Source organism: Monodelphis domestica, chromosome 1, assembly GCF_027887165.1.
Source record: "Monodelphis domestica isolate mMonDom1 chromosome 1, mMonDom1.pri, whole genome shotgun sequence".
NCBI lineage: Eukaryota > Metazoa > Chordata > Mammalia > Didelphimorphia > Didelphidae > Monodelphis > Monodelphis domestica.
In genome coordinates, this window is record NC_077227.1 from 43,787,009 (window position 1) to 43,856,598 (window position 69,590).

Genomic DNA, 69,590 nt, shown 5'->3' on the forward strand with positions numbered 1-69,590 from the left:
AGATCAATACTTATGTGTATCACGTGACTTCAAAATTGAGAGCCAAAAGAAAAGCAAGAAGAATTCTGAAAGGTCAGAAGGAAGTGGAATGACTCAGTTCTTAACCATTCAAGAATAGATTGGACCACTGATGCAGGGTCTGACCTATGAGGAAGCAGAACTTTGCAGTGGCCTAACCATCTCTATCAAAATGATGTCCCCTCCCTTCCCCATCCAATACTTTTATGTTCTGTTTCAGCACAAATGTGTATTCTATGTGGAAGTAACATACTAAAAGTAGCATTCCTTGTTGATAACTATATCTTGAATGAGTGTTCAAGATTAACAAGAAGAAGCACCTGAGGGAGGGGCACTCAGGAATAGGTAATTTCATTGGATTGGGTGGGTCTAGGAATGTGGAGTTAGAACAAGAGTCTGAATCTTCCTGGTTTTGTATTGACTTCCATTTACAGTCATTGTGAAGTCAAGTGGTATTGATCAATATATGGCAATTTCAAGATTAGTGTCATGCTTCAAGGTCCTGGATCTGGACTCTACTGACCTTATACAAATTTTGCATCCTACTGAACCTTTCATAAATTGACTCTTTTTAAAAGTGTTTCTGATGACTTTTAATTCAACACCACACTCATTTGTGGATAAACCCTTCTTCCTTCCCTGCCCTTTCTACCATGGACCTCTCTTCCATCTGACATTACTTTCACTGACCCCTTACATTTCCAACTTTGGAAAGAACTAACTCCTATAATCTCTCAATTCATTGAAGAAAGTTTTTTTTTTAAACTGCCATGTACACTACTACCTAAATTTCATCTGAAACTTTTAAATCTTTTATTTAAACTTTTTAAATCTATCTAAACCTTTTTAAATCCTTCATTTCAACTGAGAATCAATACTAAATATTGCTTCCAAGGCATAAGTGCAGTAAAAGCTAGGCAACTGAGCTTAAGTGATTTGCTTAGAGCCACATAGTTAAGGAAATTTCTGGCTCCTGATTTGAACCCAGGAACTCCCATCTCTAAGTTTGGCTCTCTATCCAAGAAGTGACCAAGTTGCCCCTCATCTGAATTTTTAATACTGCATCAAACTGTTGGGAAATATATAAACAAATCTTAGACTAAAATTACACTATCATCAAAATTGGCACCGTCCATAATCCTAGATATCTGTTATGAGTCTTGCCAATCATCTTGGTTTTAAAATGACTGGCAATAGAAAATAATCCCTTTAGTAAAACAAACAAAAAAGAGTTTTGTTTTTAGATTTTGGGTGACCTAAGTTTTTGTTTGTGCATATCTATATATGTATATATGTGCTCCTTTACAGCTAGCTAAAGAATATGGCCCTGTGTTCACTGTGTATGTTGGCTCAAGGCGTATTGTGGTGTTACATGGATATAAAGTTGTAAAGGAAGCTTTGCTGGACCTTAAAAATGAGTTTGCAGGAAGAGCAGATATACCAGCCTTTGAGGCCCATCAGAATTCTGGTAGGTCTCTAAGCTTTTCAATTTTTAAATTTTTATAAAACTCTTACCTTCTTCTTAGAATCCATACTGTTTATGTTTTCCAAGACAGAAAAATGGTAAGGGCCTCAACAATGGGGGTTAGTGTCATATCTAGGGAGTGTCTGAGATCAGATTTGAACCCAGGACCTCCTGTCTCCAGAACTAACTAACTAACTAACTAACTAACTAACTAACTAACTAACTAACTAACTATATATATATATATGTATATATATATATATATATATAGAGAGAGAGAGAGAGAGAGAGAGAAAGAGAGAGAGATTTTATCTTTACCCCTGTTCATGTTTTATCTCTGAAGAGAATATAAGCCCCTTGAAAACTAAGACTATATCCTCCATGGAAACCTCTGCCTTTTTTGACATCCAATATTATTATCCTGAAATTGATTCTATGATTTAATATGTAATATGACTGTGTGATACACATTTACTGATCTTTCTTCCCTAGGAATTATTTTCAATGATTCAGAGACCTGGAGAGATACACGTCGATTTGGCCTCACAGTCCTCAGAGATTATGGAATGGGAAAGCAGAGCAATGAAGAAAGAATTCAGAGGGAATCTCACTTCCTGGTTGAGGCACTCAGGAACACAAATTGTTCGTGTTTGGACAAACATTTATTAAAAATTCACTATATATTGAGGTCTTGATGGAAGCCAATAACATTTAGTAATCCCTGCCCTCTGTGAGAATATTCTAGCTAGGGAGATGAGAAAGGGGCACAAGGAATGATAATATAAGTGAGAATGTGGTGAGGGGTTAGGAGAGTAAGGCTATAGGATTTATCATTATTTAACTGGAGGCTGGGAAATCAAGCCATAAACTACAATAGGAAGATGGACAGAGACAGAAAAACAGAGATTTTAGCTCAATACTTTTTTAAAAATGCTGACAATGACAGCTGACTAAAAGTAGAATTTTTCATCTCCAAAAACCTAGGTTAAAGTTGGGGCAACTGCATGTCCTGCATACTCAAGATTATTTCTGTGTCAGAAATGGGGGAAAATAGATGATCAAAGGGTCATAATAATCAAGTTGGAAGGAACCAAGAGGTCTCTTAGTTTAACCCTCCCATTTTACAGATGAGAAAACTGGCTCAAAGAGATTTGTCATAGGTAGGAAGTGCATAGCTCCAAAGTCCCTTGTGAATATGAGATTTTATGCTTCCAGAGCTTGGGACTTTTCAAAATCTCTTTTGAAAAATCATAGACACTCATATAATGTTTGCTATTGTGACTCTTCTGTTTTAGAAGTAAGGAAATAATTAAATTAGTTTCTTTAGTCCCATCCCAAATGCAGAAAATTGTCCAATAACTTCTTTAGGCTACAGAGAGGTTCATTCCTTAGACTAAATGAACATATGAAGGTAGAGTAAGGGATCTCTTATTACTACATTAATATTGCATACTATGAACAGAATAATCTATTTCTGGTGTATATATTTAGGCTTGAATGCAGACTCTAGGTGGCCTGGGACAAGCCACTTAATCCCTGTCCTTCAACTTCCTCTTCTGTTTGATGGAGATAACAATTCCAATGCCTACCTGATCTTTTTCACAAAGTAGTTGTACAGATCAAATGATAGAAAGCATGAAAAAGAGATTTGTAGCCCAGAAAAGCACAATAAAAATAGAAGTTAATAATTCAGAGGCAACATAGAATAATAAAAAGAGTACTGACTGTATTCAGAGGAGTTAAACTCATATCTTATTCTGGAAGCTTACTACCTATGTGATCTTAATCAAGTCATTTTATATCTTGGGGTCTTGATTATTTCTGCTCTAAAATGATATTATTGTATGGGTGGGGAAGAGTAGGTATTTAATACTGCCTCTTGTCCTTTAAGTGTTATGAGAAGATAATATGAAATATTAAATCAGGGAAATGATAAACCCTTGGTGTTACAAGATAGATCAACAGAGCAGTTGAAGCAGTGTAATGACAATGAGATTTGATCCCCAGTTAGATGGATTTATAATTTGTAAAAGACTGAAACATTGAATAGAGAAGGGAGTTTGGTATCCATTCTATCACACACTCATACACATGTAATAAGACTGTTGCATATTAAATCACCAATCTTCCTTTTGCTACTTGTCCTTTTTCAGCTCAACCCTTTGATCCAACCTTCGTCCTTGGTGGTGGTCCCTTAAATGTCATCCATGACATTCTATTCCACAGTCGCCTTGACTATTCAGACAAGATGTGTCAAAGGCTATTGCATCTGTACAATGAAGACTTCTACCTGTTAAGCTCACCCTGGATCCAGGTGAGGTCATTTTTATCTTATGGGGAAAAGAATTTTCATTTCATTGTTTTAGTTGTTCTGGGGACATTGAGCTGAACCTATAGTCAACAAATACAAAAAAAGAAAGTTCAACAGGTAGAAAATATAGAGAACCAGATGACAGATCTCTATAAAGAAAAAAACCCATCAACAAATTAGATCTATCAAAAAATGAAATGGGCTATCTTGATATTTAATGAATAACTCATCTTGAGAGATTTTAAATGAGGGATGAATAATCACTTATCTTCAATGCTATTATAGGGAGTCTTGCTTCAGAAATGATTTCTACTAAAAGAAATCTAAAGACATTTTTTAAATATGAGGTTCCTTAATTTTATATGAATATGTGAATTTTGAATTCAATATGAATATTGACTGTGAATATATGAAAAATGTGTTGCTTCATTTGTGATACTAAACTGCCTGTGTGGGAATTTCCAGTACCAATAGCATTTCTGACATAGGTAGAAACGATGCTGTGACTGAAGAAGGGAGAAAGAGATGGGGATATTAAATCAAGCTATAGAGTGAACAATCATTCCAGTGAACAATCTCATATTATATCCAACAAGCCATAATGTGGTGACATAGCTAGAAGGTACAGTGTATAGTGTACTACATCTAGAGTCAGAAAGATCTGGGTACAATTTCAGGCTCAGAAACTTACTGTGACCCTGCACAAATTACTTAAATTTGTATTTGCCTCAGTTTCCTCATCTATAAAAGAGATAATAATAGCACTTAATTTGCAAGGCTATTGTGAGGATCAAATGGGAATAATGATTCTGAAATACTTAGCATAGAGTTTGGCAAGTGGTAAATATTAAGTGTATTAGCTACTATTACTATTAATTCTTCTTTTTAGGTTTACAATAATATAGGATCTTACTTGCGTTACCTACCTGGAAGTCACCGGAAACTTTTGAAAAATATATCTGAAGCAAAGCAGTATGTATTTGAAAAAGTCAAAGAACACCAAGAGGTAGTGGATCTTAATCACCCTTATGATTTAACTGACACTCTACTCATCCAAATGGAGAAGGTATGACATAAAACATCAATTTGTCATTTGACTCTGTCGGCTTCTGCAGCATAATTAGGTCTAGAGAGCTTTGACAAAGCAGGTTGAAAAGCCATACAGAAAATTCAGAACAAGATGCAGGCTTTAAACAGTCATTTTACAACTCTCTAGAATGTTTTTTTACATTCTTCACATTCATTCTATATTGCTCTCTTTGTCTACCTAGATAGGATCTTTGAGTGTTTCTGCAAACTAACTAGCTTAGGGAGAATTGATAACCTTTTTGATTGAAGCTAGATTTCTTATTTAACCTGTTTCATTAGATAATAGAAATGTAAGTTCTGTTAAGGGCTCCTTTTGGCATTAATCATCCTTCTCTAGGTCATGCTTGGAACAGTTTTCTAACTGATGGCATCTCAACGCAATCTGTAGAAAATTTTAAAGAATCCTTTAAACTTTTGCAACTAAAAGTCCTTAAGGATTATACTATTACATGAAACTTACAATTCTCCTTGCTTTAGACAAAAGATACTGAAAAGACAGAAGGAAACTCAAGAAAATGTTCAATTTAAAATAAAATGTTCTAATCAAGAGTAATATAAAATAGACAACTTATTTTTAAAGGAGATAGAAAATGGCAGATATACTGAGGAAGATTTAAGGAAATAAAATGATTAGGTATATTTTATAGATTAAAGTAATCTATGATTAATTAAAATAAATTTTTGTCTTTCCAAAGATGGTCTATTTTAGGATCATAGACCTGAAAGACACCTTTTGTATAATTACCAAAGCCACAAATATAGTTTAAAACCTAACTTGAGCTTCTCTGTCAATGCCACAAAAGGGGGCCACACAGAATCAGAAAACATGCTTGTCTTGACTTGTATCCTAGCCATGTCCCTGTGATGTTTGGAAACATATTCCCATTTTTAAGGTCATTATGACTCCCAGGGTGACTTAAAGGACAGTCAAAGCCCAAAACAATAGACATCTGATAGTCAGGTCAAGGAGACATAATTCACGGAATGGGAGAAAACATCTTCCACTCCCACTTCATCATCCAGTGAGGTCAAATTCACCCAAAACTCAATACTTAGCCAATTTCCATGCAGGTGTTCTATTGTAGAGACACTGAGGCTAGAATAAAATAGGACCAAAATTGCCTTCAAGTAGTAGCCAGCATTTCTTTGCTCACAGTTAAGAATAAGGGGTGGTTGAGTTTAAAGGGCTTTTTCTCATGTCATAGACAACTAGGTAGTATGGCAGATTAGAGATATGGCCTTTGAGTCAGAAAGACCTGAGTTCAAATCCATTCTTAGACACTTAGCAGTTGTGTGCCAATGGACATATTACTTAGACTGCTCAGTTTCAGTTTCCTCATCTGAAAAATGAAGATAACGATAGTACCTTCTTAATAGGATCTAATGAGATAACATGTATAATGCTTTGGAAACCTTAAGATGTTATGTAAATGCTAGCTATATCATATGGCTAGAGTAGAAGAAGACATTAGGGTCTTGTTTGATAGATTCTCATTTTATAAATGAAGAAATAAGGCTGAGAACTATATTCATGCAGCTGTCAAAAAACTGCAGGTGGGATTTGAATTCAGATCCCCTTAATGCCCTATTCATTTTCTTTGTGCATAACTCAGATTGAAGGGGAGAATTGACAGATATTACTGTGTCTGTGGGAAAGTATTTCTCTTTTTACCAATTAATCACTTATATGTCTCTGCCAAATACTTTTCAGGACCAAAAGAAGAAAAAACTTGGATTTAACCTAGAAAATGTAACAGTCACTGTGGCCGATTTACTTTTTGCTGGAACAGAGACTACCAGCACCACTTTGAGATATGGATTACTTCTACTTCTAAAACACCCCAAAGTGGAAGGTAAGATAAGTTAGGAACAATTGAACAATGGATGAGGTATGAGGACACAACAGTGCTAGTGGTATTCAACAAATTAGGGTTCTAGCTTTGGTTCTGTCACTACCAAGATGTATAATTTTAGGAAGGTTTCTGAATTTTTCTAATATGTAGTCCCTCATTTTGTAGGATTTGTTACTGAGATCACTGGATCATAAATTTTGAGCCAGAAGAGACCCTTTTAGTGGTGTTTCCCGTTGTACCATATTGCCTCTCAGTGAGATAAGGAAGAGGAAGACTAGTCTTTGAGAAATAAAAATGGTCCAATGGATGTTCTTGTTAGTGGTAAATACTAGGAAAGAGGTAGGGGAATTGAGAGCCTGATACTGTGAAAAGCACAGGAATTCCAGCTAGCAAGCACTGGGTTTGGTTCAAATCAGTAACTCAGAGTAAGATCCCTTAGCCTAATAAAACACTTGTGGGGATGAATTTGAGCTGAATTTTAAATGGTAGTGGTTTGGGAATCATATGATATGCCTATATTATTTTCTGGGAATAATATCATTTATATGCAATCTAGTAATAAAGGGCAGGTCAACAGTGTGCTTCCACTTGTGCTATTGACCAAAAATAAGGGCTGCCAACATCTTTATTTTTTAATGTAATATTTTATCTTTTTCTTATTTCATGAAGTGATCATTTTTATGTTCACTTTCTGAAACTGAGTTCCATATATTCTTTCCCTCCCTTCTTTCTCTGCCTCCTCCCTTTTATCTCCCTGAGACAGTAAGCAATATGATCTATACATGCAAGACCATACAAAACAGATTTCCATATTGGTAATGTTGAAAACGTCTCATAAGGAACCAAAAAAAAGCATGAAGAAAATAAAAATAAAAAACCAAAAGCTTTGATCTGCATTCAGACTTCATTATTTCTTTCTGGAAGGTGGATAGCATTTTTCATCATGAATATTCTGAAGTGGACATGACCTGTATTTAAATTTAGACTCTGCTGTTGACTCTATTTGTGACCATAGAATTCACTCATCTTTTTTGGAACTCAATTTAATTATCTGTAACAAGAGGGGCTTGAGCATGAGAGACTTCCAAGTGTCTGGGCCTTAAATTGTGACAACTAAACAGGGGGAATAGAATCATTCAGTGAATGGAACAATTTCTCTGATGAACTGTATTATAGTGAATCTATTTCAGGTGAGGAATAGAGACAGAAACTGAAAAGGAGGCAGACAGGCAGAAATGGAGAAAGAAAGACTAAATGGGAGAGAAATAGTGAGTGAGAGGCAGACAGAGAAAGGTCAATCAAATAACCTGCATGGATTGCTTAGATACATCAATAGATGAATCATAATTGTATCATCATAAAGTCTACTAGCAAGTTCATTCTTGTTCATTAAAATTCTATGAACATAAACTCGCATATTCAGCATTTCCCAACTCCCTGTGACCATGCTTTGTTACCTTGGGCAAATCACTCAATCTTCTTGGGCCTTAGTTTCCTCATATGTAAAAGGATAGCACTGAAGTAGATCATCTCTAGCTCTATATCTGTCATCTTTTGTGTAACATTTTCCTGATTCTGCTTATTTCCCTTTGCATTTGTTCATGTTTTCTAAATTCTGGAATTTATATGCTATTATATTCTTGTGTCACCATTCTTTTTGCCATTTCCCAGTTGATGGACAATGATATTGTTCCTAGGTCTTTGTTCCTCTAAAAGTGATTCTATAAATATTTTGATGCATATACCTTTCTAAAAAAATACCCTGAGTTGGGTACATGTATGGGCCTTTTGCCCATGAAAATTTCTGTTCATGGAGTCACTGTGAGGGTGAGACAACATTCCCTGATTGTTCTTGTACAGGCAGGGCAATAGGACAGTTAGTTTTCCATACTTCTTTTCTGTTCCTAAAATATGTGTTGACCACAGAAAAGTCAAAATAGGGCAACTAGGTGGCTCAATGGATTTACCATCAGGAAGGAAGTCAGGAAAACTCATCTTCATGAGTTTAAACATGGCCTCAAACTTACTACCTGGGTGACCCTGGTCTAGTAATTTAACCTTGTTTGCCTCAGTTTCCTCATCTTTAAAAGTGAATTGGAGAAGGAAGTGGCAAACTACTCCAGTTTCTTTGCCAAGAAAATTGTGACTAAGTTCACCAAAAGTTGGATATGACTAAAACAACTAAACAACAGTAACAGTAAAGTCCCAAATGCCCTCCTATGTCATTCTCCTACATACCTCTTGGAATGTAAAAATAGTAGCATAATGTAGCAATTCCTATTTGTCATTCCTCTTCTGGAGTTCTAACCCCTCTGTATATCTTGACAGAAAAACTCCATGAAGAAATTGATCGAGTGATTGGACCACACCGACTTCCTTCCATGAAGGACAAAATAAACATGCCTTACATGGAGGCTGTGGTACATGAGATCCAGAGAGTCATTAACCTCGTCCCTTCTAACCTGCCCCACGTAATGCATGAAGACATCCATTTCAGAGGATATCTACTACCCAAGGTCAGAAGAATCCCATTTCCTCTATTATTACACATGTACAAGTGCTAAGTAGAAGTTGTCTGCCTCATTGGTCAAATTTCTTATCAGAGAAAGAGAGGTCAGAGAAGTGATACTCCAGCTTCAGAGAACTGATCAGGCTCTGTTTTTGTGAGATTCTTACCAATAGTTTGAGATTAGGAGACTAGAATCTAATCTTGACTATGCTACTTCCTACCTATGAGACATTGACCAAATTGCTTCCTTCACAGGGCTTGATTTATGTATGTGCAAAAAGAAAGGAAGGTGCAAACAAGTTCTTAGTTCATTTCCACTTCTAGAATTCTACGTAAAAATGATAACAATGAACAATATGACAAATGACAACAATGACTATAACATAGTCTGAGGTACTGACAGTACCATTGGTTAGAATGGTGTCTGGCACATAGTAAATGACTGATAAAATATTTAACTAACTAAAAGTCTGAGGAAAGGTATTTATTTAGCTTGACTTCAGTTTTCCCACATGGAAGTTAGAGCTTGTCTCCTGAGATTTATATTCTAGATTTCTATGCTATAATAAGTTGAAAAAATATTGGTTTTAAGAGCCAACCCTAATGATATTTCCCTAAATCTAGATACTTCCTGTTTGGTAGCTACCAGGTTTACCTATACATGATCCTCATCCTTCTGTGTCACTTATCTGTTTTACTATTTTTATAACTGCTTTTTGGACAATTCTTCAAAAATTTTCTCTCCCATATTCTTTCTTCTCCAAAGCAATTTGTCCAACTCTTTTATTGACCATAATTATTTTAGCACATATCTGACCACCACATAAATTCTCCCTATAGGTAGGATTATTACGTGTTCATCTTTTTCTCTCAATTGTCCAGCATGTAGAATATTTGTTTAAAACCTCAATTGGTGTTGAAGATTTTCAAATAAGAACAATAGTGTTTTCCAAGTTAGAAAATATTCTTCTTAGAGTAATCCTTTGAGATAGATGTTGTTTTGAGTTCCTAGCCAAACTACCATCAATGTAAAATAGAGGTGAGAAAACTAAAATAAATGTAGGCAAAGAATTTGCCCATTGTAATGTTTCACATGTGAAATATCTAGCACTCCAGCTCAGGGCTTCAGAATCCATATCCAATGCTCAATATACTCTAGCACATTACCTTCTATAAACAAGCACCTTTGGAAACTTGAATAGATGAATTTCCTGAGCTTTACAACGACCCTGTTTCACTAAAGGGTTTTCAAATTCAAGCAACTCATCTGGTAATTTGGTTTATTTGTGGGGTGTTTATTCATTTTAGGGCACAACAGTATACCCAACACTAGACTCTGTCATGCTGGACAGTGAAGAATTCCCTAATCCAGAACAATTTGACCCAGGACATTTTCTGAATGAAAATGGGAAATTTAGATACAGTGACTACTTCAAAGCTTTTTCTGCAGGTAAGTAATGTCATTTTTCATCCTTTAACATGAATTACTTGGGCCCTCAGAGTTACTTTCTTGCCACTCTGTGTTGATTTGAATTTACATTTGTTATCATCCCAGAACTCAGAAAGATTCACAGCATCTCAGAGATGAAAGGTACCTCAAAAGTTCATCTCATTCCACTTCTACCCAGGTGGAACACACAACCTCAGGGCATCAGAGTCTTAATGCTAGAAGGGAAATTAGAATCATTCAAGTCTAACTCCTTTGTTTTACATATTAGAAAAAAGGGGATCCAGAAAGGTGGCCCTACTTGCCCAAGGTCACAAAGGAAGAAATAGAAGCAGGATTTGAACCCACATCCTGTGACTTCAAATAAAGTTTTCTTCCCACTGCCCCATACTGACTCTTGCTTGAAGACCTAAGTTGTGGGAAACTTACTACTTATATACCCAGGCATCTCATTCAACATCTACTCTATTTGTTAAGAAGATTTGACATAAATTGAATTGAGATCTGTCTCTCTTTTATGTAAATATTTTTTTTTGTTGTTAAGATATTTCAATCATGTCTGACTCTTCATGATCCCATCTTGACTCTTCTTGGAAAAGATAAAAAGTAGTTTGCCATTTTCTTCACCTGCTCATTTTATAAATGAAGAAATTGAGGCCAACATGGGTAGCTGGCTTGCTACATAGTTAATAAAGTCAGAGGTTAGGAGTGAATTCTCATCTTCCCATCTCTAGGCCTGATACTCTATTCACTGTACAACCTAGATGCTACATGTATGTACTACTCCTGCATCTGAGATATATAGGGGTTTTCAGAGAGAACTAGTAACTCCATTTTCAGGGCTGCCCATTCCCCAACTCTCACATGTAACTTCAAGAAGCTGTAGCATGTTCAGCAACCACACATCCCTAAAATATATGCCATATTTCCCTGACTCCTTGATTAGATAAAAATGCACGTGGTTTAACATTCTCTTGATGACTAGGGGTTATCATTACAAACATCCAATATGGTACTATATACATGCTAGCAATATTTCAATGTATTCAGAGATGTTTGCCTCATATATGAAATGATCCTAGGTGTCTGCATTTTTCTATGGCACTTTTTTCCCTTACTGTTGTCTTCAACTTGTAACAATTCTTCAAATTCCTAGCTCCCTTGAAAGTATGCCTCAATTGCTCCTGGTTAAATGAAGATTATTCTGATTCTCTCTCAGTTGCATAGGCTATGCCCCAATATTTAGGATTAAATGTTGCCTTTCCCCTCAATAAAAAACACATTTCTTGAGGGCAGGGTCTAATTTGCTTTTCCCTTTTTATTCTCTCAACCAAGTTAGTACCTAGCCCATACTAGGCATTTGACATATTCTTATTAAATGGAAGCAGCCCATTGAGTTGCTACTTATGTATTTATTAACTGTGTTGGATAAGTTGAATAATGTCATTGACTAATATTACTTGGGTTCCTTCCCAGGAAAACGTGTATGTGTTGGAGAAGGTCTGGCTCGAATGGAAATATTTTTATTCCTGACCATAATTTTACAGCATTTTAATTTGAAGCCTCTCATCAGTCCAGAAAAAATTGACACCAGCCCACTCACTGTTGGTTTTGGCACCATCCCACCAATTTATAAGCTTTGCGTTCTGCCTCGATCATAGATGTGAAGAAGGCACTGTGCTGAACAACCCATTAAATTCCTTGCTGGAATCAAGAGGTTTTTATTGGGGATATATGCTTCTTATGCATAGAGACAATCTTTTGTGAAATGGAAAAAAATTTTATTTTAAAAATTGTTCTAGTTTCTTCTTCTAGCTCTTGTGGGGACAGGTGGTTTCTAAGTTAAACACATAATCTTCTGGTCTGGCAGCCTTTCCCCATCCCTTCTTTGGGACCTTATGTCTGGAATCTTCTTTGTTGGAAATTTCCAGGTTTCTACCTAATAAACTTCTGACTATCTGTGATATTAGATATATAAAGCCAAACAAAACTAACTCTATGTCAAGCTCTATAAAATCTTTGACATTCTTCTGTATTAAGGTCAAAATCACTTGTGTGTGACAGTCTAAACATCTTGCTTCTGAAATGGATTGCGTTTCTGTCATAACATTGGTACTAGAGCAAGAAGTCACCTTCTACTTGAAGATAATCACACCAAATCTTGAACTTTATGTATACTGCCCTTTTGGAACTGTGCTCATATTTTTGTCTCTCTATGGGACTGGCTGAATCTTTATCCCCATTTTCTTTGTCCCCACCTCCAACTCATGTTCCCTGAACAAGAGTTTAATATCTTTGCTTTGTATGCAATAAAATTTACCTTTAATAAAGGTCTGGTACTTTATTGTTGCTTATTCACTGACTTTTCCTATGGAAAAGCATATGGAACACTCCACACACACACAGTTACACAAAAATCCATGGGCTGATTGTTACAACTGCATCAATATTTAAGAATTTTTATCCCATTCAGTACTTTAGTCATTCCCAAGTAACTAAATGAAACATGGACACTTTTGATGGACTGAAAACCCTATGCTCATAATTCAAAACTGGTAGGGGTCAGAAGATATTTATTAGATTTCCCATATATTTTAAGGAATTAGTGGTGTTGACAGGAGTAGGGAAGCAGGGAAAAGCAGGCACACCATGAAGGCTGAGGGTTTCACATCTCTACAATTTCAAAGGCCTATTTGAATCAATAGAAAGTAGCATCAGAGTGAATAGTGTCCAATTTGGAGGTGGTAAGATGACTAAGGGGAAGCTTCTGAGAAAATCTGCATAGATAATTGCTATCTACCCATGTATCATACTACCTGGATGTTTTTAAAATGTTGGCATGAACTGATTACTCTGGAAGAATTAGAATTAGATACTTACGGATCTCTGGTTGTATGTTGCAGTGATATGTGGGAGTAAAAGAGCCCTTTATTTAAAAAGTAAATTCACTGTAACATGAATTTTTAGTGGTTGTATATGAGAGAGGAAAAAAGTGAATACTTCTCTTCCAGTAAAAATAAATTTAGAACTTGTAAAATTAATTATGAATAGGGAGTTGGGTGAGAAAAATTGTATTTTGGGGTAGTGAGCTGATGGTTTGTGCTTCTTATTCTCTCCCACCCTCTAGGATTCTTTTGTAGCCTTTCTGGATCTACTATGGATACTAAGAACATGCTAGAACTCTAGTGAGAATTGTATTTCCTCAGGTATACAATATGAATTATAAAAAGTTATTCTTACCCTGTATTTCAGCTTTCCCAATCGATGGTTGTCTGAGCATTACTTCATTTCTCAGTAATCTCAACAGCTTCATTACTGCTGCATATATACCAATCCCATTCATATAGATCTAGCTATAACTATATATTTATCTGCAACTTTATCTATCTGTAGCTGTGTTTAGATCTAAATCTAAATCTATCCATCTATGTATATATGCACATTTATATATGTATTTGTATATAGAGAGCCAATATACATTCATGCAAAGACATGTGCAGGGGGATACTGATATGTTTATATGAGCATGTATATATATATATATATACATATTTGTTTGTGTTTATGCAGTTACTACAGATGGGTATCTCTGGGTGGATGACTTTTTATCACCTCCAAGTCATGTTCCAAAACAATTATATTCTGCCTCCTCTACAAATTACTAACTTCCTTAATTTGTTCAAGGTCATAACTATCCTTCCAGCAACCCATGTTTAAAAACTCAAAGTGATCTTTCCCATATTACTTTTCTGATACTCTATATTTTATTAGTTATCAAATCTTTCATAATATCTCTGATAATCATGACTTTTTCCCTACATACTCCCCATTATCCACCACTTAATTCAGGTCTTCATCAATTCTCATCTGGCTTATTTTAACTGTCTCCTAAGTGCTCCCCTTATTTCCATGTTTTTCTTGTGGGTGTGAACATGCCCAGACTCATTCTCATATGTTAATCTAAATATATATAAAGTGAATAAATTAATTTCATCAGAGGCAATAATAACCAGGAGGACCTTGAAAAGCCATGGGAAAATGATATTTGAGATGAGTCCTAAAAGGACTAAGGAATTAGAGAAATAGAGATGAAGATGGGGAGTGTAATAGAGACAGCCCATAAATAACACTGAAGTCAAAGATGGGATACTGTGCTGAAGAAAGAAATGGGCCTGTAGACTGCATGAAGAGGAGATAAAGTATAATCAATATTGAATGAGAGATTGGAGCCAGCTTGCAATGTTTTATTTGAAAAACAGAAGAGTATATATTTTCATCTATGATCAATAAGTAGCGACTGTAGTTTCTTTAGCAATAAAATGGGATAGTTATATCTATGCCTTTTGGAAGATACATTTGGAAGCTCTGTTGAGTGAGAATTAAAAGAGGGTAAGATTGAAAGTGGGCCAGTTTGTTGTTGTGGGCACTATTTGGATCAATGATGAGTGCAAAGAACTATTCCTGGAGGAGATAATATGGGGCACAGAAGTTGAGTTGACCAAATTCAACACAGTACCACCAGATTGCTAGAGGTATAAGTCAGATGGGTATAATATAAGCTAGGACAGTGAGGATAATACCTAAGCATAGATAATAGGTGTTGAAATCAATGAGAGAATGGATTAAGAAGAGAAGAGTTGTGCTGGGAAGCACAGGAACAGAGCTATTCAAGAGCCATGGTTGGTTACTAAAAGGGGGTGCTATCGACAAGCTAGATAATGAGGCAAAAGAGAAAAAACAGAGATGGGGAGGACACAATATATGTTGAATGAAATCAAAGTCAGTGGGCCAGAAATCTGGAGATATGAATGAATGGCAAGACTGAATTGAATATAATATTCTTGGAAGTATAAGAGAGCCCTAAAGAAGATATAAAGTTGATAAACGGGGAAATACTAAGTAAGCACTGACTATGCCAGGGAAACAGTCTTTGCTGTGAGTGGAATCAGAAAATTATGCTGGTTACTAGATTGAATTCAAATAAAAGGCAAGAAGTCCTGGATTTAATACTGATGCACTAATGGGCAACTCTATAGCACAATTCTCCTATCAGTACCTTGGATAGCAATAGAGCTTCTGTCAGTTACCCTGGTTAGAAAGGTTTCAGATTGTGCTCTAAGAATCTTTGATGAAAGACAGAATTCTTTGGGAATAAAGATTACAGCTTCAAGGAAGGCTACATGGTTTGTTAACTCATTGCTTATACTTTGTTTTAAAAAAAAAGGACACTGTGAAACATTATGTTCCTCATTATTAATTCATTTTGCTTTAAATGCTAATTAATTCTATAATATTTTGAAAGGTGATATATAAGAATTAGTTACTGATGAAGAATAAGTATAGAATACTTTTAGTCCTTCCAAAAAGCCAAAGGGTATAAATAAAGACAATGTAGATAATGATTTATCAAGGTTTAACTTTGTCAAGATGGTTAGAAATAAAAAGGAGTTAAGGTAAGAAAAAAGTAAGTCTGGAAAGATAAAAATTAAACTCCATTTACCTTCATTCAGAAGACCAGAATGTGTCTGTCTTTCTATCATATAGTTTACATGTACATACACATATATGTACACAAATACATACATACATGTGAATAAATGTACAAATGACAAAATGTCTTCATTTCCCCCTCATAGTGTGTAATCAGGCTCTAAGTCTGGATTGAGTTATTTTACATTCTAGAAAGTTTAACATTATTTCAGGGGGGATTGGGGAAGGTTACCTTGAGGAAGGATTAGGAATTATTATTCCATGAGAAATCTTGATATCTTTAAATTTAACGATGTAAAAGCCATTATTCCACTTGCACTCACCAATTTACTTGTGAAAATTAAATTGTTCCTGGAATGTTCCAATAATTATTTGGTCATTCCCCTCCATACATTCAATTGTATGTCATCATATATCTCCATATTTTGTATGTCATATTTTGTAATAAAAAAAACTTTTCCTTCCAACTTAAAATGATTATTGTGTATTGGTTCCAAGGCAGATGGTAAAACATGGGCAGTGAGACTTATATGACTTGCCCAGGATAACATAACTAGGAAGTGTGTGAGGCCACATTTGAACTCAGGACCTCACATCTCTAGGCCAGGCACTCAATCCACCAAGCAAACTAACTGTTCCCTATATATTCATTTTTGTCTACTGCCTTTGTTCAATACCATGTATAAAAAATTTCTATTATTAATTAAGAGTGGAACTTATTTAATGAATTATTATTTAACTAAGCTACTAAATCAGAGTAATAGGCCAATTCTTTGATTTTTTCCAACATTGAAAAAGCCTTGTAAACTTGAAAGTTTAGGTGTTAATTGTATAGTCCTAAAAGTAGAGAAGTTAGAGTTTCCCTAGACTGCACCCCCTACCTAGTGAGATGGGTGAGGAGAACCAAAGTAGAAAAATTCTCTAGAAAGAATTACAAAAGGGAAAGGCAAAGAACAGGTGAGCCTTCCATAAGAGGTTTGTTTTCTTCTGATATTTTGTTCCTGGGGAATTCATCAAGATATCACTACAAATTCTATCACAAAGATGTCATATGTTCTGTGAACAGACTCTTGCATTCTGATATTCAACTAAAAAAAGCTACAAACTGACTTAAAATGTAATCTCCATCACTCACTGAATTCATAGAGTTTTAGAAAGTGTCTAGGGGTTACCTACTAGAAAACAATCACAGCATAGACCCCCTTTTCTCCATAGAGAAACCAGACTATTTTCTTAGAAAGTAATCATATTTATGGGCAAAGAAGTTGTACCTGAAAGGAGTTTCTTTCTTTTGTATATTTCTTCCTGTGGCAACTGAAAAAATGAGGGAAAAAATGTGTGCTCCAAAGGCAAAAAATCTAGATTTCCCAAAGATAAATTGTAGTCATGGGGCTAGGATAATTTCAGAAACCTATAGTATCTAAGAAGAAACTTATCTAATAAATGACATCTACTTGGGGGCAAGAGGAGTTGGAAAAAGAGATTTGGGAAAGATTGACATCACAAGGAAAATATGATGGTAGAGGATGAGATGGACAGAATGTTAGTAAAACAAGAAAAATGAATTTGGACAGATTTTGAGAGATGGTGAAAGATAAAAGAATTTGGCATGCTATCATCCTTTGGATCAAAGTCTACTAATAAACAACAAGATACTATAATGATTTACTACTGTGTAATCTATAGCTGATCTATTCCACTGATCCACCACTGTCTTTCTTAACCAATACCAGGTCTCATGATTACCACTTTGTAATAAAATTTGAGATCTGGTGATGCTAGACCACCTTCCTTCATATTTCTTAATTGATTCCCTAAATATTCATGACTTTCTTTTCTTCCAGATTTATTTTGCGATTATTTTTTCTAGCTCTTTAAAATACTTTTGGTAGTTTGGTATTTCACTGAATAAGCAAATTAAATTCAGTAGAATTATCATTTTTATTATGTTGGCTCAGCCTAAACATAAGCAATTAATATTTTTAAATTGTTTAAATGTGACTTTTTGTGAAAAATGTTTTGTAATTTTGCTCATATAGTTCCTGGTTTTGTAATGGAACATAGACTTCCAAGTATTTTACATTGTTTACAATTATTTTAAATTTAATTTCACTTTCTAACTCTTGCTGCTGGACTTTGTTGGAAATACACAGAAATAATAATAATTTGTATGGGTTTTGGTCATACTCATCAACTTTGTGGAAGGTGTTAATATTTCAATTAGTTTTGAGGTTGATTCTCTAGGATTCTCTAAATGTGCTAATGTAGTGTCTGCAAAGAGTGATAGTTTACTTTTTTCATTGCCTATTTTAATTCCTTCAATTTCTTTTTCTTTCCTTATTGGTATAGCTAGCATTTCTAGAACAATAATGAATAACAATGTTGATAATGGTCATCATTGCTTCACCCCTATTCTTATTGGGAAGACTTCTAGCTGATATGAATTATAGATAATGTTTGCTGATGGTTTTAAATAAACATTATTTATTCATTTTAAGGAAAATTCCATTGATTACAATTCTTTCCAGTGTTTTTTTTTAATTTGATATTTTATTCCCCCAATTACAAATAATAACAATTTAAAACACTTTTTCTTGGAATTTTCAGTCCTGAATTGTCTTTCTCCTTCTCTTTCCACCTCCAGATGAAAGGGTAGGTATGGCATTTGGAATGGTCACAAATCTTATTCATTCTTCATCTCCCTAATCCTATTCCCCATTAAGCAGCATTCAGAGGATTAGGAGGTGAAGGTTCAGGGAAAATTACCTGAGCATTGAAACTTAATAACTGAAACTTAATAATTTCCATTATTCTCTGCCATCTGAGTTATTTTAAAGTGGGTGTTGTTTCCTTGTGGGGCCAGAAACTTTTTATTGGCTATTTAGCTCCACTCCCATTTTTTTGAAAAAAAATAAGGCATTTTAAGATTGAGTTTTTTAACTGATACCTATTCCAGTGGTGGCTAGCTTGCTGCAATGGAGCCCTGGGCACTCACCACTTTCTTCCTTGTAGTTTGTGTTTCTTTCTTGGTCTTTTTGTCACTATGGAGAAAAGACTATAAAGGAAGGAATCTGCCTCCTGGCCCATTTCCTCTTCCCATAATCGGGAATTTGCTACAGCTAGGCCATAACCTCTCCATGTCGCTTTGCAAGGTAAGAGGACTGAATCTTGTGCTTTGACTCCATCAAGTGGAATATTCATGACAAAGCCCTATAGTAATATCTCATAGCTGATTCTAGGATAACCAAGTGTCAGAAACAAGGACTCCATAAAGGTTTTCATGGCATAATAAGACATAATGGTGCCATGATGGCTTGAGCACTAAAACAAGTTAGGATGATGTTGTCTAACAGACCAAGTAAGGCAGTTCTTAAAGATTTTAACTTGTAAGCAAAACTGAATCTTGACTATATATGTATGTAAGGATATGTGTGTTATGCATAAATATAAACATTAAATTTAAATCTATGTGAGGATATAGAGGTTACCTAAAGAAAGAGTATATTGTAAGAATAGATTTCACTTTGAGAAAATTTATTTTTAGGGGAAAAGTAACAGAAGAGACAAGGGGGAAGGAGGTTAGAATTAACAAATACAGAAACTACACTGAGAAATATTCAATACGAATATGAACCTGAATTTTATTCCCATATTTATTTTTAGTGATTAGATAAGATGTTAGATAAATCAATAGAAGTTTCAGTGCTTTGTCTACTCTAACTTCTGTTGTGAAGCTGTATGGCTATTCCTCAGTAACTGTTTTAGTTAAGGGACCAGGAGGAGAAGAAGGTGAGAAGGGGAATTATGAGAAGCCCAATTTATCATCACCTTAAACCAGTACTTTTGGAGCCTTAACCAGACATTCAAGGATGTTCACTACATAGAGGATTGAAATCAAAGAATCACACACTCAGAGATGGGGGTGCATAATCTAAGAGGCTATCTAGGACAATCTATTCTTGTCATATATTCATTTGATCTCTGTTTCAATAGGAAAAGTGTTATAGAGCAAGGGTTCCTAACCTGGGGTCAATGGATTTTTATGGAGTCAGTGATAGTTTTCCAAAGGTCCATGAGCTTGGAAGGGAAAGAAAATTGCATCTCTTATGATTGCCTATTGCAATTTGGCCTTTTCCATCAATTTAATGAATTTTTAAAATACTGAGAAAGAAATCAGTTTTATCATATTGTCAAAGGAGTCCAAAGCACACAAAAAGTTTAAATCCTGTATTAAACAGGTATTAGCACAAGACTTGGTATAAAAATTTTGGGGTTCATAGCCTAGGTTATATTTAAAATTTCTGTCACAAGTAATTAAAACTCTAAAATTCTCTGTGGTTCAATTTCCTCATCTCCAAATGAGGGTGCTGGACAAGATAATCTTAAATTTATATGATGATATTCAATTAAGCAAATATGCAATACTTACTGGGGGTGGCCCATCCTTCAACCAACATAATTGTTAGGAAATTTTTTCTTTCTATTCAGCTGAAAACTGCCTCTTTCAGCCACCAACACAATGTCCCTCCTGCTATCGTCCAGGAACCAGAAAACTAAGTCTAATCCCTTTTACTTATGATAAGCCTTCAAATAATAAATTATCATTTTCCATTTGGGTCAATCCTTTCAGGCTAAAAGTTATTTATGTCAATTAATCTTTGTACAGTTTGTTATTTGAATAGCCTTGGCTAATCTTCTGTCAACATGTACCAATTTGCCAATTGTGACACTTTGATTGTGACACTCAGAACTTCTCAGAATAATCCAAATGTAGTCTGACCAGGACAAAGTACAGAAAAACCTAAGATAGCTAGATGAATTCCACAGAGCTGTTTAGCAACAGAACTTGGGTTAGAACAAGAGACATCTGACTCTTAAGCCAGTGCTCTTTCCACTTGATATAATTTGATTATTGAATGAAAAATAAAACATTTATTCACCATTTGCTCTGTTGTCTGTCTGTCTGTTAGGGCTGTCAAAGGTCTGGAGATAAGAACAGAAAATCACAAAAGTTCTCACAGGGAGTTCACTCTCTCTGTGAGATTGTTAATATAAATAGGAAAAGTCAATTGCAGTCCACAGAGAAGGTTCAAGTGGTTCAAGGGTTACTGGAATAAGTTAAGTGCCCAGGCTCCTGAGGGCTCATTTGAAGGTCAGATGTGAATGTCTGAGATTCTGGAGGTCACAGTGATGTTTTGCTTTGTTGGTTAGATTTAAGTGGATGACCTTGTTCTAATTCAATAGGCAGATGTAGCCATCTTTACCTGGCCAGGTACTGGAAAGTTTGAGGGGGGTCTGTCCTAGGAAGAGGAGAGAGAACCTGAAGATTGGAAATGAGGAGGAAGTCTGGGTTCTCTCATTCATAGTTAAGAAAAGGAGAAAGAAAGAAGGTATTGGCTGGAAGGTCAAGACAGGGAAGGGAATAGCTTCTTGTGTACCTGCTTCTTCTGAGCCTTTCCAATAATATCTAATTCCTTAGTGGATTCATCATTTCATTACTGTGCATTCTCCTTTTACTCAGACAATTTGCTAATTCCCCATATTTCCACATAAATGATTTTTATAAGATTTCCCCTAGACACTGATGCTTTGCTAGTGGCATTGTGAACTGAACCAACCATTCTGGATGAAAATTTGGAATTAAGTCCGAGAGATATAAAAAAATGTATATCCTTTGATCTAGGAATACTACTAGGTCTATGTCCCAAAGATATGGAAAAATTGGGAAAGAATTTGCTTGTACAAAACTATTAATAGCAGCTCTTTTTATGGTGGAAACTAAAGGGATGTCTCTCAACTCGGGAATGGCTGCACTAATTGGGTTATATGGCGGTAATGGAATACTATTGTGCTAGAAGGAATGTTGAATGGAATGATTTCAGAAAGAGCTGGAAAGAGCTACATGAAGTGATGCAAAGTGAAATACAGAACTAGGAGATCATTATACACAGTGACCGAAACATTGTTGAATGATCAACTGTGATGGATTTTGCTGCTAGCAGCAATACAATGATCCAGCACAATTTTGAGGGACTTATGAAAAACAATACTATCCACCTCTAGAGAAACAACTGTGGGAGTAGAAATACAGGCGAAAACATATGATTTATCACTTGTTTATTTGCATATATACTTGGGAGTTTTGATCTAATAAGATTTTTCACTTACAACAATGAACAATATCGAAATATGTTTTAAATGATAATACATGTATAACCCAGATTGAATTGATTGCCAACTCTGGGAGAGGGAGGGAAAGAGAAAGGGAGACAATCTGGGTCATGTAACTTTGGAAAATATATGTGGAAATTTGTTAGTAGATGTAATTTGTAAGAAAAAAAAGTAAAAATAAAAATATATGATTTCCCATAAATCCAGCTAGGTGGCATAATGAATGCAGATCTGGGCCTCAATTCAGGAAGATCTGTGTTCAAATCTAGATCAAGACATTTACTAGCTCTGTGACTCTGGTCAAATAATTTAGTTTCTTTTTGCCTCAGTTTCTTCATTTGTAAAACTGGGATAAAAATAGCACTTCCCTCCCAATGTAGTTGTGAGGACAAAATAGGATAATAATTTTAAAGTTCTTAGTACAGTTCCTGGTACATAGTAAAAACTATTAAAGTGTTATCTGTTATTATTGTTATAAGTCCTACAAAAAACCCAATGTACTCGAGAGCTTCCTATTGTTCATTTTATATTAAAATATATACATGAATGTATAACTTTAAGGAACCCAATCCTAGGAAACCACCAAAGCATAAGAATGGTAATTCTAAAGAAACAAACCTAAAATGAGTTCATGCACCAAAGAGCTTCAGTATAATTGCCTGATAACCATAACCCTAAAAAATCACTATAAATCACACATACATGTATTCAACTTCTTGGAAAATATAACCATGTGCCCTGAATTTTTAGTATTCAATGTATTCATTCAGATGTACCCATTTGCAGGTTAAGCATTGTGCCTTGAATTATTTCTTATATCTCTTTCCCCAGTTATCTGAAAAGTATGGTCCTGTATATACTGTTTATTTTGGGCCTCAGCCAGTGGTGGTTCTACATGGCTACAAGGCACTGAAGGAAGCTCTGACTGATCAGGGAGACATTTTTGGAGAAAGGGGGCATCTACCAATAATTGATGACATTTACAGAGGACAAGGTAAGTTTTATATTCTTCAAGAAAAGTGGTAGAAATGGAAAGAGAATAAATGGAAGGAAAATTTCACAGTGATATTTAAGCTATCTAGAAATAATTATAACCAAAATCTTGCCTTAGGTAAAATAGAATCAGTAAACTCATTCATGGTTCATTTTTTCCCCTAGGAATTGTTTTCAGCCATGGAGAAAAATGGAAACAAATCCGCCGATTTTCCTTGATGACTCTGAGGAATTTTGGGATGGGGAAAAGGAGCATTGAGGAGCGTGTCCAGGAGGAAGCTCAGTTCCTTTTAGAGGAACTGAGGAAAACAAATAGTTGGTTATCATCTTTATTTCTTAGACACATTGTTTCTATATAGTAATATCACCAGTGCTAAATCTCCCTGGGTTGAGAGTTACTCTTTTTACTCCGATCCATCTTTGTTGATCAAGTGTAACCGTTTTGGAAGGAATTGGAGTAACAGAATCAAATTTCTCCTATTCTTCTCATGTTTCATAAATTCTTTAATCCTAATTATAGAGATGGGAAATAGTCTAGCAGAGGCACCATAGATTAAACTTGCTCTTCTCCATTTCTTAATTTCTGTATCATTAGGTCAGCCCTTTGACCCCACCTTCATTCTTGGATGTGCGCCTTGCAATGTTATCAGTTCTATCCTTTTCCATCAGCGTTTCAACTATGATGATGAGGAATTTCTTTCTATGTTAAGGATATTAAATGAAAACGTCACTCTCCTGAATACTCCTATGGCTCAGGTAAGGCCAGAGTCATCTTCTGGCTTTGCTTGGTAATCACATTTTTGCAATACAGTGAGGAAGAAAGCTCATCAACAATGCCATCTACGAGAAAACTTTCACGTAAGAACGCTATGTGAGGTTTTCAACAAGGTCCTATGCAGGAATTTTCTATTAAAGGGCTCTAGAAATCATTTTGTTTTATGTAAAATTGTTGGATTCTGAAGTGAAGACAACTTTCAGCAAAGAAGTTGAAATTCCTACTAGAGGAGGTGGGTGGTGGGAGAAGGATCTCATTTTCATATATTAGTTTTAGGGTTATCAACAAAATTTTGGGATCTTGTTCTCATATATTAGTTGAATTTCACCACATTGTTACGGATAACCCTGTAGGATTAAAATTTGCTGAAAAATTGATGCCCTGCTTTGGCAGAAGAAATTTTTCTATCTAGGTTTTTTTTAGTATTTTTAGTATATTAGTTTTAGGATCTTATTCTCATATATTAGTTTTAGGGTTATAAACAAAAATTTTAAAATAAAACTATGTTGTAAGCATAATTGCACAGCTAACACCTGGGAGTTTTTTACCATATTTAACCCTCCCTAAAAAGAATGCTCAGTTTAAGGTTTTATATTCTATCCTTTTTCCATCTACTTGAAGTCCTAGCCTACAAGTCACCAGTGACATATTTAATTTTACTAATTATCCTGAGAACACAATTAATGTAAAACAAAACATTTAATGACATAGCATCGTGATAAATCCAGTAGTAAATTATCCTTTGCACAAAACCTGAGGCACATTTATCTATGAAAAAAAGCCATCAGTCTAAATAGTGAATGCATAGCAATCATGCATCAGCAGCTCAAATGTAAGGAATCTGTGTGGCCATAACACATTTGTAGTTCATTTGTAGGTTAGATGGGCAGTGTAAAAAGGGAGATTTTGAATCCTACACTTCAATCCCCAGAAGTCCTTGGTATTTCCCAGAATTCCCTATAATCTCACCTGAGTCTCCATGTTGGTGAGATCATAATTGGTATTTAACTGGCAGTAACGCATCCCACACTCTCTTCTCTTCCATTCCATTGCAATGATGTAGCAAGTAAGCTAAGCATGGGGATTTTGAATGGGCTAATCAGCCATGGACACGTGGCTTTTATTTTGTATCCTTTATTTCTAATAATCCTTAATAAACCATACAAAATATAATATTTTATTATTAGAGATATAAATTTAAATGTAACAGTTGGTGAGATAATTTTAATTTTTATAGCAGTCAGAGAACACATAGGTAACAGCGTTTGATAATTTCAGATAATTTCTTTCTTCTGGCAATGTCATCTCAGTGTTCTTGTTGGGCATGCTACTCAATGGACACTGTGTACTGGGCACATTTTCCCACCAGTTTTGTGGTTGCCTCTGAGTGTCTAGTGCCTGGTACACAGCATGCCCTTGTTTAATTACTTTATTGTACAGTTTTTGCTAGGCACCACTATGATGGTCCTTTCAGGATCACTTGGTGGCCATTTCAATTTTTGTCTGCTAAGATGTGCTGATGAAAGTCTCTCCTTGAAATGGGCAACAGTCAGATCTTTTTATTACACAGTCAAGGTTAGGAACCTAAATTAAAGCCTCAAAAAAATCTGTAGAGTGCCTCTAAGCTCTGTATTCTCTCTGCCTGGGATAGAATCAGTAGTTTGAGGCTATTAATGAGTTAAGAGGGATGTCTACCTCAAACATGTGAAGACTTTCCCCAATGGAGTGAATAGATGGGGCGGGGGGAAATTGTTCCAATAGTCACAAAGGCAAAAGAACCCAGTGCTGTAGAATGCCTAGAGTTTGCTCAGGCACATTCTGCATAATAGCCAGGCATCTAGAGTTTTGTTTTGTTACTAAATTTTGATGACTCTGGAAGAGAGGGAGGTTGACAACTTTGAGCAATTCTGCCTCATTTATATCTAATTCACAAGCAAGTTGAGACATTACTTAACAGTAAAAACAACCTCCAAGGACACAAACCCTCCCTTCACAAAAGGATAAACTTTGCTATGTAGCACTAGGTTGTCAGAACCAGAACCTAAAGTCATAACGAGCTGAGATTAAATCTTGCCACTCGGTGTTGTAGTGACCCTGAACAAAGCACTTAATCTCATTTTCTCAGTTTCCTCAGCTGTAATATAAGGATAATAGTAGCACATACATCACAGGATTACTGTCAACATCAAATGAGATATTGTGTATAAAGTGCTTTGAAAATCTTGTAATATTACATAAAATATTCACGATAAGATCACCTAATGTTATGAATAACATTATTATTTTGGGAGACCATATGTGTAATTCATTGGTTTAGGAAATTCTAAGTGAATGAACACACACTCTAATTTAGAGTCTTAGATAACTTTCTGGAGTCAATGAGAGGTTAATGGACATGGCCAGGGTCACCCCTCCACTACAGTGCAGCATAAAACTCAACTGAGATTTACCAATTATGAGAATGGCTTTCTGCCACTTACAATGTTTGTTTTCTTATAATTATTATTTACTATTCTCATAACCCAACACCTGACAACAATCTGCTTTTTTTTATTTTCCAGTTAATCCAGGCTTTAAAAACCTAGTTGTCCTGTCTGCCCCTTTGTGGCCAGAATGTTGGGTTTTGCCTTCTGTGAATAGCAATGGCCTGAAAGATTCAAATTATTGAATGATTTGGTAATTATTGGTTGGGTTGGATAATGATGTTGACTACACAAGGTAGTACATGGCTTGTCTATGAATTGTGAGGAATAGATCTTTCTATAGAATGTACAAGGAGACCATTTGGCTAGAGAAAGTTAGAATCTATAGATAAGAGTATTTCTGTAGATGACACTGAACCCATCCCTCCAGGAACAGTCAGATTCACCAAAAATGGTTGTAATGAGTTTCTTCCTCTATGACTGGATCAACTTGGGGCAAAATATACTATCCTGCAAGTAAAATATCAGAAATATATAAGACCAAATGGGAGAAAAAACAGAATCTATTATTTCACTGGCATAAAAAAACCTAGAGAACAACATTTCTTCTACCAAAGCAGGACATGAACTTTTCAGCAAATTTTAATCCTACAGGGATAACTATGGGGTTAAACTCAACTAGAATTGAGGAGCCACTGGGGAGCCATTAATTCATATGTAAAGATCCCTGCAGACTGCATATTGATGTAGATAATTATTTTTACCTTCTCTATGTTGGATTTTATATTTTTTGTTAAATATTTCATAATTGGATTTTAATCTGGTTGGGCCATGGGCTGTTTGAACTTTTTACCCTAGAATAATCAGAGAATAAGTGATATGCCCAGGATCACACAGCTGGTATGTGTCAAAGGTAGCACTTGAACAAGTTTCCTGGCTTTGAGGTCAATTCTGTAGCTATTTCACCATCATCCTATCTCTAACATCATCACATAGATTTTTTAAAAATTACTTTTTTTCTTTATATGTGGATAGCTACTAAGATGAGAACTAGATAGCATCTTGTACATTTTTGTGCCAATAATTAAGCTGTTTGGTATCACTTCCCAGTTCACACTAGTTGTTTCCTTTTTCTGGGTCTTCAACAAAAGTGTTCCTTTTTAAGACTCATTAGATTTATAGACACTTACTATCCTAAACTATTATGTTGCTAAAGGAGACAAGCCCCTTGCCTTTCCAAAGAGATAAAAAATAATTTTTAATCATTGGAACTCTGTAAAATATTTTCTCAACAAAAGAGAATTCATATAAGATATTCTTCTACTCTTCCCCCCTTTATAGCTCTATAATAATTTTCCATGGTTTCTCCGCTATTTTCCGGGACCTCACAAAAATTTTTTTTCAAATGTCAAGAAACTTAGAGAGTTTATTTTGAAAAATGCAAAGAAATACCAACAGATACTGGATCCTAACAATCTTAAGAATTACATTGACTGCTTCCTCCACAAAATGCAGCAGGTAATGTATATCTGGGAATTATTTTATGGGAAATGATTATTTCTGTTCTTTTAAAAATACATTTTATTGAAAATCTTCATTTTCTCATCACAGTTATTCTAGAAACTTTTTCCCTCCCTGGTTATACTTTTTCACAAGGGAAAGAAAAAGAGTCCATCATATTAAGTTATCCTATCTGAGAAAGCATACAACAACATTCTGGCCTAAAAGGTGTAATGGAAAATATTTCATTAGCAATACTTGGGATGCTTAGTGACTTTATAATTGTTGTTATTTATTTCTGACAGTAGTATTCATTTATTGAAGTTCATTTAAATATTTTGGCAATCACTATTATCTTTTCATCAATTTTAATAGATTTATTGGTTCTATTTTTTTAAACAGTTGTTCTTATTATTTACTAATTCTATAGACTCTGGGATTTATTTTTCTCTATTTTTTCTCAATTTTCTTTTTTCTCCTTTTACTTACTCACTTCTTTATTTCTAGATCTTTTCAAGTACAGCCTAATTAATTTAAGTAATTTTTTTATTCATTTTCCAAAGACACAAATTTTCCCCTAAGGAATGCTTACCTGTGTCCTTTAGGTTTTTGTATATGTACTGTTTATTGTTATTGGAACTAACCAAATCAATTGTTTTTCTTTGATTTATTCTTTAACTTACTCATTAATCAGGAAGTAGTCTTAATTTCTATCTTTTTATCTTTTCTCATTTACTTTACTAAATGCTCTTTTATTGTATGATCTCAAATAGGTGTTTTTGTTATTTCTGACTATTTGCAATTTATTATGTATCCTTTATATCCAAGAGTGTTATCAAATTTTATCACTGTATCTTGGATCCTTAGAAATATCAATGCATTTTAATATCTCCATTCAGTAGACACTACAGTCAATCAAACCTAAATTTTCCAAAATCTGTCAGACCTACATTTTCCTTTTTGCCTGTCTTTATATTTATCTATCTCTATTAAAGAATAATATATTTTCTTACTATCAATTATTACCTTCAATGTGTTTGTGAAAGTCATTTAGCTTTTCTTTATATCTTAGATGCTGTTGAACTTGGTGGATTGTCTATGATGACTAGAAGCATAATAAGCATGCAGTTTTTGTTTGTTTGTTTACATTTAGCTTTCTTGGGCTAGCTCTACTATCTCTTTACCTAAGTCTTTCTCATTATTTTAGGATTACTTGAAGAATATTTTCATTTGTACCAATTACTAAATTATATTTTCTATGTACTTATAAAAATTTTGTATTGTAGTGAATTGTTGGATTTCCATTCATTCCTCCATTCTTTTATTTTATAGGGAAATTTAATCCATTAATATTTAGAGCTATAATTGTTAGTTTTGTACTTTATTTCACTAAAAATGATCTATATTTTCCTCTCAAAAAAATTAGCACATTTTATTTGTGCTTTGTTTTGCTTACAAAAATCTAACCCAGATTTCTTCCAACTTCCCCAACCCTGGTAATCTTGTACAGTTCCAAATTCCTTACAATACTTTCATTTTTCTGTTTTGGTCTCTGTCTTTCTGTCTTTGTATGTGAATGTGGGATCTTTCCTTAACTTACTCAGACAACTATATAGTACCAAGTCCTCCTTTCATTTACCTCGAAACATGCATTCTTTTAATTTCAGTGTCATTATTTTGTAGACCTTGTAAGAAATGCTGATTCAATTCTACTTACTTCCTGATTTCTTTCTCTTACAGAGATATTCTATATGTTCATGTTTCCTTAGTAGGCTTTTTGTTTATATATTCTTTGCTTCTTTTTGTTTACCACATGTCAGTTGAGGTTTCTTATGTTTGCCATTACTTTTGATTCTAACTATTCCAACTGTTATGTTTGTAACCATAGCTTAAAGTGATCAAATTAGCTTCCCCTTTCCTATTTTCTTTTGCTGTTGTTGTTTATTTGGTATTGAGGGCTCTTCTTAATATCCATTTCTTCTGGAGTATTAGTTCTCTAAGGAGACAATGGGCTATAACGGAGAAGATTCAAAGCTTTCAATATTGAATTAAAGGGGAATGGCTCTATCAAATTCTTTACTTTTTTCACTATTTGTCCCTTTTAAATATTATAGTATTTTCCCTTTTGACCATTTTCCTTATTTTCAACCTTCTCTAGAGTCCTAACCACTTTAACTCCTTTAGTTAAAAGTATTAATAAAGAATATGATACTAGCATGGAGAATTTTTTTTCTTCTGGTGCCCACCCTCCACCCCTCAATAGATTCATTCTAAGATTCTAGTCTCACTTCCTTCCTACTTATATGAGATCAATAACAATGTCACTGGCATTTTCTTGTTGTTTGTAGAGCACAATTCTCAAGCCCTTTGCCTTCTAAATTTCCTATCCCTATCCTCCCATCAGCCCCTTAAAAAGAAGTGGGGGGGGATAAAAACCTCAATTGTTCAATTGCTCAAATTCAAATGTTCAGGTTTTTTTTTTCTTAAGCCTATGCCCATTCCTTATATCATCTTATAAAATTCCTCTGTATTATCCTCCATTATTAAAAATATTTTTACTTATCAAAGAAGGTGCTTTATAGTACTTGAAATTATCTCTTTTAAACTCCTGTCCTTTGTTGTAATTTTCAGCTTTTTATAATTTGCTCTTAAGATTTCCCCCCCCCTTTAATTCTGGTCTTGCTTTTTCAATATCTCTGACAATATTTTTAAAATACAGAAAACACTCTCCTGCTTCAACCTCATAGCTTTATCTAGCTATACATGATGAAAACACAAATTTTCTTTAATATACATTTTTTCAAACATATCAACATTTCTCATTGTTGAATCTATCTACTTCTCTATTTTCATTTTAGTCATTTTGTATATCCAATACCTTGTTTTCTGATCATAAAAGAAAGTCAGGGAAAGCCCCTAAACTTAGTGAAATCTTTATAACTAGTGTTAAGGTTCTTCCTATTCTATACTTCCAATGCCATATAAAACAGTTTTGAACATCACTACATAGATTGTAATACTTTTTGCCCACACCTCCTCTTCAATTCTCTCCTTTTAGGCTCTATCCTCCTTTACAGCTACTCCCTCCCCTCTCTCTTGAATGTTGTGTCTGGTCTTATTCATGTTCCTCACACCTCCACAGGAATGAGATCCACTAAGACACTGATAGATGGCTAAGCTTCAAAGCTTATTATTAAAACTGTGGCTAGCATAATGTATGTGGTATCATTTAGGGTCAACATACGCATATACTTTGAGAAGAAAAGCAAATGTTGAGAGGGCCAGGAGGAGATATTAAGCAATTAAATTCCATTAAAATGGAAATTACTCTGTTGAATTTTTTTCATTATTTTCTTGCTGTTATTACTGTTTGTGTTGTATTGGTGGTCACTCTTCTTATTTTTAGAAAGTGTAGTTTGAAAGTTTTACCCTTCACATTTCAGTCCTTATTTCCTCTAGTATTTTCATTAGAGAAATTTCTTCTCATAATTAGTTTCATTTAATTTACTGCATCTTTTAGGTGATTATTTGAAGATATCAATAACTGCATCCTTTCTACCTTTAAAAAAATGGAAATCAGCTCTTCAGTTACAATGGTGTGATTTGCCTATCATTTCATTTTGTAACCTCCTGTTCATTTGGTTGGTTGGAGATGGATGTGGAGGAATTAATTTTTTCCAATCACTTGACAATGTAAGATTTAAAATAATGTCCAATAACTCCAAGTATTATATTTTATAAGATTATTAATAATCACTTGAAGTAGCAGAAATAAAAGAACAAAATTAAAAAGTTAAAGTAAAAAACACATGGGCAAAATTCTCCTGCCTGACTCTCACCCAACCTCCACAACTGCCTTCCCAGAGAGAGAGAAAGGGAGGAGCTACACAAAACTCCTATCTCCTGTATGTTAGCATAAATATGCAAATTGGATGCTGAGAAAGAAAGTCCTGGGGAGCAAATTCTAATTACACAATAATATTTATAGCATCTATTGTCTATGTGGGGAAATTTGAAACTCTCAATATTCTGCCTTTTTGATACTGGGCACAGTTTGTTTGTTCCAGTAGTCCTACTCACAAAGGTCTGTTTCCTGGAATTCTATCACATAGTTCTTGCTGATGATTAATGAATGGTAGTTCTCCTCTTTGAAAATCTGAACACTAACCCATATGCTCTCTCCAAAATATTCGAATCTAAAATCATTCTGCTTTTAGTTCTAGTTTATTAAGGATAAGCAGGTAAAAGGATGTGAACATGCATGATATATTAAAAAGATAAAGTTAGAGAAGAGTGACAAGGAATTAGGCATCCATGGTAGAGTATTGAGAAAAGATCAATAAAGACAAGCATACCAAAAATATGATTGAAGTATATTATAGATCAATATGTCAAACTCACCTGAAAATGGAAGACACTAAATATAATGATCCTTACAGGTCACATATGGACTTAGGAAACCACACATCTACATTATCTATATTCTAAAATACTTCTTATTTTTTCATTAAAAATTTCCCAATTACTTTTTAATCTGTTGTGGACCTATATTAGGAACTGTGACTGTGCACAATCCATGTGTTACAATGTGTGAAACTTTTGCTATAAATCATCTAAAAAGAAATAACTCTAAATTTATTAATGATTACTTAATTGCCAAATCAAATGGCCTTTTCTCAAATTTCATCCTTAATCTTTCTGCAACCTTTGACACCATTTTATCCCCTTCTTGAAATTATCTTTCTCTAAGTTTATGACCTTACTCTCCAGTTTCTCCTCCTTATGACCACCACTCAGTTTTCTTTCTTGGAACTTCATCCAGGTCATACAGGCTAACTTTTGCTATCCCATAGATCTCTGTCCAAGAGATCTCTTCTCTATATATACTTTTTTAAAATTTTGGGATCTCATTGCCATGCCATGGATTTAATGATCATGTTTCAAATGATGATTTCCAGATCTATTCATCCAACCATAACCTCTCTGATGGATATGTTGAAATGATGACCTTTAGTCATCTTAAATTCAACACTTACAGAATTGAAATAATTATTTTCTACAAGATCCCTTATTTATTCCTAATATCCCAATTACTATTGGGAGTACCACCATCTTCCCAATCACCCAGATTTTTAATCTAGATATAATTCTTAAGTATTTAATTTTTCTCTCACTCCCCTATAGTTATTTCATTTCCAATGATTAGTGAATGAGTAAGCATAATCTCAACTAACCTGTGAACTGTATTCAGCCCCAGATATTTCTGAAAAAGTTCAGCAAATTAAATGCTTGGCTTGGACTCAGGAAGAGCTCAGTACAAATCCAGCCTCAGATACTTATTAGATGTGTGACCTTAAGCAATTCACCTAACCTCTGTTTGCCTTAATCCACTGGAGAAGAGCATGGCAAACCACTCCAGTATCTTCACTAACAAAACCTCATGGACAGCATTGATATACTATGGCCCCTGGGGTCATAAAAAATTGGACAAACCAGAACAACTGAACCACATCAACCCAGAAGTTTCATGTTCAATTCAATCATCTTTTTTGACCACCATGCCATCTGAATTACTACTTTGTAAGCACTCTCTCCTAACCTTCCAGCTCTTGCTCTTTTGGACTCCAGATTTATCTTTATACTTTGGGGGCATCTAGGCTGTACTCCGGTAAATGGTTTAATTCATTTTGGGTGAGCTAGAAGGAAATACTAATGGGACAAAAGATGCCAATCGACCTTCCTAAAATACCAAAAAGATCCTTTTCTAATTTCTCTACGGAGACCTTAGTAGACATTATTGTGCCAGATTATTTCTAACATCTTTCTAACAGTAAACTAAGAGGAGTTCTGATGGGTAAGATAATAGGCAGAAAAGTCTTTAATAGTGTTTGGCAAGGGCAGAACTGTGTCCAGGGCCCAATAAGCAAGAAATATTGGATTGTCTCTCATCTATAAAAGAGAGAATGCTGAAGGTGGTAAATCAAGGGAAAAGAGAACTGAAGGCACACTTCCCTCCTCCCAATTGCTGTCCATGACTGACTTTATAGACAGTGCTTCTTAATCAATGTAATTGGGGGCTGTTGGGTGACTCAGTGGTTTGAGAACCAGGCCTACAGATGGGATGTCTGAGGTTTAAATCTAGCCTCAGACACTTCCTTGCTGTGTGGCCCTGTGCAAGACGCTTTACTCCCATTGTCTAATCCTTACCACCCCTCTGCCTTAGCACTGATACACAGAACTGATTCTAAGATGGAATTAAAAGATTTTTAAAATTATTGCAATTTTATTTATGGATTTATTTATTCATTCATTGCTTTATCTATTCATGCATACATTTGTTTTATTATCATTCCCTGAAAAATCTATAGGACCAAAAGAATCCAGACTCTGTGTTTGACTTGGAAAATCTGGCAACAGCAGGAATGGATTTATTTGATGCTGGAACAGAAACAACCAGTACCACTTTGAGATATGGCTTGCTTCTCATCCTGAAGTATCCAGAGGTACAAAGTAAGGGAGAAAATCCACATACTCTCATATCAAGACCAAAGTTTCAACCTTAAGCTCGTAAAAGCTTTATGCAGAAACTAGACTAATACTGTAGCATTGGCTCTCAAACAAGTTTACAAGTTGTAGGATAGTCCTGTAAAAATGGGAAGCAAAAAAAAAAGGATGAGAGGAGGGGAGGAGAAAAGGAAAAATAGGAGAGAATAGGCACATAATTAAGGACATAGCAGCTGACTTCCATTTACCAGAACAACCACATCTTCCATCAAAGCAATTATTTTAGTTTTAGTTCCATGACTGAAGAAAATGTTGGATTGTTCCTTGAGCTAAAGCTCCTATTAAGTGGCAACTTACATTCCCTTTGGACTTTTTGAGAGTGATGCCTCCATTCAAACTGAATTAATAGAACGTAAGTCTACTATGCTTAGAATGTGTTCCATCCAAAGAAATTAAGGATTCTGAACTATTTCTATTCATACCCAATCAGTTGATGAAGCAGCATTTATTATGTACCTAAAAAGTGTCAGAGACATTGTGCTAGGTTCTGAGGATAAAAAAATCAAAGAATGAAATAATTTCTTCATTCAAAGATCATGCATTCCAGCATAATAGTCAAGAATACATTTAAATATCCACAGAATAATTGTAAAGAATATAGCTGCTCTCCAATATTTCTCCTTCCTTTTGTGGCTAAACTCAAAAAGTTCATCTAAAATGAGTACTTCACCTGCTTTTCCTCTTCTGATCTCAACTCTTTGCAGTGTGGATTCTTAACTACCCATTGAATGAAAACTGTGCATTCCAAAATTACTAATGATCTTTTTAAAATGGCCAATCATAATGACCTTTTTCTCAAATCCCATCTTTCTTGAAAAGAACAACAAAACTCTATATTTGGTCATGAGAATTTCCCTCTTCTGCAGCCTCTGACACTACCTATTACTTTCTCCTTGATCCTCTTTTCTCTATATATATTTCCTGACCCTGTTGGTTCTCAAACTGCCTGACTTTGCTGCAACTCCACCTGGGTCTCACCCACTAACCACAAGTGACCCACAAGTCTACGTCCTAGACTACTTTTCTTCTCCCTATGCATGTGGTGATCCCATCACCTCCCAGTTTCAATTATAATCTTTATGCAGATGACTTTCAAACATACTTGCCCAATTCTAACCTCTCTACCTCCACTCTTACAATGCCAATTACCTATTGAATGTTTCAAACCATATGACCCATATAAACCTTAAATTCAAAATGTTCCAAATTAAAATCATCATCTTTCTGCCACAGATCCTGTCCTCTTTATAACTTTTTTACCTTCTCTTTTATTGTCATGAGTACTGACATTGTTTTTAGTGACCCTATCTCACAACATGTCATCTAAAATTCCACACTCTCTCTTACCCCTAAATCTAATTGATTGTCAGGTACTTGTATTTGTATCTTTGTGACATCTCTCATATACACCCATTTCTGTCCTCTGAAATTGTCATTGTTTTGTCTCGGACCCTGATCACTGTAATATCACCACTATTTCAATACCCTGTTAGTTTGTCTCCCTGACTCAAGTCTACACACCAGCACACTCATCATTCTTTTGTTGTCAAATTGATCTTTCTAAATCATAGGTTTGGTCATATCACTCCCTTATTCAACAAACACTGATGGCTCCCTATTTCCTCCAAAATCAAATGTGAAAATCATCTGTTTAGTTCTTTTTAAAGCCCTTCATAACCTGAAATTTCACCAGGCTCCTTGCACCTTATTTTCTTCCAAGAACTCTATTATCCTGCAATACTGGATTCTTTGCTGTTCCTTAAACAAGAAACTCCTCTGCAGATTCTAGACATTTTTATTGTCTATTCCATAATTCATGAAAATTCTCCTCCCTCATTTCTTCCTTCCAGTTTTCCTGTTTCCCAAAAATCTCAGCTAAAGTCTATGTTTTTTTCAAGAAGCCTTTCCTAGATTCTTAGTGCTTTCCCTCTCTGGTTATCCATAATTTATCATATATATATATATGTATAATATTTACATATGCATGGACATAATTGTTTGCATGTGGCCTCCTCCATTATTCCATTAATTCCTTGAAAGCAGAGACTCTTCCACCTTTCTTTGCAACATAAGCACTTAGCACTGGGTTTGGGACATAATAGTTTCTTAATAAATTATTATTGACTGACTGACTGCCTCAGTGTAAATACAAAGCAGCAAATTGGAGGTTCAGGAAAGGCATCATGTAAAATGTGATGCTTCAACTGATCTTTTAAAAAGAGGGAATTTCTATGAGCAGAGGAAAAGGGGAGTACATTCCAAATGGAGGATAGTCAAAAAAGATACAGTTATTGGAAATAGAGGGCCTTTTGAAAAGAAAGAACAAAGAGAGCATTAATTTAGGTAGACTGTAGACTTAAGCACTGAAACTGAAAATATAATTAGTGAAAGGCTTTAAAAATTGAGCATGGGAGATTCTGTTTTATCCTGAAGGCAATAAGGAGTCACTAGAATTTATTCAGCAGAGATAATATGATGAAATATTTCCAAATTTTTTTTTACCAAATTCTTAACCATTAAATGAAATTTCAGAAGAAAGAAGTTCTTTTTTCCTGGAATTACTGATTCATATGTGCTGTCAATTTACAAAGAGTCATGCAGATGGTAGAAAAGACATAGTCTTTAACTCATTTGGCCCAGTGGTTATAAGTGTATAGCATGATATGTTGATAAGATAGTAATGCACTGAGGGATTTTGCATTCAAAGAAAGAAGATATATGATTGGCCTATAATGTGACTAACTAGAGGTTAACATAGCAAGTGATATAATCACTGCCAGATCAATCTTTCTTTCTAAAGGATGGGAAAACCAGCACATGGCCCCTCTAAGGAGGAATTTGTGAGCCTGTCCAGCATAATATCATGAGAAATCTCTTGATTAGGAGTCCAAGAGCCTGGGCATGAATAATGGTTAACCTCTTTGGTCCTTAGTTTCCCTATTTGACAAATGAAGAATTTGGACTTAATGATATATAAGGCTTCTCTTAAGTTATATAATTCAATGAGTGGGAACAAAATATTTCTCCTGATCTTCTAGAAATTTTACTTAGCTTACTTTCTGTCAACCATATCTCTTCTACTCAGTTTAGTGCTCTGGTTATTCAGGAAACACAAAATTAGTTCTTCTTTATGTCAATACAGATAAGATTCATGAAGAAATTGATCAAGTGATTGGACGACATAGAATTCCTTCCATTAAAGACAAACTGGAGATGCCCTATACAGAGGCTGTGCTGCATGAGATACTGAGATTTGTTGATCTTGTTCCTTTCAGTCTCCCCCATGAAGTAACCCATGACACGCAACTCCAACAACACTTCATACCTAAGGTAAGAAACAGGAACATGAAATAACACCGTCCTGAGTTAGAATCCAGAGAGCACATTCCCTCCTGACTTGCCAACTTCAAACAAATTTTAGCAAATGTCATAAAGTGTAAACCTGACATATATACTTTCATGAGTTCTGTTACTGTCAAAGGCACCCAGAGGTTAAGTTTCTTATCCAGATACATAACTAATATATGTTAGAAAGAAATTTTAGCTTCTAAAGCCAATTTCTTATCCATTTCATCATGGTTACATCATTGATTTACATAAATGGGAGAAACAGGGAAATAACTTTAATAGCTATAATAGACAACTTTTTAACTAAAGTGACTTTTCCAATTCAGGCAAGATTCCTTTAGAGTTCTTCTCTGCCATCTGTAACACCCTACTGATTCTTGCCCACAACATCCTCGTTCACAAAGCTACCTCTGAGGAATATGTTTTAGTCAATGTGAAATAGACATTCCTTTAATGATCCTTGTATTTCAGATTTTTGAAGTAGGGATAATAAAATCCATTATTTTCTCCACACTATTTAACACCTACTGAGAGGTCGCTAACAGAGCATTGTACATGGGCGGTCTGCCTTGGAGTTATTAATACCTTTTTTCAACTCTGCCTCTGACCTATACTGACTGTGTGATCATGAAAAAGCCATCTAACTTTCCATGTCCTGGCCCTCCTCCAGCTATACACCTGATGGCTATTAGTAAATGGAGTTTCTGTACTAAGGGTTCCCTACACAGATAAATTTAGGCCCAAATACTTACCACCTCCATCATACACACACACACACACACACACACACACACACACACACACACACACATACACACACACAGAGAGAGAGAGAGAGAGAGAGAGAGAGAGAGAGAAATCCCCTGCATTCTGCCAATCATTTAGCTCTGAAAAAAGCAACAGTCTGCTCTAACTATAATGCATATGTGTCTTTAACAAGGCAGAACAAATGATAAATATAGGAACTGATGCCCGTTTGGTATTGGTTGGGATGAAAGGAACTAATTGAAAGGAAAAGAGGAAAGGATAGGCAGAGTCAGAAATAAGCATTGATAAGTGTTTTCTATGAATATAATTTCATTTAATGCTTACAAACCTATGAAGTAGGAACTATAATGATCTGAATTTACAGTTGAGAAAACAGAGTCAGGCAGAGAGGCCAGATGACCGTTTACCTTCTCATAACTTTTTTAGTGATAAGAACCACTTTACCCCCTCAGAGCTTCCATTTGACCTTTCTTCCCTTGGGCAACATGTGCCTAAAAGCCCAGACCTAAAACTGGAAAGGGAAGAAATTATTCAATGCAAACTATATTTTCTGGCATTTATGAATCCTTCCTTCACAGAAATGAAGCCTCATGTAAAATGCCATTTTGCCATAAGCAGCAAATATTGAGGAATCACTAGTGGAAGGAATAATAAAATAATAATTATAAAATAGCTTCGAGAGAGAGAGAGAGAGAGAGAGAGAGAGAGAGAGAGAGAGAGAGAGAGAGAGAGAAAGAGAGAGAGAGAGAGAGAGAGAGAGAGAGAGAAAGAGAGAGAGAGAGAGAGAGAGAAAGAGAGAGAGAGAAAGAGAGAGAGAGAGAGAGAGAAAGAGAGAGAGAGAGAGAGAGAGAGAGAGAGAGAGAGAAAGAGAGAGAGAGAGAGAAAGAGAAAGAGAGAGAATCAATTTTCATAGGATAAAGGGTTATTGGAACCAAAACTTCACAAAGAGGAGTGCTGGCTGACCATCCCACACACACATACACCTATAACTCTATGTTCTGCAATGTGGAGGCTAACTTCAGAATCCCAGGGCAGGGACTACACAAGCAAAAGAGCACCTCAAATCTACCCCCTTGAAGTCCCAGGCCCTGAAGAGTATCAAAAGTCCATCTGGCAGGCAATCTCAAGTCTCAGCAGCTGGCTACATTGGAGACTTAGGCCCCGGACACATTAGCTAACCCTGTATAATCCTGTAACTCAACAGAGGAGAGAGAATCTGCAAACAGCTTACAGAATTATCAAAAAATCAAAAGCCTGGGAAAATGAGTAAACAAAAGAAAAAGCATGTAACTTCTACATAGGAAAAAAGAACAAAGAGCTCAACCAAAATAGAATGAAGGGATCAAAGCAACTACAAGCAAAACTTCCAAAACATGGGAATTGGTCTCAGGCTCTGGAAGAATTCAAAAATCAAATAAGCCTGGTTGGAAAAAATGGGAAAAGTAAAATAACAGCTTAAAAAGCAAAATTGGTCAACTGGGGGAAAAGACACAAAATGAAGAATGAAGAAAAAAAAATTTTTAAATCCTAGTCAAGATTATGTAAGGATTCTCAGTTTACATAGTAGTTTAGTCAGAATTTTGCTTCATGAAATGCAAATATAAAGAGAACTACATATAAAAGGATATATGGGGTATATAGGGAAGACTGATAGCTGTAAAAAATAGACTCGAATACAGGACTACAATCCCCATGAGCCTTTGCTCCACTTCCCCAGAATGCCTTGTAATCTCACCTGGGCCGAGATCGAGAAGGTATTTAAGCTGATTCAAAGGCTTTTGAAGGGCTCTCTTGGCTCTTTTTAGACTTCCATTTTGGAGCAGGCGCGTCTCTTGCGTGATGTGAGGTTATTTTGTCTAGGCCTCTGGCCTAGGCACATGTTTCTTACTTGTATATTCTTTAATCTTTAACCTTTAATAAACCTCTAAAAAATATAATACTTCTTGCAGAGAGAAACTAATTTCTACCTGTCTCACTTGTTTCAGTCTCCCCAGTCTCCCCTAAATTTCAATCTTTACATACCTCTGGCTTATAGGCTTGCTAAGTAATTCTCACTTGTTGATTCAACAAGCTTTAGCATGTACAGCAGTCACACCCCCAATAAACCAGTTCAATACAAAGGCTAAACAAAGTTGAAGGAAGCTATGATGCCTAAAATTCATCAGTTATTCAGGGAGATGTTTACCCCAGGCATATGAAGACTTTTTTCCAGAGGCATGGCAGGTGAGAATATTTTTTATAATGGCCATGAAACATTACTTACGACTTGATCAGACATCAAGAAAGCCAAGGACATCTACTGGATTCCAAGGAAACTAAAAACATCTACTGGATTCCAAGTCATCAACAGTAATTTTAACTTTTGTCTTGTCACTGGACTCCAATGATGCTGGAAAAAAGCATGAAACTTACAGCTTTGTGCAATTCTTCCTCATGTAAATCCAATTTGTACCCAACTCAAAAGATGTCATTGATGATGTCTTTTTGATCTTCTTTGAGTACCAAGAAGAACAACTAATCATCCATTTCCCAAGTTTCACCATATGTGTCCAACTTTTGAAATTGCCTATGTCAAATTGAATGAACCTTAAACACCTCAAATATAATAAGTCCAAATCAGAGGTCATATCTATCTGCTATGTAAGGATATAATACAAAAAGGTAGGGGTAGGGCTTTTAGAATTGGGTCATTAAACTGTGCCTTTTGTCTTCAATGTAATATTCAGTATTCCTGGATAAAAAATCTCACTGCTGGATCTCTCTTTTGGGCTCACTGGTCAACCAAGATGACTGTGGCAGATGTGTCCTCACACCCTGTGTATCATGTTATTCTTATATTGTTCCATATTAAAAAATCTGTGGCAAGTTATCAAATTTTTCTCTCTTCATTGAAAGTTTAAACAATTTCGTTACTGCATAGTCAGTATTTATTAAGTACTTGTAACTGCACTGTGATTAACAATGGACCAAGATATTAATCTACTAACTCCTGTTATTTCTTTATTCTAGGGCACAACTGTGTACCCTTTGCTCTCCTCTGTCTTGTATGATGCAAAAGAATTCCCTAACCCCAAAGAGTTTGATCCAAGACACTTCCTGAATAAGGATGGCAGTTTTAAGAAGAGCGACTACTTCGTGCCTTTTTCTATAGGTAATTTTGCTCTCTCATCTTTACCTCTAAATTTGAAATTAATCTGTCTCTGTTTTTTTTTTATTTTGGCTGCTCCTCAATGCATTCTGAGCAGAAATGTCTGGTCTATTTCTAAATCTGTTACTCATACTCATGGGGTTTCTGTAATTAGTATGACTGGGTAATCCTTCAGAATGCCTCAGGCAGCTAGCTTCACCTCTCATAATACTTCTTGCCTCCTTTTTTGCCTTTCTTTGTGTCTCTATCTCTTAAAACAGAACTGATTGAGTAGCTTCTAAATAAAAGCTGATTGAGTGACTAATTGACCCACCACACTACGGAGCATATGGGTAGGAGGTGTTAAGATCTGTGTAACAGGATGATTCACTTCTATACCTAATAATCATAATTGAGTTGAGTTTAATTGAGATAGGTTTCCTTCCATTTTCTCTCCTTACACTGATCTTAACATGTTTATCAGAAGGCCATGCTAGATAATTCATCTTAATTAATTCAGATAACAAACATTAAAAATGCTTTTTGTTGTTTTGTTATTTCTGATTCTTTGTAACCTCATTTGGAGGTTTCTTAGCAAGATACTGGAGCTGTTTTCCATTTCCTTCTTCAACTCATTTTACTGATGAGGAAACTAAGGTAAACAAGGTTAAGTGCATTGGCCAGGGTAACACAGCTAGTAAGTGTCTGAGGCCAAATTTGAATTCACAAAGATGGGACTTCCTGATGTTAAGTTCAGCACTCTAGCCAATAAGCCACCTAGTTGCCACCAAAAGCACTTATTTTGGCATATATAGGGTCTTTGTGGAGAGGAAATATGGTATAATAGAAAGAGCCAACCTTAACGTCAACTTGAAATAAACTCATGCCTCTGACAAATCCTGGTCATGTAACTACAGACAAGTCATTTAACCTTTGAGTCTTCCTCTTTAAAACTATAAGTTGCTCAAGTTATTTATTTGTAGTAGTAGAAGAAATTTCCTTAATGGAAAATCACTATACTAATCCCTATACTAAGTCATGAATGCATACTAAAACATAAAAAAAGTTGAAGGCATTGTTCTTGGCAAGGAAAGGTACTCAAAGATAAGTGAAATGGAATCTGTGACTTCTGATTCACAAATTCACAAAAACAATTTAGTAGGTAAAAGAAAGCATGGGCTTAATTATCATAAAAAAAGAAATCTTCATAATTGTGTGAAGGCTATACTTAAAATGTAATAATTTTTATATAGTTCTTTAACATTTTAAAGTAGTCTTTCTCAATTCATTTGATCCTATAAAATTAACTTATGTATCTAGTAATAAAAATTATTATATTATATGAGGTTTATTAAGGATTATTAGAAGTCAAGGAATAAAGAAGATATAAAATAATCACATGCCCATGGCTGATTAGACAATTCAAAATCCCCGTGCTTAGCTTACTTACTACATCATTGCAATGGAATGGAAGAGAAAGAGGTAGGCATTACTGCCAGTTAAATACCAATTGTGATCTCGCCCAGGTGGAGACTCAGATGAGATTATTGGGAATTTGGGGAAATACCAAGAACTTCTGGGAATTGAAGTCTAGGGTTCAAAATTTCCATTTTCAAATATTCCCCCCTGTGGCTCAAGGAAGACTAGTCTCTCCAATGGGTCTTGTAAACATAACAACTTTGAAATTACAATAATTTGAAGATAAGAGGAAAAGAGAACAAAACCAAAGATTGCTAGGTGCATTGACAAAAAGCCAGTTAGGGGGCAGTCCCCTTTGGCATAAGAATATCATACAAAACAAATGCATTTAAAACCACACAGTTCAAATCACCACATCCCAAAGTTCACTCTGGATCTTCTGGGGCAGCTTGTAAGTCTGTGGAGGCATCTTCGTGGTGTCTTCTCCAAACAGTTCACTTTCTGGATTTGGAGAGGTATCATGTTTTTTAACCTAAAATTCTTCTCAAAGGGAATTTAAACTTTGCAATTTAAAATAATAATAATAATAATATTTTACATCCCCCCCTAAAGAGGGTGATTGAAAAACACAGGAATCACTTAGGGATGAATGGCTGAGTTATGAGGTGTATGAATCAATTGGCAAAAGAAATAAAAACATCCAAAAAGTCCAAGTGAAAAAAGATAATTTCTGGATGAAATATAGACTATCAAAGTCTTATGTGTAAAAATTCTAAGTATAGGAAAAATAAAATTGTGATTTTTAGATTTTCCCCATCTTGCTTAGTCTAGCACCCAGGGATGTACACACCCACACTATACTGGCATGTGATAGCAAATGACAAATCAGAAGCAACTGACTGTCCCACAGGCTGTCCAGAGGGCTGGGTGCCAGTTCAATCCTGGAACTCGAGCTTGGAGGAGCTCCCTCAGACAGCTTCCTTCAATTGGTCACATGAGTAAAAAATACTGACTCCCCTTTCCCTTGGCTCTCAGGGGAAGGCCAGCCTTGGCCAAGGCCTTGAACTCCTGCCTGGCTCAGCCTGAGCTGAAGCAGTTTGAGTTAGCTCTCTCTCTCTCTCTCTCTCTCTCTCTCTCTGTCTCTGTCTCTCTCTCTCTCTCTCTCTCTCTCTCTCTCTCTCTCTCTCTCTCTCTCTCTCTCTCTCTCTCTCTCTCTCTCTCTTTAACTTTTTTCTCCTATTGTAATTAAATCACCATAAAATTCCATTCTGACTTGTATGTTTCATTTAGGATTTAAGAAATTAAATCCTTGGTGACCAATAATTATTACATTCAGTCTCAAACCTAAATTTACCCCTTACAATCCTCACAAAAACTCTGGAAGATAGGTGCTGTAATGGTTCCCATTTTACAGATGGGAAAACTGTGTTTGAAATAGGTTAAATTATTTATACAATCACCTTACTAGAAAGCTCCAAAGGTTAGACTTGAAATGAGTTGTCCCAGTTTCTAAGTCCAGTATTCAACTTATGCTACTTAGCTTCCTAATTAGGTACTTACAAGGTGATATTCTCTTGGAAGGAAGAGGGTAGGAGGTGATTAGATAAGATTTTCTGGGAAATGTGGATTTGGATTTTTACATGAAGATCGCTAAAGAGAATTTTGCCTTCTTTCAGGAAAACGGGCCTGTTTGGGAGAAGGCTTAGCTAAGATGGAATTATTTATATTCCTCGCCACTATTCTACAAAATTTTACCCTCAAGAGTGTCATTGATTCAAAGGAAATTGACATCAAGCCAGGCTCTACTGGATTGCTCAATGTTCCCCCAAAGTACCAGCTCTGCCTTCTTCCCCGCTAAGGAAGAGAAAGCCAAACATCCAATCCTTCTCACTAATTCTTTTCTGTTGAAAGTAGCCAGTCTTATTGTGGGGGTATATGCAATGCTTAGTGTTCTCTTTGAATAGGCTCCTATTCTTATACATATGAACCAGGAAATGCAATAGATTAAAGAACTCCTTATAGACCTTCATGACCATGGGTAAGCACTATGGAATAGCATGAAAACAACCTGGGCATCTTCACACTTTAAACCATGTTTTATGTTTAGGAAGTTTAATTCAATAAAGGTTGGTCTGTTTGTTCACATTGGACTTCCATGGTGTCCCATGATTCATTTTTTTCCTTTAAGAATGATATCTTGATGTTTAAAGGAGAAGATGATGTCAGACCTAAAAGAACGTGTCATGAAAAATCCTGAGCTGACATTCAGTTAGTCCACTAGCAAGCTTTCTTTTCCAAACATATGATGGCAATAACTACTAATTACTTTATACAATACCAAGAATATGTAAAGGGGATGATTAAGTCAAAAAATAGTTAAAGAAATAGTTCTATGGTTGGGAGTTTTGAATGGATATTTTATAAGGAAATGACTGAAACATACTTTGTCTTCTTTAAGGAAAACAGGTCTTTCTGGGAGGTATTCACTTGTTTCAGTTGTGTACAGAAATGGTTTGACATTTCCTTCTCCAGCTCATTTTGAAGATAAGGAAACTCAGGCAAACAGGGTTAAATGACTTGCCCTGGGTCACATAACTAGTAGGTACCTGAGGCTGGATTGGAACTGAGATATTCTTGACTCTGGGCTTGGCACCCTCTCATGTATGAACTAATTGTCCCCTAACAGGGAGAAGGCCTAGTAAGATGGAATTGTTTTGATTCTTGGCCACCATTCTGCAAAAATTTCCCTTTGATTCTATTTTTGACCTAAAGGAAATCATCATCATACTCCACTGGGCATATTACAATGAAACCACCACATGTCAGTCTTGCCACATAGCACTTGTACCTAATCAGCCAATGTCAGTGATTTTGTTGGGGAACATGGTGGCTGCTACTAAAAATGAAATCCCGCTCTGATATTCCTCTTTTAAGGGCATACAAAGCCCCTAGACTAGTTTTGTAAAACCTAATGGTTGTGAAGATTTGCTATGGCATGGGCTAGCCTCCCACGGGGGATGGGGTCTTGGAAGTGGGACGGTATTGGCAGAATGATGGAACGAAACAGGTTTCTATTCAACCCTCAGCACAGGTTTCACAGGATAAGCTGCTCCCCCTTGGCTGAGGCTTGGATTTATTTTATACCCTCATGATCACACATCTACTTGGCACACAGTTTCATTCTCAACATACATGTTTCCATTGAACTTAACAACAGAAGTGAAGGCTAAGGAGACAGTCAACAAAACATTGTTGCTAAGTGCAGGGTCAGAGGATAGAATCAATATAATGCAGATATAAGTTGGGGAATTCACAGCACAGATTTGCCAGAAGTTTTTATGCCTAGAAAAGAGGGTCCTATCTAAGTGGGTATATAAGAATCCTTAGGTTTAAATTTGAAAGTGGGATCTCCTGGTAATATTCTGGGGGGGCAGAGTTGAACATCTGTATTAACTCTGCAAGCATGTTGCTCTCATCAATTTTTCCTGGGGCTAAGTAAGAATAATAATCATAGTAATTCCAAAAATGAGATGTTAATAAAGAAAGTCACTTGGGGGGAGGGTTTCAGTGGATATTTCTATCCTTCCTAGGGGCTGCTTGGCAGTCCTTGGTTTCCATGTGTGACCGTATCAAACAGCGTGGTCTTTGAGTACTCCCAGCAAAGATTAAATTTAACTATCCCCTGATTGTGAAGATTAATTGTAACCCCAGCCCATTTTTAGATTTAATCACCAAAAGCATGAACACCCTACTTAAAAGTTGAGTGGAGAGATCTGCCCATTTTCAGATTTAATCACCAATGGTGTAAACACTTATACTTGAGTGGGGGAGGTCTATGACCCACATGTGCAATAGTGTGTGATGAATCAGAATTAAATGGACTGCCTAATGCAGTCCTAAAGCAAAGCTTCAACTGTGATTGGTATACATAAAATTTGGGGGAGGCACAGGAAGTGACACAAAAGAAAGTGTCTTTAAAATGAAGTGACAACTTCCTGAGTGCAGTGCTACTTGGAGTTCTACTTGGAGTGGAGGCTGAAGAAGAATCTGCTGGCTGGACCTGAGACCCTGTTCCTAGTGAGACTGTCTTTAAATCTCTTCCTTTGGACTGACACATGGTGAGTGAAAAGCTGACTTAACTGCTGGATTTTTCTGAAGAGACTAGCCTTAGGAGAGACCTATCCTCTTGAGAGAGGCTGAGGCCTCTCAGGCTAAGAACTAACTCTCCCTGCCCAGGTTGATCCAGGGGCCAGGAGTAAATTACTTAGTGCTTAGGCTAGGTATCTTACCCTATCTTCTCTGATTTTCTTACTTCAGTCTTTCTATATTTTGTAAATAAATTATAAATAAATCTTTTTGAAATAAATAAATTTTTCCCCTTACATGGTAAACATAAGCATCCATAATGGCAATTTTTCTGTACCAGGTAATGGAGGATTAGGGTGGAACTGAATGTAAAATTAAAGGAATCAACCTCTGACATTTCAACATGGAGCAGGTGGAACTTCAGGGCCATCAGAACTGCTAATCAAAAGAGTGATAATGGGGTTTTTTCGGGGGGATATTTATGTGATCCTGGGCAAATTGTTCATCCTCCATTAGCCACAATATTTTGAAAAACCTGAATCATGTCTGACCATCAGATGAATACAGGTTATGGCACAGTCCACTCTCCCTCCCCCCCAAAATAAACATTTCATAAATTACTATGTTGGTGGTTGTTTGGTTGTTTTTCATCATACTCAAAAGAGGACCAACACTACACAGGTGACATCTTCTGACTGTAGCATAAATTAGATCTGAGTAAGGTAGAGTTAAAGTTATCAACCTCACTTTTTCTTCTACAGTTATTGAAGAAGTCCAGTGACAAGACAGAAGTCAAGACAACTGATAATGGCTTGGAATATGATGAATGACCTTGGCTTTTTTGATATCTAACCAAGGTCTGTGACCTCCATACCATCTATTTCAGTCCTCTTAATAGAAGGTTGGAACAAATTGTTCTCATCACCCTTTCCACTGAGGGAAGACTTCACATGTCTGAGGACGTCAATCCCCCTAACTCACTGAGCAATTTGAGACCCATCAGCTACCCACAACTTGGTTTAACCTATCTGCTGTGATGATTTATTGGGGTGTGGCTACTGCACATGATACAGATTATTGGAGAGCCAGAGGTGAGAGTTTGGTGATAGGCAGACACAAAAGGAAGAAAACAGTCCTGAAAGAGCTTGGCAAGCCTTTACAATAAAAGTACTAGTCTACCCTGAACACCCCCATACACCCATGTACAGTACAATACATTGGACAGTTCTCCTAAGTTTTCCACAGAAGATGGAGAATCTTTTCACAGACCATTACAAATTCGGGGTGAATTTTGATTAAATGTTAGTTGGCAGCCTTCACTGTGATGTACATATTTATTTATTTAAAACCCTTACCTTCCATCTTAGAATTAATACTGTGTATTGGTTCTAAGGCAAAAGAACAATCAGGGCTAGGCAACAGGAGTCAGGAAATCGATCTTATCCTATATGGAAGAAGGAAAAGAATAAATAATGCACTAGCAAAAGGGAGTCTTGTCAGGAAGAGCAGTATGAAAGGAGAGAGAAAGAGTGGAAACAAAAGGGGAAAATAGAATAGAGGTGAATACACAGAACAAAATGTAAAATGATTAATTTTTATTATATTAATTTTAAAAAGATTTTATACTAATAAAACTAATGCATTAAAGATTAGAAGGGAAACAACAAACTGGGAAAAATTTACAACAATTTTTTCTGACAATGGTCTCATTTCTCAAATATGGAGAGAACTGAGTCAAACTTATAAGGATACAGGTCATTTTCCAATTGGTAAACTATCAAAGGATATGAATAGGTAGTTTTCAAGAAAAAATAAATTAAAAAAATATTTATATTCATATGAAAAGATATTCTACATTACTATTTATTAGAGAAATGTAAATCAAAACAATTCTGGGGGCAGCTGGGTAGCTCAGTGCATTAAGAGCCAGGCCTAGAGATGGGAGGTCCTAGGTTCAAATCTGGTCTCAAATGCTTCCTAGCTGTGTGACCCTGGGCAAGTCACTTAACTCCCATTGCCTAGTCTTTACCACTCTTTTGCCTTGGAATCAATACACAGCATTGATTCCAAGAGGGAAGGGAAAGGTTTTAACAAAAAACAAACAAACAAACAATAAATTCTGAGGTAACTCTTTACACATATCAGACTGGTTAATGTGACAGTAAAGGAGAATTATAAATTTTGGAAGGGATAAGGCAAAGTTAGAAAAGTAATACATTGTTGGTAGTATTGTGAATTAATCTAACAATTCTGGAGGACAATTTGTAATAAAGGTATATAAAACTGTTTATACCCTCAGATCCAGGAATACTTTGTGACAAGGAAATCACTTTAAGAGACTGATATATATTAATTTAAGGTCACCAATGAATTCAGCTATGTAATTCCTTAATGAAAACTCAAGTCAGCAGTCAACCTTTTATGGAGTTTAATTACAAACAGGAGGAAGAAAGGTATTAGAGAGAGGGGGGGGGGGGAGAGAAGGGAATAGGGCTTAAATACCCCCTCTGTTTAGGCTGGGCCAAAAGGCTCAAGCCCTTAGATAGCTGAGGCAAAGAAAAGAGATCAGTCCCTATCACTCACGTGACCAAAATGGAGAAACAGTCTCAGGGGCCTCCACCTCCAGCTTCCTTCAGAGCAAGCTTCTCAAAACACAATCTCTCAGACCAAAACCTCTCCAACCCCCTAGTCCTCAGACCCCGCTATCTTTAAGGAAACCATCTAAGTTCCCTCCCCTCAGTTCTCACATCTACCAATCACTGTCCATGTCTTCCCTGTGCCAATGGTGGCTCTAGCTTAACCCAGGACCTCCCAGAGGTCTGTGGCTTTGCACATGTCTATTGAAGGTCATATTCTCAAATAATTAAATCTTGATCCTTTGCTGCAGCCCTTCCTAAATCCTGTTACTTTAAGTAGTGTAGAAATTGTATTTTCCAAGACCTGGTTCTGTCATTCCAAGTATCTCTATTGTATCAATTCTAAAATCAAGCATGACTCAAAGAACTTCCTGTTCTATGCTTAAGCATAGGTCAAAGCCCTTTCCATTGTTTAGCAAAAGGTTTCTGTCCTAAAGTAGTCTTAGGTAGGGAGGAGAAGGACCCTCCCTACCTAATGTTGGAAATGGGGAAATTTACAACATTCATAAGTCTAAGAAATTTTAAGGTTTACTACTTCTACTAACTCTGCATCATAAAGGGAGAAAAAGAAAGGTAGAAAAGTCCTATTTGTACAAAAATATTTAAAGTAGCTCTTTTCAGTGGCAAAGATTTGGAAATTGAAGGATTGTCCTTCAGTTGAAGAATGGGTTGTGGTATATGATTGTGATTTTTGCACTATAAGAAATGATGAGCAGGGTGACATTAGAAAAACATGAAAAAACCTACATGAACTGATGTAGAGTGAAGAGAGCAGAACCAAGAGAACATTGATACACAGTAACAGCAATGTGATATGATAATAAACAGTGAAAGACCTTACTTCTAAGCAATACAATGATCCAAGATAATTCTCAAGGACTTAATGGTAAACACTATTCATCTCCAGCAAAAGAACTAAAAGAATCTGAATGAAGAATTAAGCTTATTATTTTTAATTTTCTTGGTATGTGTTTTTATCTGGAGTCTTTGTTTTACATGAATATTCTCTCACATGACCAATATGGAAATATTGTGACAGAGGCTGGCACATTAGAAAAGTGCCAGGCTGAAGAGTGTGTGGAACTGATCACCTCGATGAGGGGAGGGGCCCAGGAGTTTGGAATCTTGAGGAACAGAAGATTCTGGCTTAGAGAGCAGTTGGTCTCTCAGGCGGGAGAGGCTGAAGAGAGAAAGTAGATTAAGATTCTCTCCTGAGGGTTATCCACTTTTTTCTGCTTGTGTCTGGAAATCTTTCCCCCAACATTTCCCAATGGAAGGGACTTTCGGAAGAGAAACCTGAGCAGACTTTACCTCAGCTCCTGTTGCCCAGGGGTGAGTCAACCTGACTTTCTCTCAGGGGGCTCAGGCTCCCATGGTCTGAGTTCCCCCCAAATTTGAGGAGAGAAGGGAAAGGGTTTAGATAGAGACAGGGACCCCCTTTCCCTATCTTCCTTTCCCATTCTTTTCCCAGCTAGTTATTATTTGTATCATCCTGATTGAGTTGACATTAAAATAGTTATCTTTTCCCCAAGCTGTATGTGAGTGAACAAATCAAGGAAGGAGAGACCCTTTGATCTCAAGTAGTGGAGGAGGGACAAGAGCAAATTTGGGAGAGCAGCTTTAGCTAAGGAGGTAAGGCAGAAGGGGGAAAATCTTCAAACTCCCTCTCCTCTCTGTGAGCCAACCCTAAACATCAGCTGTCTCCTCTGAACCCTGCTTTGAGAAGGGAGGTTCTCTTCTCTTTCCTCTTCTCAATACTAAAAGTCTTAAACCCTCAAATACAAATAAACAACCCCTCGAATACAAATGGCACCCCAGGATTTAAAAGAACCCCATTTATTAAAAAAAACTTTAGTGACTGTTACCAACTGTCATCAACTGTCAGTTGTGAATTTGTTGCCAATTACAACTCCTGAGGTTAACAGCCATAGTCACTGGCTTTGCCTAGGAGTTTCCACACAGTATCAAAGACATTTTGATTCCTTGTAGGGGGAATAAAAGCCAGTTACCAACTGCCACAATGGTCAGTGGGAAAACTGAGGAAGAGGGGCTATTGTAAAAGGGAGGCTGTACTAGGTATATCAGCGATAGGATCTAGCCATCTCCCTTGCTTTTTATGTTCTCTGTCAGAGACACATAGTAAGAAACTACCTGATGAAACATCGCTATGAACAGGGCCAAAATAAAAGATATGGGAAAAGTCAAAATGCAGATTATCAAGGAAAAGAGTATACTAACAAAAACTATGGGAGACAGGAATCTAATAGCAAGCAGTGCTGTACTTGCTGCAGACTGACAGAACAGGCAACCCCAGACCTGAAATCCATGGAAGCAGTAATAGCTTCTGGAGTAAAACCCTGTTATTCAGAAGTGGTAGCAAGGAATAATCATTATACCCCATGATGCCAGGCTCTAGCATTATCTAATAAAGAAGAGACTAGTGGCGGACATACCCCAGGGAGAAAGATGAGGACATAAACATAAAGGATAAAAGGGAGATGGTAGAAAGGAAAAAGAAAACTTTAAAATTTTAGTGGTGGAGAAACAGATAGTTGGGCAAGATGCCAAGGGAAGCAACTTACCTACGAAACAAAATTCTATAATTGAGATGGAGAGAGAAATGACACACCTAATAGAAGACATGAAACAGGACATTTATGGTTCACAACACATGGACACACAAAACTTCATGGAGAAAAGCAAGGAACAGACTAAAACCTTTTTGGAAAATTTCTAAGCTTGCAGAATGGATCTAGGGAGTAGAAAATCAAACAGGGCTAGCAAATCTCTAAAACAGCAACTTAAGTATCCAGACCATTCTGACGAGATAGCCACATGAGACATTGTTGTAAGATACCTTGAAGCTGATACATTTATACATCTAAGGGAAAAGAAAAAGACATGAGAGGAGAACTAACTTCAATCCAAAAGCCAAAGACCTTTACCCACGAAATCCTATAACACTCAAAGACATCAGTTCTGAGGATGGGTTACCAGAGATCAATACCAAAATTCCAATGACTGTCTATTCCCTGAACCAGAGACTGCAAAACAATCTAAGGGGGTGGGAACAGAAGAGTCTTTGACAGTGAAACCTCACCCAAGCGGTTCTCAAACTGAAATTTACACAAACACAAACCTTTCCTCTGAGCAAGCTGTTAGCTCACAGACAGCAGTGGTCCAAAGTGATACAGAGCTAGTTAATAATAGTGCATTGAATGAGAGTGAAATAACTGGAGGGGATGGTAGATTACACTATAATATCTACAAAACCTGAAACATCTACTATTTATACATGTGCATTGCAAAACTCTGGGGCAAGAAAAAGGTTCTGACGATAATGGGAAACCTGTGCATGCAAACACAATAGCTAGTGTGCAATATGAAGCAGAGATACAGGAACCATATGTATGGATCAAAGTGGGAGATCAAAATTACAAGACTCCCATTGATACAGGGGCAGCCAGATCTGTATTAAAGTCATTCCCAGGGGACACCACTATAGAGGGTATGGTTTCAGTGGCAGGTGCTATGGGACAGATAAAATAAAGCCCTCAATTGAAATCTAAGATGGCAACATTAGGTCCACTGTCCATTGACCATACATTCCTTCTAATACCAGGATATCCAGACAATCTTTTGGGACATGATTTTCTTTGTAAAATTGGGGCAACTTTCCAATGTGAGCAATCAGGGAACATATACCTCCATTTACCAAAACAATCCCAAAACAAACAATGAAACATTATCCTCTATTATTTTTGGGACAGCTTGATAAGACAACTGATCAGCAACACAGACTATAACATCCCTTTATGGAATTCCTACAGACATTACACAGGATGTATAGGTGGCACATAAGAATGATGTGGGAATGATCAAACCGATACAACCAGTAAAGATAGAGGTTGTAAAGATAATTTTAGTGTTGTGACTTGAAAAATCTAAATTAATTTGGTCGCCAGGGAAAATTCCCAAATAATAAAATACCCAAGTCAGCTAGAAATTATTGTGATTTTTCTTTCTTTCTTTTTTTTTTATAAAAGCCAAAACTTGTATTCACTCTTGTGTGTCCTTGGGGATGGTTCTTTTTTTTTTTTACTTTGTACCATCATTTTATTTTGCATCATCATTTGACTATTTCTTTTTTTTTAATATATTTTATTTGATCATTTCCAAGCATTATTCGTTAAAGACATAGATCATTTTCTTTTCCTCCCCCCCACCCCCCATAGCCGACGCATAAGTCCACTGGGCATTAGATGTTTTCTTGATTTGAACCCATTGCTTTGTTGATAGTATTTGCATTAGAGTGTTCATTTAGAGTCTATCCTCTGTCATGTCCCCTCAACCTCTGTATTCAGGCAGTTGCTTTTTCTCGGTGTTTCCACTCCCATAGTTTATCCTTTGCTTATGAATGGTGTTTTTTTCTCCTGGATCCCTGCATGTTGTTCAGGGACATTACACCGCCACTAATGGAGAAGTCCATTAGTGTACGTTCGATTATACCACAGTGTATCAGTCTCTGTGTACAATGTTCTCCTGGTTTTGCTCCTCTCGCTCTGCATCACTTCCTGGAGGTTGTTCCAGTCTCCATGGAACTTCTCCACTTTATTATTCCTTTTAGCACAATAGTACTCCATCACCAACATATACCACAGTTTGTTCAGCCATTCCCCAATTGATGGGCATCCCCTCGTTTTCCAGTTTTGGGCCATCACAAAGAGCGCAGCTATGAATATTTTTGTACAAGTCTTTGTGTCCATTATCTCTTTGGGGTACAGACCCAGCAGTGCTATGGCTGGGTCAAAGGGTAGATATTCTTTTGTCGCCCTTTGGGCATAGTTCCAAATTGCCCTCCAGAATGGTTGGATCAATTCACAACTCCACCAGCAATGAATTAATGTCCCTACTTTGCCACATCCCCTCCAGCATTCATTACTTTCCTTTGCTGTTATGTTAGCCAATCTGCTAGGTGTGAGGTGATACCTCAGAGTTGTTTTGATTTGCATCTCTCTGATTATAACAGATGTAGAGCACTTCTTCATGTGCTTGTTAATAGTTTTGATTTCTTTATCTGAGAACTGCCTATCCATGTCCCTTGCCCATTTATCAATTGGAGAATGGCTTGATTTTTTGTACAATTGATTTAGCTCATTATAAATATGAGTAATTAAACCTTTGTCAGAGGTTTCTATGAAGATTTTTTCCCAATTTGTTGTTTTCCTTCTGATTTTAGTTATATTGGTTTTGTTTGTACAAAAGCTTTTTAGTTTGATGTAGTCAAAATTATTTATTTTACATTTTGTGATTCTTTCTATATCTTGCTTGGTTTTAAAGCCTTTCCCCTCCCAAAGGTCTGACATGTATACTATTCTGTGTTTACCCAATTTACTTATGGTTTCCTTCTTTATGTTTAAGTCACTCACCCATTTTGAATTTATCTTGGTGTAGGGTGTGAGGTGTTGATCTATTCCTAGTCTCTCCCACACTGTCTTCCAATTTTCCCAGCAGTTTTTATCGAATAGTGGATTTTTGTCCCCAAAGCTGGGATCTTTGGGTTTATCGTATACTGTCTTGCTGAGGTCGCTTTCCCCCAGTCTATTCCACTGATCTTCCTTTCTGTTTCTTAGCCAGTACCAAATTGTTTTGATGACTGCTGCTTTTTAATATAGTTTAAGGTCAGGGACTGCAAGGCCCCCATCATATGTGTTTTTTTTTCATAATTTCCCTGGATATCCTTGATCTTTTGTTCTTCCAAATGAACTTTGTTATGGTTTTTTCTAAATCAATGAAGAAGTATTTTGGTAGTTCAATGGGTATGGCACTAAATAGATAAATAAGTTTGGGTAGGATGGTCATTTTTATTATATTGGCTCGTCCTATCCATGAGCAGTTAATGTTTTTCCAATTGTTCAAGTCTAGTTTTAGTTGTGTGGCGAGTGTTTTGTAGTTGTGTTCATATAGTTCCTGTGTTTGTCTTGGGAGATAGATTCCTAGGTATTTTATTTTGTCTAAGGTGATTTTGAATGGGATTTCTCTTTCTAGTTCTTGCTGCTGAGCTGTGTTGGAGATATATAGAAAAGCTGATGATTTATGTGGGTTTATTTTGTATCCTGCAACTTTGCTAAAGTTGTTGATTATTTCAATTAGCTTTTTGGTTGAATCTCTAGGATTCTTTAAGTAGACCATCATGTCATCCGCAAAGAGTGATAACTTGGTCTCCTCCTTGCCTATTTTGATGCCTTCAATTCCTTTATCTTCTCTAATTGCTACTGCTAGTGTTTCTAGTACAATGTCAAATAGTAGAGGTGATAATGGGCATCCTTGTTTCACTCCTGATCTTATTGGGAATGCATCTAGTTTATCCCCATTGCAGATGATATTAGCTGTTGGTTTTAGATATATACTGTTTATTATTTTTAGGAATGACCCTTCTATTCCTATGCTTTCTAGTGTTTTTAATAGGAATGGGTGTTGTATTTTATCAAAGGCTTTTTCTGCATCTATTGAGATAATCATGTGGTTCTTGCTAGTTTGCTTGTTGATGTGGTCAATTATGTGGATGGTTTTCCTAATGTTGAACCAGCCCTGCATCCCTGGTATGAATCCTACTTGATCATGGTGAATGATCCTTCTGATCACTTGCTGGAGTCTTTTTGCTAGTATCCTATTTAAGATTTTAGCATCTATATTCATTAGGGAGATTGGCCTATAGTTTTCTTTCTCTGTTTTTGACCTGCCTGGTTTTGGAATCAGTACCATGTTTGTGTTGTAAAAGGAGTTTGGTAGAACTCCCTCTTTGCTTATTATGTCAAATAGTTTGTATAGTATTGGGATTAACTGTTCTCTGAATGTTTGATAGAATTCACAGGTGAATCCATCAGGCCCTGGGGATTTTTTCTTAGGAAGTTCTTTGATGGCTTGATGGATTTCAATTTCTGATATGGGATTATTTAAGAATTCTATTTCCTCTTCTGTTAGTCTCAGCAGTTTGTATTTTTGTATATATTCATCCATTTCTCCTAAATTGGTGTATTTATTGCCATATAATTGGGCAAAGTAATTTCTAATGATTGCCTTAATTTCCTCCTCATTGGAGGTGCTGACCCCCTTTTCATCTTTAATGCTGTGAATTTGCTTTTCTTCCTTCCTTTGTTTAATTAGATTGACCAGTACTTTGTCTATTTTGTTTGTTTTTTCAAAGTACCAGCTTCTTGTCTTATTTATTAAATCAATAGTTCTATCACTTTTGATTTTATTAATTTCTCCCTTAATTTTTAGGATTTCTAATTTGGTTTTCTGCTGGGGGTTTTTAATTTGATCGCTTTCGAGTTTTTTCAATTGCATTTCAATTGATTGATCTCTGCTCTCCCTTGTTTGTTAATATAAGCTTTCAGGGATATGAATTTGCCTCTGATTACCGCTTTGGCTGCATCCCAAAAGGTTTGAAAGGATGTTTCGCCATTGTCATTTTCCTTGATGAAATTATTAATTGTTTCTATGATTTCTTCTTTAACTAAACGGTTTTGGAGTATCATATTGTTTAATTTCCAATTGGTTTTAGATTTGGTTTTCCATGTACCATTACTAATCATTATTTTTATTGCCTTGTGATCTGAGAAGGCTGCATTCATTATTTCTGCTTTTTTGCATTTGTGTGCTATGTTTCTGTGACCTAATGTATGGTCAATTTTTGTGAATGTGCCATGTGGTGCTGAGAAGAAGGTGTATTCCTTTTTATCCCTATTTATTTTTCTCCATATGTCTATTAATTCTAATTTTTCTAAGATTTCATTCACTTCTTTTACCTCTTTCTTATTTATTTTTTGATTTGATTTATCTAAATTTGATAATGGTTGGTTTAAGTCTCCCACTAGTATGGTTTTATTGTCTATTTCTTCCTTCAATTCTCCTAGTTTCTCCATTAGAAATTTGGGTGCTATATTATTTGGTGCATACATGATGATTTCCTCGTTGTCTAGAGTCCCTTTTAACAAAATATAATTACCTTCCCTATCCCTTTTGATCAGGTCTATTTTTGCATTGGCTTTATCAGATATCATGATTACCACTCCTGCCTTCTTTCTATCAGTTGAGGCCCAGAAGGTCTTACTCCATCCTTTAATTCTGACCTTGTGGGTGTCAACCCGCCTCATGTGTGTTTCTTGAAGACAACATATGGTAGGGTTTTGGATTCTAATCCATTCTGCTATTCGTCTATGTTTTATGGGTGAGTTCATCCCATTCACGTTCAAAGTTATGATTGTCATTTGTGGACTCTCTGGCATTTTGATTGCCTTCCCTAATTCTAACCTTTTCTTCTTCGGCTCTACCTTTTAATCCAGTGATTTACTTTGAATCAGTCCCCCTTGTCCCCTCCCTTGATGTTTCCCTTTTTAGTCCCTCCCTTTTTCTTCCCTCCCGCTCCCCCCTCTCTTTCCCTCCCTTTTTGTTCTCCCTCTCCCCCTCCCCCCCCCTTGGTTTTCCCTTCTCCTTACCCTTGTTGGGTAAGATAGAATTCAAGATCCCAATGGATCTGGATGTTTTTCCCTCTCAGAGTTGATTTCCCTGAGATTGAGGTTTAAGTAAACCCGCCCCCTCTTCCTCTCCTTCTTATAGGAGTTTTCTTCCCCTCCCCTTCCCATGTGAATCTTTGTGTGAGAACCATTATTCTATTTGGTCTTTCTTTACCCCCTATTTATACATTACATTTTCCCCACATGTTAGTATACATAGATTGATATAAATGTAGTCCTTATAGAAGAGAGTTTGAGTAAAAGAAGAAGTAACATTTTTCCCCTTTCCTTAATATTTACCTTTTCAGGTATTCCTTGCTCTTTGATTTTCGGTATCAAACTTTCCACAGAGCTCTGGTCTTTTCTTTGCAAAACGTTGGAAGTCTTCTATTTTGTTGAATGCCCATACTTTCCCTTGGAAGTATATAGTCAGTTTTGCTGGGTAGCTGATTCTTGGTTGGAGACCCAGCTCTCTTGCCTTTCTGAAGATCATGTTCCATGCCTTACGATCATTCAGAGTAGAACTTGCAAGGTCTTGTGTGACCCTTATTGGCATTCCTTTATATCTAAATTGTCTTTTTCTAGCTTCCTGTAGGATTTTTTCTTTTGTTTGATAGCTTTGGAATTTGGCAATTACATTCCTGGGAGTTGTCTTTTGGGGGTTTAGTGTAGAAGGTGTTCTGTGAGCTCTGTCAGTGGCTGTATTGCCCCCTTGTTCTAGAATCTCTGGGCAATTTTCTTTGATTATATCTTGTATCACCATGTCCAGTTTGGTGTTTATTTCTGGCTTTTCTGGGAGTCCAATTATTCTTAAATTTTCTCTTCTCCCTCTATTTTCCAGATCTATCACCTTGTCGGTGAGATATTTTATGTTCTCTTCTAATTTCTTGGTGTTTTGGCTTTGCTTTATTAGTTCTTGCTTTAAAGCCTGGTTTTCTTTTACAGTTTGGTCAAACTGGTTTTGTAGATGCATGAATTTCTTTTGCATTTTTCCCACTTTTCCTCCCAGAGGGCTTCCATCTTTTTGGTCATTTCTGATTCGAATTCTTCATGGGTTTGTGAAGAGTTTCTATTTCCTTTGGAAGATTTTGGAGAATTTTCTTGTATATCTTCTTCTATATGCTCTGTATTTTGTATTTTGGCTCCATAGAATGTGTCCAAAGTCGCCCCTTTCTTCTTATTTTTCTTGGTATTTTGGGGCTTCTGTGCTTCTGTGGAGTTTGCCATTTCTGACTGTGGAGGATTAGCTTTTCTTATCTCTGTCTGGTGATCAGAGGCTTTAGTCCGGGGCAGATTGTCCCTTCTATGAGCTTTCCCTGGGTTAAACTGAATATGCCTCACTGGAACTGGAATGGAAGGGTCGGACCACGAGGCCATACTCTCCCCCTGGCTCGCTTTCCAGAAGTTGCCTTCAGAATCGCTGGCCGTGAGGCTGTTTCATCGGCCTGCGGGGGGATGGGCTGCAGCTTCCCCAAGAGGGCAAGGACTTTCGCTGAGACTTGGATAGCAGGATCCAGCCGGTGAGGCTGTCTTGCCCGCCCTGAGGGTTGCTATTGTTTGGACCTGCTCTCTGCAGAGGAAGCCCCAGGTAGTAACTTTCACTGGGACTCGGGTAGAAGGCCCTGAGGGTTGTTGTTCCGAGGACCCTGCTCTCTGCTGGGGGGAGCAATGACTTTCACTGGGACTCGGGTAGAAGGCCCTGAGGGTTGTTGTTCCGAGGACCCTGCTCTCTGAGCTGGCTGGGCTGCGGCTTCCGGGAGCCTTGGACTCTGCGCTCCTACCCCTGAGGTCCGAGTGATCTCGGGTTCTGGCTTTTGAGGGGAGCCGTACCTTTTGAACCGGGTCCAGGTCCAGGAGGAGGGTTCCCAGGGTCTGTGCTGTTGATCGTTTTGAATTTCGGCGCCTTAGGAGCTTATGGTTTGAGATCGGTCGGGAAGGGTTTTCCGGAGATCTGAACTTTAGCTTTCTCTAAGCCGCCATCTTAACCGGAAGTTCCAATTATTGTGATTTTTAATATAGAGAGAAGGAATTAAGCAAAAGAGAGAGAGAGAAAAAAGAGGTAATTTAAACTGCTCCAGCTCAGGCTGAGGCTAAGCCAGGCAGTAGTTAAAGGCCTTGGCCAAAGTGGCCTCCCTGAGCCCAAGGGAAAGGGAGTCAGTCTTATCACTCACCACAAGACTGTTTCCAGGAAGCTGTCTGAGGGAGATCATCCAGGCTGAGTTTCAGTCCTGAACTGAACTCAATTCACTCCAATCTCAATTCTCTGAATTGACTTTTTAGCCTCCTTTTAAAGAAATTTTCTCTTATGTCACCTCCCCTAAATTTTCATGTCTACCAATCACAGTAGATGCTTTTCTCCAGGACTGCCCATTCTTTAGTTCTCACCTTCTTTGATTAGATTTTCTCTAGAAGTATCCACTCTTTAGTTCTCACCTTCTCTGGTTAGATTATATCTTCTGAGGTACTTCACACTTCTTTGTTAAGCTTACCTTTTGTGAGTTACTTGACCTTTTTGTGATTAATTTAACCTCTATAGGTACTTAACACCTGTTTGTATTAGATCTAAAAATAGACTTAGCTTAAGTTCTAGCTTCACTATAAGGTATGAGTTAAGTACCTTCATTGTTCAATCAGGAGTTTACAACTTTATATTCCCTAAAGTATGTCTAATTAGAGTGGAGTAATTTTAAAATTCACAAGGTCAAAGACAGTATACCTCCCAAGATTGCTCAGTATAAGGTCAGCAAAGAAGTTGAAGAAGACATAACACCTATTATCAACAGGTCTCTGGAGCATATTGAGACTGTTAAATTTATTTGTGGTTGAGACTTAATATTTTAATTTGTGGTCACCAGGGATTTAATTTCTAAATCCCAAAATGAATTATTCAAGTAAATGGAATTTATGATAGTTTATTTACAATAGAGGGAAGATATTAAGGATGAGGGAAAAGGGAAGAGAGAGAGAGAGAGAGAGAGAGAGAGAGAGAGAGAGAGAGAGAGAGAGAGAGAGAGAGAGAGAGAGAGAGGGAGAGAGAGAGAGAGAGATCGCTCTGGCTTCCTCTGAGACAGGTAGAAAATCTAAGCCCCAACCAGGGGAAAGGAGTCTCAAGACGATGGGCCTTTCTTAGAGTTTCACACCTCCAGAAAGGCAAAGAAACTAAATCAGCCTTTCATTCACCATAGTGACCATCTAAAAGGAAAGCAGTCTGAGGTCTCCTGCAAAAGCTCCTCCTGGGGTCCAGTTTCACAGCCAAGTGTCTTCACAACAAGTCTGAGTATCTGTCTTCCAGTTTTTCCACAAGTGTCTGTCTTCCAGTCCAGCTTTGAGTGAAACTGATTCTTCCAGTCCAACTCCAAGTGAGTGAATTCTCTCTATTGATCCTTGTGTGGCTCTGTTTTCTCTATATAAAGACCTTTATCTCTTGTGTCACCTCCCCTAAATTTTTACATCTACCAATCACAGCAGACACTCCTCTCCAGAACTGCCTACTCAATGTATAAAATGGGTGTCACACCTTTTGCAGTTAGTTAACACTTTTTGTAGTTAGTTAACAACTTTTGTAGTTAGTTAGTGCCTTTTTGTAGTTAGTTAACACTTTTTTGGTTAAAATGGGTAGATCTACTTTAAATAGTGAGTTAACACTTTGGGGATTAAAATCTAAAAATAGACTTGGGATTACAACTTTATCTTCACTATCAAGGAAGAGCTAAGTACTTTCATTATTACAATCAGGAGATAGCCAAATCCAATCTTCACAAGACACAGTATCAGAATATAATAGCCCAATACTAGCTATTAAAAAGAACAAGCCAAATTCTGATGGTACAGTAAATTGGCGATTTGTGCAGGATCTCAGAGCAATCAATAATATAATCAAGAAAACCCATACCATCACACCATCTCCCAATGACATTATTTCTGAAATTCCTAGCAATGCATTATGGTATACCGTAATTGACTTAAGCAATGCATGTTTTACGATTCTGCTCCATCCTGATAGCCAAAATATATTTGCTTGCTTGTGGAAGAAAAATAAGCTCTGCTAGACTCATTTAGTGCAGTGCTGTTGTGAGAGTGCATTGATTTTCTTCCAGCTGCTGAAAAGAGACCTAGAAAATATAAAATTCAAACATAGCAAGCTAGAGCATTATGTAGATGATCTGCTTCTGGCAACCCCTGATGCAAAAACATGCCTAGAAGACTCAAAGAGGCTACTAATCAAATTGTACAAAAGAGGACATAAGGTCTCAAAAAGAAAGTTGCAATGAGTTCTGAAAGTCAAGTACCTAGGCTTTATTCTGGAAAAAGGGCACCAGGAAAATACCCAGTAAGAGCATAGCGGTACTTTTTATTTAGATAGTATAAATTTGAGTTAGTTAGATCAGGGAGGATTAGTGTGAAACACAGGAGAAGCAGTTCCTTGTAGAACCTGGGAGTTTATTTGGGTAGATTTAGAATCCCTTGAAATCAGAAATCTTTATATATCCTTTTATATTTCAATAAACATTTTATGTTTCTAATAAGAGTCTTTTTTTCTGTCCTTGAGCCTGGCCCTGAAGGGAAGTTCACAATTTGAGGTTTACTTCATCACTGAGGATACTTTTGATTACCCATATCAAAATTATCCAAACAGTTTGAACCTGATTAGCAAGATAAACAGTTTTGAAAAGTTTTTAACCTATATTGGAACTGTTTTTCCATCTAAATATTTTATTTTTTAACTCACCAAACTTTATTTTTACAAGTCCCATAGGGTAGCAAACAACACAAAAAAGAATAATGCCCAACAACGATAGTAAACATATATACAAATTTACATCTCAAGCCTAGACTAAAATATCATTAATCTCTATAATCAATAACAAAGAAATATAATAATTGCCTTACAATCACACATTAAGAAAGATACCTACATTCATTACATTAAAAAAGAATCTCACTTGCACGCATGAAGATGGCACAAACTTCCTATATAAAGTTTTACTGACATGCATCAACATATTCACTCTTACATGTACACACACATTAATCTTACACACATGCATGATCCTGTAGTTCCAGATACCTGAGATTGTCTTTCAAGGTGAGACTAAAAGCAAGTATGTATCCTGTACAGGTGAAACTGTGATAAACTTCAAGCACTACCAAACGATGGAAGACACACTGACAACTGGAAAGAACTTTGAATCAAAGACATTATGTGGAATGAACCTCAGGAAAATGGGTCATGTAAGATTAATCACAAATCACATTAACTTCACATATAGGGAAGTACATTCACATGCACACTGGAATAAATATACATCCACCATGACATATCTAGAACACGAACAAATTTCACACTGACATTAGGGGCTGTGAAGTAAATAAGCACAGTCCATAAATTGTATATCTTGTAATAGATCTTTAGTATGACAGGATGTATATATACATATGTAAATAGCATGTAACATATGTAAATGTGTAGACAACTCAGACATATACATGTCGTGTTAGAATTGAAATAATATTTCTACCCAGATATATATTTTATAAAGTTTATTGGAAAGGATAGACAACTATTCCTCTAAGTAACCTGACCACGTGGTCCCTAGCCTGCAAACTTCTTCTTCCTTCCCTCTCACCTGCCTGCTCTGTTCCCGACTTCTTCCTTCCTCATTCTCTTCTTGATTCTCTCCCCTCCTCTCAAGCCCCAAAGCCTTGACTTTAATTGATGTACAACACATAGAGGGGCGCAAACCTGGCACAACTATGTTATATCAGGAATATTTGACAGACAGTTCAAGCTACTCAGGAGGAGGAGGAAATGAACTTCCTTGACACAATCCCCACCGTGATCCTTTGGGAGACTCATCTCCCCAATGGATCATTTAAATATAACTATCTTATGACTCTAAATACCGTCTAGCTAAAAGTACATACAATATTGCATTTTTCTAAGAGGAAGTTACAATTGTTAGAGATAAGAGTAAAATACAAAAACTAATTGATAGACACATTTGACAAAATGCCAATTAGTGGTCAGTCCCCTTTGGCATAAGAGTTTACATTCAGAATAAGTATGTTCAACCCCCTTCAATTGAGTTCATTATATCCCAAAGTTCATTCTGGATCTTTTATGCAGTGTGTGGCTTCTTCAGGCATCTTTACAGCACCTTCTCCAAAAGGATCCTCTTTCTTGATTCAGGATGTTGGCAAGTTTCTTTTCCTGAAATTTCTCCAAAAAATTTTAAACCTTGGATTTTAGGATAATTACACAGTCCCCCCTGTGGAAGACGTTGACAAATGCCAGAATCACACTGGGATACATGACTGAGTTATGAAGTATATGAAACAATTGTCAAAAGAAAAAACAACAACCCCCCAAAAAATCCCAAATAAAAAACAAGAACTAAAGTCTTTATAAAAATAACAAGAAATACTGAAATGATAAAAAAATAAAATAAAAATCTTATATGTATAAAATTCTGAGTAAAAACTAAATCTGTAACAGGTTCTTGAATACAGCAATGTTCTACTAATGTGGCATGTGTCCCACAAGCCTGTAGGACAGTAGCAACAATACAGAACTTTACCCATTTGCAGCCAGGACTACAGAAAATTGCCAAACTATAATACTAGGCAACCCTCAACTCATTGCAAAGGATTAGAAATCTTTCCCAAGTTGTTTTAGGACAAGGAGGCAAATGGTCTTCACATCCTGGCTGCTGCCAGGTCTGCATTTTGCATTTCTAAGGATGCTGATTTAGCGTATTTGAAGCTATTCCCTGAGGCTAGGTTCTCTCCAAGGAGCAGGCAGCAAATAAACCACCCTGCCTCCACAGCTCACGAACTGTTTTGGATTCAGAAAATTACTCAGGACAGATTGGTAATGTCTTTGTTTGTAGAGGACAAGGTTATTTCAGGCATTTTAGATTCTGGAGCAGACATCTCGGTGATCTCTGCTAAGGATTGGCCAGAATCATGGGAAGTCATTGAACCTCACCAGAAATTAATGGGCATAGGCACTCTGGAGAAGGTGTTGCAATCAGCTAATACTTTATCGTGGTCTGATAGTGAAGGGCATAGGGGTATATTTAAACCTTATGTTTTAGATATTGCCCAATCTCTTTGGGGCAGGGAAGTAATGTCCGGGATGAACATAACTCTGACCATATCTGACAAAATACACACAGAATTTGTGGGTGTGGCAAGCACCACCCCCTTATTTGCAGACCCTATTACTTGGATAGATTCCAAGTCCATCTGGATGAACCAATGACTTATATCTAAGGAGAAATTAGTACATCTAGAGGAAATAATAAAAGAACAATTAAGTTTAGGTCACATACGAGAATCAAACAGTCCCTGGAACACCCCAATTTTTCTAGTTCCAAAAAAGGCAGGGAAATGGAGACTAGTCCATGATCTTAGGAAGATCAATGAGCAGTTAGTGGACATGGGGACAAGGCAACCTGGATTACCTTCACCTAGTCCGATTCCCATAAACTGGAATCTGGTAGTAATAGATTTGAAGGATTGTTTTTTTCAATATCCGCTTATCACCCCAAGATTGTCATAGATTTGCATTTTCTGTTCCATCTACAAATTTTAATACTCCTTTCAAGCTTTTCGAATGGCTTTGTCTGCGTCAGGGATTACGTGTAAATTCCTGTTTATGCCAGAAATATGTAGCTAATGCTCTAGAAAAGATTAGACAGAAATATACAAAATATCATGTAATCCAGTATGTGGATGATATTTTGTTAGCAGCGCCATCTAGTGGCGAAGTTGAGGAACTGCTAGCAGACGCTACCAAAGCTTTAACTGAGGTGAAACTGGTAATCTCGAAGAAGATTCAAACGACGCCTCCTTACAAGTATCTAGGAATGCTAGTGTATGATCAGGAGATCAGACCTCAGAAAATAGAGATTCGTAGAGATTCCCTGAACACTTTAAATGATTTCCAAAAATTGTTAGGTGATATTAGCTGGCTTAGACCTTTTCTAAAAATCTCCACAGGACAATTAGAAAACCTATATGCCACTTTAAAGGGAGATTCTGCTTTATCCTCCCCTAGAACATTGTCTCCCAAAGAGGAGGAGGAATTAAAGGGAGTGGAAGAAGCTGTGTCAAAGGCCAGATTGTATAGAATTGATCCGTTCCTACCGTTAGTAGCATCCAGTCCTACAGACAAGATACACTCCCACAGGTGCTTTGCATCAAGAAGACCACATCATAGAATGGATTCATTTAGCCAATCAACAAACTAAATCCCTCACTAGTTACCTAGAACTTATCATTTTACTTATAACTCAGATCAGTAAAAAAGCAAGACAATTAACTGGCATAGATCCTAGTACAATTCATGTCCCCATAACAAGAGAGCAAATTCAGAATTTATTTGCACAGTCATTGCCATGGCAAATTGCTTTTGCAGATTATACAGGCCAGATTGATAATTACATTCCTGCTAATAAGATATTGCAGTTTGTGAAATTGACTCCTATTATTTCCCCAAGAATGACATCCATGCATCCTATTGTAGATGCTGTGAACGTTTTTACAGATGCATCAAAGCATGGGAGAGCAGGAGCGGTAGTCCAGGATAGCATGATGTTACTGGATACTACCTATGGCTCTCCACAAAAGGCTGAATTAGCAGCAGTTCAGTGTGTACTTAGGGATGTAGTCCAAGCTTGCAACATAATATGTGATTCATTGTATGTGGTAAATTTGGTTAACTCGCTGTAAACAGCGAAGATTAAACCTGTACCTGATGAAGAGTTATATCTCTTGTTCCGTACCACCCAGATGGTGATATGGCAAAGGCAGAACAAATTTTTTTATAACACATATTCGTTCACATACTAACCTCCCTGGTCCTCTCTCGGAGGAAAACGCTAAGGTGGATACCTTAGTGGCATCTGCTTTTCAAGAAGCAGTTAATTCTCATTCTTTATTGCACCAAAATACAAAATCTCTCAAATGTCAATTTGACATTACTAAAAAACAGGCCAAGGAGATAATCCAGCAGTGCAGCTCGTGCACTCCTTTTTCCTCTACACCTCTTCCCCCAGGAGTTAACCCTCGAGGTCTCAAAGCTAGCCAGCTTTGGCAGATGGATGCAAATCAATATGCTCCTTTTGGAAGATGGAAATATGTGCATGTGGTAATTGACACATATTCAAGGGTAATATGGGCCACAACGCAAATGGCAGAAAAGGTTTCTCATGTGCACATTTGCTGGAAACATTTGCTCATTTGGGCGTTCCAAATCAGATAAAAACTGACAATGGTACTGCATACACCATCAAAAGATTTGCAGAATTTTGCAAATTGTGGAATATAATCCATAAAACTGGCATTCCAGGTAACTCCACTGGTCAAGCAATAGTGGAGAGAGCTAACAGGACTCTCAAGAACCAGATACAAAAACAGAAAGGAGAGTACCTGACAATTTATGAGGGTGATATTTCTAAACCCAAACCTGTTATTCCTAACAAATTGTTAAGGATGGTACTTTTAACTCTCAATCATTTCTCCATCCCAGAAGGGCTGAATGCTACACCTATGCAAACGCATTTTGAGTGTCATGATAAAATGGACACGGTGCAGCAGCCCTGGGTTTTTTGGAGATTGCCAGGAGACAAAGATTACAAGGGTCCGAACAGACTAATAACAATGGGTCAAGGCTATGCTTGTGTTTCCACAGATAATGGAGACATCTGGACTCCCAGTAAGCATCTCAAACTATGGAAGGGACCGCATCCAGATGCACGGGGAGCAGAGAAGCAGACTGACCAGTCCAGCACCATACCGGCTGCCCGAGACCAGGACGAGAAGTAGACAAGCATCGCTGCTGTCCCCAGTCAGTTACCTGATGGTCAAGTGCAGGGCACCGAGATCAGATGCATTACTGGTGAATGCACACTCTCCAAACACTGACATTACATTTACTCTGATGACATTCACTATTTTGACTTTGCTGAACATTTGTCATGCTGAAGTCTACTGGTCCATCGTTCCCAAGCCTCCTATTTTGAGAATGTTAACTTGGATGGACAAGCCCCCTCTGGTATATGTTAATAATATGGACTGGCTACCACACCCTATTTTAACCAAACGTATTCCTCTGGAATCTGAAGGGGCACTGTACAACTATTCAGGATCTACTGTGTATCCTCCATTCTGTATATCTTTTAGAAATTCATATGTTGCCATTATGTATCATCCGCCTTTACTATGGTTACCTGTCAATTTGACAGAGACATGGGCATCTACGCCTACTGTGCATATTGTTCAAAAGGCATTTAACATGGTCATGCATCGATCCAAGAGAATGATATTTGCAGTTGTCAGGGCCGTAGTCTCCGTGATAGCAATGATTACCTCATTAACCACGGCAACAATGGCATTGACTTCATCTATCCAGAATCACGGGTTCATACAGGAAGTGGTATCTAATTCTTCCAAATTATGGCACACTCAGCAGAGTATTGACTTAGCTTATAGAGATGAGCTGGACAGTTTAAAAGATGCTGTATTTTGGTTAGGTGAAGAGGTTGAAGCTTTAAAAACAAGAATTACTTACCCCTGTCATTACAACCAAACGGGTTATTGTATTACACTATTGCCATATGATAATGTGTCATATGAATGGCAACTGGTTGTTCAGCACATCAAGGGTGCTTGGGGAAGTCATAACAGCACATTGGATATTATTAAGCTGCAACAGCAGATCAATAAATTAGACCAAATTGAATATGAGAATGAAGCTGCAACCATAGCTTCAAATTGGGAAGCAACTCTATCTTCCCTAGATCCTAAGAATTGTTTGGTAGAACTAACTTAACCAGCATTGGTACTATCATTTTGTTCATACTATTGGCTATTGGTTTGATTATACTTTGCAGTAGAAGCTGCAAAAACAGAGCCTACATTCAAGGCATACTGCCAGAATTGGCACGGTCTTACCATTCACGACAATTGTTACGTGAGAATGTTGAGATGAACACAACCAATATGTGAAATACCAGAGTATCATGATATTTTTCATTACAATCTTTACTATATACTAAGAATGTTAATAGATAT

The 69,590-nt window shown here is 36.5% G+C and overlaps 2 protein-coding genes across 2 annotated transcripts in view; both read left to right on the forward strand.

The window, feature by feature from the left end:
* LOC100015828 (cytochrome P450 2E1) overlaps positions 1 to 13,022 on the forward strand; it is a 15,027-nt gene extending 2,005 nt beyond the window's left edge. Inside the window, exons 2-9 of the mRNA XM_001364864.3 lie at positions 1,327 to 1,486; positions 1,976 to 2,125; positions 3,637 to 3,797; positions 4,684 to 4,860; positions 6,595 to 6,736; positions 9,065 to 9,252; positions 10,554 to 10,695; positions 12,169 to 13,022. Of these exons, the coding sequence (XP_001364901.1) occupies positions 1,327 to 1,486; positions 1,976 to 2,125; positions 3,637 to 3,797; positions 4,684 to 4,860; positions 6,595 to 6,736; positions 9,065 to 9,252; positions 10,554 to 10,695; positions 12,169 to 12,353 (1,305 nt within the window). The 3' untranslated portion in view covers positions 12,354 to 13,022. The remainder of the gene's footprint in view (positions 1 to 1,326; positions 1,487 to 1,975; positions 2,126 to 3,636; positions 3,798 to 4,683; positions 4,861 to 6,594; positions 6,737 to 9,064; positions 9,253 to 10,553; positions 10,696 to 12,168) is intronic.
* A 6,100-nt stretch (positions 13,023 to 19,122) lies between these two features.
* On the forward strand, positions 19,123 to 45,420 carry LOC100028608 (cytochrome P450 2C23-like). Its single transcript, XM_001378563.4, has 9 exons — positions 19,123 to 19,334; positions 23,185 to 23,347; positions 23,512 to 23,661; positions 23,942 to 24,102; positions 27,886 to 28,062; positions 34,413 to 34,554; positions 37,751 to 37,938; positions 41,734 to 41,875; positions 44,947 to 45,420. Exons 1-9 carry the CDS (start codon positions 19,158 to 19,160, stop codon positions 45,126 to 45,128), a joined length of 1,482 nt encoding a protein of 493 aa, XP_001378600.2. The 5' UTR covers positions 19,123 to 19,157; the 3' UTR covers positions 45,129 to 45,420.
* The last annotated feature ends 24,170 nt before the right edge of the window (positions 45,421 to 69,590 follow it).

Coding starts and splice junctions, on each gene's coding strand:
- LOC100028608 (XM_001378563.4), top strand. CDS start 19,158: ATGGAGCCCTGGGCACTCACCACTTTCTTCCTTGTAGTTTGTGTTTCT. Junction 19,335..23,184: donor TCTCCATGTCGCTTTGCAAG/GTAAGAGGACTG, acceptor CTCTTTCCCCAG/TTATCTGAAAAGTATGGTCC. Junction 28,063..34,412: donor TCCTCCACAAAATGCAGCAG/GTAATGTATATC, acceptor AAAAATCTATAG/GACCAAAAGAATCCAGACTC.